General features: G+C 49.7%; 1 pseudogene; it reads left to right on the top strand.

Annotated features, from left to right (window-relative positions):
- Positions 1–40,468: 40,468 nt before the first annotated feature.
- Positions 40,469–71,789, top strand: LOC139361278 (SH3 domain and tetratricopeptide repeat-containing protein 1-like; annotated as a pseudogene).
- The last annotated feature ends 7 nt before the right edge of the window (positions 71,790–71,796 follow it).

Raw genomic sequence — 71,796 nt, 5'->3', positions numbered from 1 at the left:
GAAACAGAGAAAGGTCCACAGAGACTCAAGCAGCACAGAAGAAGGTCACCCACAAGTTAAAAATAGATGTTTGTGCTCTATCGTCCCAGCGTGCTAAAAATCCAGCTCGCTCACACGCACGGCCTGACGTGAGCCCGGCCTCCTTCAGCACTGGGCTAAGCGAGAGAGGCACCTGCCCCTCTCCTGACAATAGCAGGCTCGGCAGCTATTCTTCAATGTACTTGACACCCCTCCGTGAGGATTAAGCGACACTCTGTCGACACTGGCTAAGTTTAATCCCGACACAGCTAACCGTGTCGATCTGCAGTGAACAAACAACTTTCTTTGGATGACTCTGTCACTGACAAAGACCCTGAATCTCCCAGCAAAGCTTAGTGACACGACTTACCTTTCTGTTTTCATTCCAGGTACACTGGCCCATACGGTCTAGTTTACCTGCTGATAATGCCTTGGAAAGACCACCAGGGGGCCCCACACCATTTTCGGCTTTATAGGGATGTGAATTTCCCTTTGATGACAAAGGTAATGGGGAAATAAAACAAGGATCCAAAACAGATGCCTGTGTGTTTCCTGGGAGTGATAAGGTCAGGAACTGCCGCTCTGTGTCAGGTGAGGGAGTAACAGAGAGAATGGCACCCACTCCTGAGACAGGACCTGATGCATGGTGCAGCCACCGCCTGTGGCCATGGAAATTCCAGGGAATGCAGGCCCCAGTTGCATGGTACAGCCACCATCTGCGACCACAGAAATTCCAGGGAATGCAGACCCTCAGTCACATGGTACAGTTACCATCTGTGGCCACAAAAATTCCAGGGAAGGCAGACCCTCAGACACATGGTACAGCCACCATCTATAGCCATGGAAATTCCAGGGAACACAGACCCTCATGCACATGGTACAGTCACCACCTTTGGCCACGGAAATTCCAGGGAACATAGACACCAGTTGCATGGTGCAGACACCACCTGCAGCCGCAGAAATTCTGGGGAACGCAGACTCCAGTCGCACGGTGCAGCCACCACCTGTGGCCATGGAAATTCCGGGGAATGCAGGCCCCAGTCTCTAAAGTGTTATTTGTTTTAGGAACTTCACCGCAGTGAATGTGGAAGAGTTTCTCTCTGTGCAGAGCTCAGTATCCAGAAGGGAAGTCGGCTCTAGGAATGCCTTCCTCCTCTTCAGAGCTCAGGGCCCAGGGCTGACGCCCTTGGGAGGGGTCCTTGTTCGGCAACTGTGCCTGTGGAGGGTTCCCCAACACTCACCGTGCACCTCCTAGGAGCGGAGGCTACAACAGGGAGCCAGAGACCAAGCTCTGCTCAGACAACAGTGAGCTGATGGCCCTCCACTCTAAGTTCCAACTGCATGGAGTGTATATTCCATGAATGCTTGCTAAATGAATGATTCATATAAGGTCGTCTGTGCTGACCTTTGCTGGTCTGCTGACTGTGGGCTTCAGAGCATAGACCTCATTCCTGGAGCAGCCAGTCCTTCCCAGAGTGATGGCTGCTGGAGGACAAAGCCCAGGGCTTCTGTCCTGCAGCAACGCGCTCAGGACCCTGCGCTGGGCACGCTGGGGGCCTCTCCAGCAGGAGATCCCCAGTCCTGACCTTGCAATATCAGTGAACCCCAGGGGAGTCCCAAGTGCTCAAAATCAAGTAAATGTCCATTGTGATTTAACATATCAATTATAGAAGAAAGGGCAGATTGCCACCTCCCTCCTCAAACTAGGGACCATAAATCGATCCACGGCCCTAACTGAGGCTCTGCCTTAAATCCTGCTAAAACTACCAGCCAAATACTCAAATTTACATTAGAGTTAAAGGAAAAAAAAAAAAAAAAAACTAAACCAAACACCTGTAAGAAATGATCAAGCAACCTGTGATACATCAACCTAAAGATTAAACATTAAAACAATGAAGTCGCAAGATATTAAAAGAGTATAAACTCTATGTGCATCGTGGTTCACGGTTCTAAAATTACACGCAGACAAAGACTGGAATGGAAGGGGGATAGGTTTACAGATACATTTTTTATTTTTTGTTTTTTATTTTTAAATATTACTTCTCTAATGTATGATTTGACTGACCAGATAATTCGACAAAAAAAAAAAAAATCAGTTATGCCTATAGATAAATATGCACAGAATCCTTCTCTCTGATGCCAATGGAATTAGTTTGGGTCTGGCCCACAGTCTTCAATCTTTTAATTAAGACACAAAAACCAGGGCCGGGCGCGGTGGCTCAAGCCTGTAATCCCAGCACTTTGGGAGGCCGAGACGGGCGGATCACGAGGTCAGGAGATCGAGACCATCCTGGCTAACACAGTGAAACCCCGTCTCTACTAAAAAATACACAAAAAATAGCCGGGCGAGGTGGCGGGCGCCTGTAGTCCCAGCTACTCGGGAGGCTGAGGCAGGAGAATGGCGTAAACCCGGGAGGCGGAGCTTGCAATGAGCTGAGATCTGCCCACTGCACTCCAGCCTGGTCGACAGAGCCAGACTCCGTCTCAAAAAAAAAAAACAAAAAACAAAAAAACAAAACACAAAAACCATCTGTCAGGCTATTAGAAAAAAAAAAAAAAGATTTATAACCAGAAGCCCAGAAGAAAAGGACCCGCTATGTATCACAGTGTCTCTCCACGCCTCTCCACCCCGGACAGTGCTCCCTCTTTCCCCATTTTCATACCTACAGCACAAAGCACTTAGTAAAGAACTATCTCAATTCATGAGTCGCACAGCACAAAGGTCCCATGTCGCTGCCAAACATACCCTGCAGCCCCAAAACGAAGCGGCAACCCCCAGTGAAGGAAGAATGAGAGGCTGCTGGTTGTCATGTTAAATCTCGCAACTCAATGTCTTTGCACTTTCCTGCTTTGTTGGTTTCAAGGGCTTATTAAAATTAACCCCCCTACTAGATATTGAAGAAAGAAAGCAGGATGGTTGTGCAGGCTCTGAAGAGGCAGAGCCCCGGTTCCTCGGCCACCGCTGTCTTTCTACCCACAGCAGACGGGTTGACCAATTAGTCTCCCTTAGAGGGCACTGTTTATGATCATCGCGAACAAATGGATGCAATTGCTTCTTTTGAGATGTAGCAAGTTCTGGGACCTCCGCAGAAAAAAAAAAAAAAAAAAAAAAGGGCACTGGCGCAATAGTCATAACCTCTGCGTGACACACACAGAAGGAAAATTAAAGCCCTGGAGGCGGAGGCGTTCGGAAAAGGAAGGTGGAAGCAGGAAGGGCGCCCACAGAATAGAGTGGTCAGAAACCGACCACGTCACTAAAGGGCGCCTTAGACGGTCCAGAGGACAAAATATCCCTCTTTCCAGGTTAAACACCCATTTGCCACACAGCCAGTGATGGCAAGCAGGAGTTTGCTTTTTTTTTAAGACGTCGAAGAGCAACAAATAAGCTTAATAATGGGACTGACAGGGTCCTGGGCTGGTGACTCAGCTGATGTGCACAGCATCAAAACCCAGGTTCCTCAATGCACTCCCTCTGCAGTTCAGGACAGCACTACAACTCACCCCATCAATCACTGCTTAAAAAAGCAGTTGTAAAGAAAGAGACGACCCATTTGAAAGCAGCTGGAGGAGGAAGACAGAGCGACTTGCAGAATCCAACCGCTTGTAGCCTCGGAACCATAACAAGAATATGAAACTAGCGGGTCCAGTGTGAGGCAGAACAGAGACGCCGTCAAGGCTCTCAGGAGGCTGAACGGGAAGCCCATGGCTCAGGCCCCGCAACGCCCTAATGGTGCCTGGAGCAGCCCACAGGTCTGTGTCCTTCGTGTGGGTTCACCTTCCTAGTTTCCTGGGTGAATTCAATGTACAGCATTTATTCGCCAAGAAAAGAACATTCAAATCAAACTACTGTCATAACTCTGAAGGGCTCTTAACACTCCAGTCCGCACGTTCAAAAGCCCACAAATATCAGTGCTGCCACTGTGCAGGTAACAATGTTTTGGATGCATCATGCACGTAACCAGTAACGATGTTTTCATGTTTTCCGTAGCCATCTCATTCGGGATACATAAATATCTGTGACGACTTGACACTTAGTTATCTGTGACTTTCAGATAGATTTAACAAGTCTACCTGACGGAGAAGGCCTCACCCTCCTGATCCCGGGCACAGGCGCCCCTACGTGCACCCGGGGCCTGGGGAGCGCACTCTCCATCACCTCCCGCTCTTCAATGTTAAATGTCCTCCCGGCGCGCCCGCGTCGTGGGCCCAGGCTCGGGCCCCTCCTGGAGAGCCGCTTCCACATTGCAGGGCAGGGGAAGCCCAGAGCCCGCGCCGCGGCGCCGCTGACGTCCCGGAGTCCCAGCTTTCTGGTCCTTCCGGTCCGAGCGGAGGCTGGCGGGAGTGCCTGGGACCCATTTTAGTTTTCAGTTTTGTCACGAGCCGGAAGGCGACAGCACATGCGAGCACAAGAAACCCTTTTTGTAAATCTTCCAGCGGAAACGCGAGGGGCTGCCGGACCGCCTCGGAGACGCCAGGCGGGAACCCAGAGCACCCACGCCGCGTCCTGCATTGCAGCAGCCGGGACCCCGCCCACACTGCGCGGGGCACGAGGCTACAGGAGGCGTGCGGGGACCCGCCGTTTCTTCCTCGACACGCTGGGTGGTGGCGTGGGGCGGAGTTGGGGGGCGGGGGGCCACTTAGGAAGTGATCGCGCTGTACCCTCGCTTCGGAGGGGAAGCCCGGCCCAGTCCTACAGCTCAGAGGCAGAACGACCCCCGAGGGCGCTCCAGGCGACCCCTCTGCCAGGTTCAATTTAAAACATAAACCGGAGGGGATGGAAAGCTCACTATCTTTCGGATGGAGGTTCCTACGGCCATGTCCCTTCCTCCTCCGCCCCACCCGGCAAGGACCCCGGGGCTGCCTTGACGGTTCACGCTGCCCCTCAGGTACCCCTGCCCTGCCGCTCCCGGGCACCGGCTTCGACCCAGTTCTCCCGATCGCTTCCCCGCTCTTCTCCCCGGTTCTTCCCATCGCTTCCCCATCTTTCCCCGGGTCCTCCCATCGCTCCCCCCCTCTTCTGCCCTATCCCCCCATCCCCTTCGCCCTGTTCTCCCTCTCTCCGTCCGTCCCGACCTCGCCGCCTGGAGGGGGGCGCGCACCTTGAGCATCCCCGCCACTGGTCAGCACGCCGATGGCCTTGCCGGCCCCGGAGAGGTGCTCCAGCAACTTCCGCAAAGAGCCCTTGGGGGCCCGGGAGTCGTCCGCGTCCATGGCGAGGAGGCCGAGGGTAGTCGCTAGTCCGGGTGCGCGGCAGGCAATGGGGACCCTGCCCGCGGGCGCCGGACTCGGAACTGCTGCCCCGCCCGCGCCCCCGCCTGGCGTCAGCGCCCATGGGCAGTGACGGGCGGGGCCCGAGCGCACCCGAGGGCCTGCGGGGACGGGGGCGCGGCTAGGGGCAGGAGCAGGGAAAGGGGCAGGGAAAGGGCAGGGGCTGGCGGGGAGGGCGCGTGTGTAGGCAGGAGCACCTACGCGGGGGTCGTCGTAGGTAAGGGCCGCGCTAGCGATGGGGGAGGTCGCAGATGCGGAGGTACCGCCACAGGTGGGCGGGGTCCCTGTGGGTGGGGCCGCGTTGCTGGTGCGCGAGCCTCGCGGGTGGGTTGGAGGACTCTGGTTGGGGGCTTTAGAGATGCCCGGAGCGCCACAGGTGGGGGCAGGGGCAGCGTCCGGGGAGGGGGATACCGCAGGGGGGCGAGGTCACAACGTTTGCTGGGCGCGCCATGGCGGGGCGGAATAGAACGCGGGGAGCATCTCCCGGGGGGGGCAAGGGAGACCGTGAGTGGGCGCGAACGCCGGGGCGGGTGGAAACCCCGCACTTGCTGGGAGCGCCGATGGCGGGGCGGGATGGAATTGGGGCGCGGAGACCCTACCTGGACGCGGAGGCTCGCGGCAGGCCCGGCCGCTCCTGCTGTTGTCGGCGCCTAGCCCGGCCGCTCGCACAGCTCGTTGTTGCCCGCAGGATTCCTCTGGGGGCTGCGCTGGGAGCCCCGGGGCGCGGCTTCCTCGACCCCCGCCCCCAAGTTTTCTCTGCAGCCTGAGGTCGGGAAGGACGCACGGAGAGTGAGTGGATCATTCAGGTGGCGAGAAAAGCTGAGCGCGGCGGGCTTAGCTATAACGAAGCTGCGATTTCCCGGGCCCACGGGGGCTGTGGCGCTCCTGAGCCACCAGCCCGGCCCTTTGGGAGAAGCAGCCTTGGGGTGGAGGAGGATATCGGGGCGCGACCCTCAGAGACGCCTGGGCGCGCCGAAGTCAGAGTGGGGCAGGAGGAGGCGCAACAGGACTGGCCTGAAGGGGAGGCGGGACGACCCTTCCTCCCCACGGACACGCGCGCTGCTGTACGCTGTGCTGACCTCGGCTGACTTCACTGGCCAACTCCACGTACTGAAATACGCACACCCGATGGGATGTGCGGTTGTCCATCCACAGCTTAACAGCCTGGTGCCGGTTACCCTGCGACGGGAGAGGGGGCAGCCCCCACAAAAGCACGGGCCTATGGGGCCCCGGTTCCTTCAGTGCTCACCCCACGAAGTAGGGCTGCCAAACGGCCCCACTCGAGGGCTTACCGGAGGATGGTCCTGCGCGGTGGGTGTTTGTTGAACAGATAAGAGACAACAAAAGAGACTAAGAAGAGGTTTGTTCTATGAACCGGGGAATACGAAGCAATCGCAAAGGAGAGTCTCGCCAAAGGGCAATCCTGGGGAAGAGATGGAGAGGCATGGATTTTTCTTGGATGTGTGCCTCATCCTGGGGCTCATCCCGCTGAGCATCAAATATTCCTTGCAAAAGAGGAAAAAAAAAATATGCTGCGGACAATGCTGGATGGTCTGATCTCTCCCTTGGCCAGAATTAACGGGGAAATTCCTAACCCCTCGTGGTCCTCAGAATCACCTGTCCTATGCACACCCCCACTAAACCACTGAAGTCCAGTTTCAGCCAGCGCAGCCAGGGAATGTATATTTTTAAACAAACCACCTAGGTTACTCTGATGAATGCAAAGTCAGAGAGCGCTGCTCTCATGCACTGAGCCTGAGCATTATTCTATTAATAAAAAAGGAGAGGAGAATCCTGGGTGTCTTCAGGTGGCAGTTGAGTGGCCTTTGCCTTCTGGCGGGCAGAAGAGCAGACCGAGGCTCTGAGCACCTGCACCCACCGCTGGGCTCAGGATCTGGGCTGGAGAATAGAAGGGCTAATTTAATTATTCATGCCTTTTTAGAGCATATTACATGTGGAGAAGGTAGGGCACACTGAATTTTATTTTAGCCAAATACCCCTTATCTCCTTATACAATTGATATTTTTGTATTGAACATGAGGGGATGGGTCATTTGTCATGAAATTGTCTATAACACAGAAAACGATAGACACAACCTAAGAGTTCAAACATGATGAGTTAAAGAAATGATGGTAAAAATAGACGCTGCAATAATATTTAGTTGCTGTTACCGCTACGAAGATAAGTGTCTACTGACATGGAAATAAGTTCAGGACATACAAATCAGTGAAAAGGCAGGCCTAGACACAGTGCGAGCCTGTGCGTGCGAGTGTGCGAGTATGTGTGTGTGTCTGCATATATATGTAAATGTTTCTGAGCATTTCATTTCCTTTCTTTTGCTTAGTATAGGTAATGCCATTTTTTCTCTCCGATGAACAGGTATTGCTTAGGGAATAGAAATAGTAAATTAAAGCAATAAAATTTAGAGTGTCAAGACCCCCAAGGCTACAGATTATGTTCAAAAGTTTGTCTGTATATAAGGGCTGAGGTCAGGGTGGTCACTGACGGTCCTCACACATCTGTTCTTATGAGTTTGGCCCATTGCTCAGTCAGTCAGGGAATTAACACATATTAATATATACCTGTAGCTAAGATGGAAAAGAATGGCTATGGCTATTTTTTTTTTTTTTGCAAGTCATGTTTTTTAATGGTGCTACAATTAGAGGTTTTCTTTTTTTTTTTTTTTAATCTTTGGCCTTAGCAATGAATCTTCTAATTCAACTGGAAGATATTGTCATGCTCGTCCCTGCGAAGAGACCACCAAAGAGGTTTTGTGTGAGCAACATGGCTGTTTATTTCACCTGGGTGCACGTGGGCTGAGTCCCAAAAGAGAGTCAGCAAAGGGAGATAAGGGTGGGACCGTTTTATAGGATTTGGGTAAGTAAAGGAAAATTACAGTCAAAGGGGAGTTGTTCTCTGGCGGGCAGGAGTGGGGGTCACAAGGTGCTCAGTGGGGGAGTTTTTGAGCCAGGATGAGCCAGGAAAGGGAATTTCACAAGATAATATCATCGCTTAAGGCAAGGACCGGCCATTTTCACCTCTTTTGTGGTGGAATGTCATCGGTTAAGGCGAGGCAGGCCATTTGCACTTCTTTTGTGATTCTTCAGTTACTTCAGGCCATCTGGGCGTATACCTGCAAGTCACAGGGGATGCGATGGCTTGGCTTGGGCTCAGAGGCCTGACAGATACTACATGCCCTGCTGACCGTACAGCTTCCACCCAGTAGGACCTGAGGTGTGTGTTTGTTCTTCATTGTCCCTTGACAGGTTACTCCAAACTGTGGCCCACACCAGCACACAGTTATACCCCAGGAATGATTACTCCTTGGGCCGGGAGTTCAGGCTTCACTGGGCCCTCTGCCCCAGGGGCTCTCCGTGGCTGCAGCAGGTGTCTGCCCAGGGCTGCTGTGTCTTCTGAAGGCTCAGGCTCATCAGGGGAGGAGCTGCTTCCACGCTCGCTTCTGTGTTGCTGGCAGGATTCTTTTGCTTGCAGGCTGTTGGACTGAAGGCCCCTGACTCTCCGTGGCATCAGCTTAAGGCCTCCCTCTGCCCTGGGCAGGTGACTGGCTATGCCAGAACTAGCACCTATGAAGACCCAGGGGGAGAGTACCAGTGGATGGAAGCTGCAGCCCTCCCAATCCAATCTCAGGAGAGACCGCCATCTCTTTTGCCTGCTTCTATTCATTAGAAGTGAGCCGCTGAGTCCAGCCCTCTTCGAGGGTCTGGCTGTGAACACTAGGGGCAGGGGCCAAGGTGAGCCACTTGGGAGGGGAGGTGCTGCCTGGGACCTGCCTAGGACCAAGTCCCGCTTCCCCTCTGTGGTGAGCGCAGGAGATGCCGATGTGCTCTGAAAGAGTTGTGGCATCCCAGGAGGGAAGCAGCTCCCAGCCATGAGGGCACCATGACCCAGTGCCCCAGCATGTCGGGCTGCACGTTCCAGGGCTACCTGAGCTGCAGCCTCTTCCCCTTCCCTGCCGTCTCTGCCTGTGCATGGAGTGGGCATCTCAAATCTGCAGGGGCCAAACTGAGCTCAGGCCTCTGCACCCCCGCACAACCCCCCACCGCTCAGTCTTCCTCACCTCAGCTCGTGGTGACTCCATCCTCCCAGGGGCTCAGGCTGAAGCCTTGCAGTGCTCCTCCGCCCCGGCATCTAAGTCCCTCAGGAAAGTCCCTCTTGGCTCTTCATTGAATCTGGAGCCACTGGGGCCAAGTCACTTCCACTGACCTGGACCGGAACAGGCTCCTTCCCCATCCCCTGCTCTGCCCCCACATCCACCCCACCTCCATGCCTCGGGTATGCTCAACTTCAAAGTCAGGGTGCACCTATCAGGAGGTAATTCAGGCATCTTCTCTGCTGACTTGGAGTCACAGGCCCCACACGTGGTACACTGGCCTGTCCTCTGGTCCCTTCAGATCCTGGTGTTGCCCAGAGGCCGATGCAGGCACCCGACAACCTCAGGCCCAGCCTGCTCTTTCCTCAGCCCAGGCCCTCCTCTCCCTACCCACTCTGCCCACCTTCCTCAAGTCTGTCCTGCAAGGTCTTCTGCAGTGGTGAGGTGTCCCCAGATCACCCTCTTAGAAATTCTGGGCTCCATGCACACTCCTGTTCCCTCCCTGCTTCTCTTTTTTTTTTTTTTTTTTTTTTTTTTTTTTTTTTGAGACGGAGTCTCGCTGTGTCGCCCAGGCTGGAGTGCAGTGGCCGGATCTCAGCTCACTGCAAGCTCTGCCTCCCGGGTTTTTACGCCATTCTCCTGCCTCAGCTTCCCGAGTAGCCGGGACTACAGGCGCCCGCCACCTCGCCCGGCTAGTTTTTTGTATTTTTTAGTAGAGACGGGGTTTCACCGTGTTAGCCAGGATGGTCTCGATCTCCTGACCTTGTGATCCGCCCGTCTCGGCCTCCCAAAGTGCTGGGATTACAGGCTTGAGCCACCGCGCCCGGCCTGCTTCTCTTAAAACATCCTCATCAGTGTCACACATGGGGCATTTCACCTATCTACTGGGCTTCTCCAGAGGTCCCCCTGCTGAACTCTGAATGCCATGGATTCAGAGATCTTTGACTATTCCCTGCTGCAGGCCCAGGGCAACAGCAGAGCCCACGACAGAGTGAACCTGTCATGGATGCTGCTGAATGAATGAATGAAGGAGTGAGTGAGTGAGTGAAGGAGTAAATGAGTGAGTACATGAGTGAATGGGTGAGTGAGTGATCCAGTCAGTGAAGGAGCGAGTGAGTGGATGAGGGAAGGAGTAAATGAGTGAGTGAGTGGGTAAATGAGTGAATGAGTGAACGTGAGTGAGTGAGTGAATTGCTAAGTGAGTGAATGAGTGAAAGAGTGAGTGAGTGAATGGGTGAGTGAATAAGTAAGTGAATGAATGAGCGACTTAGTGAATGAGTGAGTGAATGAGTGAGTGACTGAGGGAATGAGTGATGAGCGAGTGAGTGAGTGAATGAATGAGTGAGTGAGTGAATGAATGAGTGAGTGACTGGGTGAGTGGGCGAATGAGTGAGTGAACAAACGAGTGGGTGAGTGAGTGAATGGGTGAGGGAAAGAGTGAGTGAATGAGTCAGTGAGTGAACAAGTGAATGAGTGAGTGAAGAAGTGAGTGAGTGAATGAACGAATGAGTGAGTGAATGAGTCAATAAATGAGTGAGTCTGTGAGTAAAGGGTGAGTGAATGAGTGAGTGAGTGAGTGAATGAATGAAGAGGTGAATGAGTGAGTGAATGATTGAGTGAATGAATGAGGAAATGAGTGAGCAAGTGAATGAGTGAGCGAATGAGTGAATGGCTGAGTGAGTGGATGAGGGAATGAATGAGTGAGTGAATGGGTGAGTGAATGAGTGAGTGAATGGCTTAGTGAATGAGTGAATGAGTGAGTGAATGGGTTAGTAAATAAGTGAATGAGTGAGTGAATGGGTTAGTTAATGAGCGAGTGAATGGGTGAGTGAGTGAATGGGTGAGTGAGTGAATGGGTGAGTGAGTGAATGGGTGAGTGAGTGAATGGGTGAGTGAGTGAATGGGTGAGTGAGTAAGTGAATGGGTGATTGAATGAGTAAATGAATGAGCGAGGAGTAAAACGGTGAGTGAATGAATAAAGGACTGAGTGAGTGAATGAGTGAGTGAGCGAGTGAAGCAGTGAATGAGTGAGTGAGTGAGTGAATGAGTTAACGAGTGAGTGAATGAGTGAGTGGGTCGCTCAGCGGAGATGAGGACCGGAGCTGCCCTCTGACTGCTACAGTAGACAGGAGCTGAGGGAGGAGTCTGAATGGTGGGATGTGCCCACTCAGTACATATACCCTGCTCCACACATCCCCAAGAAACCCAATCTCACCAGAGTGGTCTCTTGAGAATTATTAGTAATAACCTTTTTTCCCAATGTTTCATATATGCAGGATGACTTCTTACTGTCCTTTAAAATGCCAATCGCTTTTTGGACTTGGAATTCTCCACTGGTGGTCCATGCCACTGTATTCTCCCAGAGGGGCATCCCCCGAGTTGGAGAAAGCGTCATTCCCAGGAATGGATAAAAGCCAGAAGAGCATCATCAGATGGGGCACCTTCTCCTATCATCCTCTCCTTCCTGCTTGGGTAACCCTGAGTGACTTGGTTTGGAGGTCTACAAAATGCGGACATACCAAATTCGGATAAAAGCCTAAGCAGTTTAAGAGGTTGCAATGCTAGCAGGAAGGTCTTTGGCTCCCGGCACCCTCCTCCCGTCCAGTCTCTGCTGGACCCAGGACTCTGTCTCTACCTTCGGGCTTGGGAATTTCCTTCCTTCCTTCCCAGCCACTGAGCCGCCTTGGGCTAATCTGCAACCTCAGAGGCGCAGCCCTCCTCCTTTCCTCCCGCCTCTTCCACCCTTCTCAGTTGCCTTCTGCTTCTTTCGGGACTTTGGAAAGTCCAAGAATAAGCAAAACCGTAGACCAAAAAACGCTGCCTTCAGCCCATTCCCCTCCCACAAGCTTCCCTTCAGATTCCTTGATCTTTACACGTTATTTTGCTTTGTATCCAGATGCTAAACTTTATACAGAAAACAGGTGGAGCTGATTTCTTGGCCAGGTACAGTGGCTCACATCTATAATCCCACCGATTTGGAGGCCAAGGCGGAAGGATTGCTTGAGGTCACATGTTTGAGACTAGCCTGGGCAACACAGGGAGACCTCGTCTCTACAAAATTCAAAAAAAAAAAAAAAAAAAATTAGCCTGGAGCGATGGCACATCTGTAGTCCCAGCTTCTTGGGAGGCTGAGGCAGGAGGATCACTTTAACTCAGGAGTTTGAGATTACAGTGAGCTATGATTATATCACTGCACTCCAGCTTGAGTAAGAGAGTGAGACACTATCTCCTAAGAAAATAAAAATAAAAAGTGCTGGAGTTCATATCCAAGCCCACAGTCAATTGCGACATGTGGATCTTTTATTTTTATAATCCGCCTCTCTTGTCTAAGTGCCAAATGACACTCACATCGTGTGTAACTACTTCCACCTTTGTCTGGCTTCTATTTCCTTATGTATTAAGAATCAGGTCGCATAGTTCTGAGAAAATAAATAAATAAATCAGCTGTGTGCCGTGGCTCATGTCTATAGTCTCAGCGCATTAGGAGGCTGACATAAGTATTGTTTGAGACCAGGAGTTTGAGACCGGCTTTGGCCACATAACGAGATCCTGACTCTACACAAAATAAAACAATAACAATAAAACATTAGCAGGACATGGTGGCACACCTGCAGTCCCAGCTGCTCAGGTGGTGGAGGCCTGAGGATTGGCTTGAGCCTGGGAGGTTGAGACTGCTGTGAGCTGTGATCACACCACTACACTTTGGCCTGGGTGACACAGTGAGACTCTATTTCTAAATAAATAAATAAAATAAAATAAAATAAAATAAAATAAAATAAAATAAAACAAAAACAGGTGGAAGCTTCCCAAGACTTTGATGCAGAAACAGGTTGCCCTGAACCAATTAATATTAATATCTAAAAACTGGAAAGAAACGAAAGAAGAAAGTTGCATTATTTCTGTAAAGTATGAGGCCATTACAAGTTTTACTTTCTCTAGGACATTTTCTCAGTAGTGTTAACTGAAGTCCACTTCACGGAATGACTTCATCTCCTGAGCACCTTGGAGAACGATGGTTAAAGAGACTTCCTGGCACTCCTGATACTTTTAGTGTCACATGGAAGCAGCAAGAGTCATATGTGTGAAATGGGTGGTATTACAGCGGAAGACATTGGTTTGTTCTTTCACGAACATCATCGGAACATTTCCCTAATGACTAGCGTTATGTCAGAAAATGGGGGAGAGAGATGGTTCTTTATTGGCAAATCAGTTACATAAATTTCCCAGTTAGAAAAACAATCATGATTTTAGCCATGTCAGATGAGGTCAGATATGCCCTATGCTTCAGTTACGGAATGCTACCTCTGAATATTGATTGACAGGCATCTTCCACAGACCTGTGACCTGTCGCTGTGTACAAGCTTGAATTCGTAACTACCAGTCCTTGACGCTCCCTTGCTGCCCACGCTGAACTGAAGTGGCTCCCGACAGAGGCATTCAAGGGAGAACTCACTGAAATATTGGAAACCACCGCCATGAACAAGAATGCTCTTCCTGTGTGCCAGGATGTACACCCACAGTGTTATCTTGTTAGCTGTATATGCCAGCATCCCGCAGGAGCTTTTACCTTTTTTTGGGTGTCAGCATTGAGATTCTCAAGTAAGCCCCAGACCTCTTCCTCTGCCTGCAAGCACGCCCACCCACAACCACGTGTTGCCTGGGTTAGAGAACTCCTGAGCCTGTGGCCGCGGCCGCCTACAGGAGGAGGAGTGAAGCCCAGACCAGGGACAGCGTCAGAGCTGCGGTCACTCATCCAGGAATGGACAGCTCTGCATTCTTGGGAGGACCCAGATACCTCTTCTGTTGGAAGGCCAAGCCCAGAGCCTAGGTGATCTTTGAACCCAAATAGACTTTGTGGTCTAGGGAATGAGAGCCCCACTCACCAGATGAAGAAATTGGGGATCTTGGTCCTCAGTTTGTGGGGCAGACTTTTGCCATTTTCCACCCCCTTTCCCTGCCATGCCCTATTTGAAAAGAAGTCACTTCCATTTCAGTGAGCCAAGATCAAGCCGCTGCAGTCCAACCTGGGCAACAGAGTGAGACTCTGTCTCAAGAAAAAAAAAGAGGTCACTTCAAAACTTCCCTGTTCAAACAGTTGACCCTTGAACAACAGGGTTTAAACCGCGTGGGTCACTTACTTACACTTGGACTTTCTTTCACTTCTGTCACCCCTTAGACAGCAAGACCAATCCTTCCTCCTCTCCTCCCACCTCCTCCTCCTCAGCCTACTCAATGCAAAAATGAGGAGAAGAAACTCTATGATGAGCCACTTAATGAATAGTAAACACATTTTTCCTATGATTTCTTCTAGCTTACTTTACTCTAAGAATACACTATACAATACATACAACACACAAAATGTGCATTAACCGACTCTCTGCGTGATCACTGAGGCTTCCACCCACGAATAGGCTATTAGTAAATTCCTTTTGGTATAGTCAAAAGTTATTGTAGAAATTTCAACTGTGTGGCGGCTTGGTGCCCGAATCTCTGCATTGCTCACGGGTCAATTGTATTGCCTAAGAGGTGGTCATTGGAACACTCCTTAGGGGCTATTTTTTTTTTTTTTTTTTGAGACAGAGTCTCGCTTTGTCGCCCAGGCTGGAGTGCAGTGGCCGGATCTCAGCTCACTGCAAGCTCCGCTCCTGGGTTTACACCATTCTCCTGCCTCAGCCTCCCGAGTAGCAGGGACTACAGGCGCCTGACACCTCGCCCGGCTAGTTTTTTGTATTTTTTTAGTAGAGACGGGGTTTCACCGTGTTAGCCAGGATGGTCTCGATCTCCTGACCTCGTGATCTGCCCGTCTCGGCCTCCCAAAGTGCTGGGATTACAGGCCTGAGCCACCGCGCATGGCCCAAGGGGCTATTTTTTTTGTTAAAAAAGTTTTTGCCACAATGAGCCACTCATTTAAGGCCCTAGGACTCCTCACTTCTGAGCTCCTGCTGCCATAGACCAAGTGCTGGTCATTTTTGTTGCTCAACATACTTGTCACTTCCATCCATCACAGGACCCACTCTGACCTTCCAGGAGCTGCTCCTTCCACTGCCTGTGATCCTGAGGGTCAGCACGTCCAGCCAGGCCAAGTAGCGAGATCAGTCCTCTCCTCTGCCCCAGTTCATGGATGGGTACAGGATGCGGGTGGTGGGGGTGGTCCACCCGGTTCCTGCTAATACTACTGGATCATCAGGTGGGGAAAGTCAGCTTGCATAGTGAAACCAAAGAGAGCTGCGAGATGGAGAGTGAGAGTGAGAAACCAAGAGAGTGAGACACACACACACGCAGAGAAAGAAAGAAAGAAAGAAAGAAAGAAAGAAAGAAAGAAAGAAAGAAAGAAAGAAAGAAAGAAAGAAAGAAAGAAAGAAAGAAAGAAGGAGAGTGAGAGAGACAGAGAGAGAGACAGAAAAAGTCAGAGAAGCAGAGACACAGAGAGACATGGAAAGATGGAGAAAGAAATGAGGGGAAGAGAGAGACAGAGACACACACAGAGTCTTGAAAAGAGACAAAGAGAGACAGAGCAACCAGGAAAGAGGCACAGAGAGGGAGAAACAGAGACAGACAAAGTGAGAGGCAGAGAGAGATGGAAAGAGAGATGGGGAGAGGGACAGAAAGAGGGAAGCAAAAGCACAACATTCCTTGAATTGCTTCTCCCTGAAGTCACCATTCTATTTCTGCACTTCCAGTTGCCACCAAGAATCTTTCTAAGTCACCTGTCCTCCTTCCTTCCCCATCTTCCTCACGCACTCTTACTAAAGCCTCCTGAAATCTGCCTTCCCAATCACAACTCCTCCTTGAAATGTCACCACTGACTTCCAAACAACCAACAAATAAAAAAGGTTTTTAAAACAATTACTTCCACCAGTTTCTCAGTTTAACTAAAGTTGTGGTGCTGTTTCTTAAATCCTCTCTCAAAAATCCTTCTCTTTGTTTTTTATTTCTTTGCATAAAGTAACATGAAGATAGAGCACAACATATTATAGTGAATATAGACTATAAATGATGTTTTGTGCATACCTTATTATTAGTGATAAACACTGTCTAAGTAATTTATTTTTGCCATTTCTTTCTTACTATGGCTTGAAAGTGTCCCCCAAATTTCAAGTGTTGGAAACTGCATCCCCCATGCAGTAGTGCTGAGCGGAGGGATCTTAAAGGGGTGATCAGGTCATGAGGGTTTCGCCCTGGTGAGTGGACTAATGTTGTTATTGGGGGAGCGGGTTCCTTATCACAAGAATTGGTCTGTTACAAAAGTGAGTTTGACCCCTCTTACTCCTTCATGCTCTCTTGCCCTTCCACCTACCTGTGGGATGACACAGCACAAAGGTCCTTGCCAGATGCCCATCACCCCTTAACCCTGTACTTCCCACTTCCAGGACTGTGAGAAGTGAATCTCTGTTTTTGTAAATTACCCAGTCTCAGGCAGTCTGCTAAGAGAAGCAGAAAACAGGCTAAGACAAAATGTTGTAGGATTCTCTTCCCTCACAGTTGCAGTGAGAAGTTTATAGCTTTGTTTTGCTTTGTGCAAGATAAAATGCTAAATAATAGGCATAATTTTGAAGGTTTCTCCTTCCATCCAAATATTTTATTCATTTTAAAATTTCTATTACACTGAGTTGTTGACCCTTGCTTCTGATGCCTCAGAGATGTCTGGAAGAAAACCGCGGAGGAAACCTTGAGTGCCATGTAATCCGTCTTAGCTAAGTGCCCTCTGGATTTCAAGAAGGCTCTTTCTGTGAAGCAGAGAGCTAACAATGTAGCCCAGCTCAAGACAGTTTCCTTGAAAAGCTTTCAGAACACAGCCATTCCTGGGGAGCATCACAGCTTTTAGACTTCACAACAGGCACCAGAGAGCAATCAGAAGACTATGGAATATTTTGCCTGAATTCCTTCCAGCATTTTGTTCCAGGAACCTTGAAACTCCCTCCCCCTGCACTTGGGTCTTAGGTTTCTCTTTCCCAACCCAAACAGACTAGTGTTTAAACAATCCCCAAGAAGACGACGTCTCAGCGTTACCTATAATTGAATTGTAAATCTTCTAAATTCAGAAAGAAAAAGTATGGAAATAATTCAGAAGCCCTTGAGTTTTTAGCAAGAAGAATCTGCAGCGAGGGGGAGACTCTTTTTATCCTCCGAATTCCCAGCGTGCTTCTTCCACACACGATCCTTGCTTGTGTCTCTCTCCAAGCCTGTCTGTGAATAACCCACTCATCCTTCCAAGCTCAACTAAAACGCCATGTGACAGAAACAGTTGGTTCAACATCCATTTCTTCCTCTTCTGACCAAGGCTCTGCACTAAATGCTTCGTTTCCCAGCTGTCTTTGTGCACCCATGTGGCCATGTTGGTGCATTCTGGCCCATGTGATAGAAGTGGAATTGTTGAGTAGGACATCCAAAAGGACTTAAAAGAAGCCAAACTACTGAGTATGACGTTGTTTTATTTTTTCTTTTTCCTGCTGCTTTGAATGCAGCTGTGATTGCAGGAACAAAGCTGCTCTCTTGGGGCATGAGGTGATCTAGAAGATACAACCACCTTCAGTCAAAGTGCCTGAGGGAATGATAGGAGAAGCTGGGCTCTCTGATAAGATCACAGATCCAGTGCACAGGGAGGACTGCCTGCCTTCAGATTCCTTTCATGTGAAAAGACAGACCTTTCTATGTGTGAGCCTCTGTTAGCTTGTGTCTTCTGTTTTATGCAGCCAAACTTAACCCTAACTGCCACACACCGTCTACTTCTATTTTATGACGCTCTCTCTAATCTCTTAGGTAATTGTGTCCCCCCAGAAACCTATGGAGAGCTGAAGGGGTTTTAGGATCATGGAATTCACCCTCCTCCTTTGGTAAAAGAGGACAAAAGCCAGGGAGCTGTGTGATGGCTGAGGCATGCGATTGTAAACCAAAAGGTACCTGAGGCCAATCTCAATCCATTTAAAAGGTAATTCTGCCAAGGTTAAGGACATGCTTGGAAGAAAAAAACACGGAATCACAGAAACAGTCTGTGGTCTGCGCCTTCCTCCCAAGATGATTTTGAGGGCTTCAGTAGTAAAAGGGGAAGGGTGGGCTGGAGGGAAGGGTGGGCTGGAGGAAAAGGGTGGGCTGGAGGGAAGGGTGTGCTGGAGGGAAGGGTGGGCTGGAGGCAAAGGGTGGGCTGGAGGAAAGGGTGGGCTGGAGGGAAGGGTGGGCTGGAGGCAAAGGGTGGGCTGGAGGGAAGGGTGGGCTGGAGGCAAAGGGTGGGCTGGAGGCAAAGGGTGGGCTGGAGGGAAGGGTGGGCTGGAGGGGAAAGAGGGAGCCTGTGGTCGTCCTCAGGTTGCAAGAGAAAGAGAGCAGGTGGGGAATGGTCCGTTATGTCTTCATCTCACATGCGGTAAATCAGTCCTTTACATAAGATAAGGTGAACATAGACCAGCTTCCTGTGGAGATATGTAACCCTTTATCTGTAGCTATCCGCTTAGGAACAAAAGGAAAGGCAGTTTCTTGCATGATTCAGCTTCCAGCTTAATGTCTTTTTCTTTTTGGCTGTGAATTGGGGTCCTGAGGCTTCATTTTTCCCTGCATACTATATTGTATGTGAAAATTGTTGTTCAGGATCTCAAGTTGTTTACTTACTCCAGCTACATCCCTTAGCTCAATTTCCATTTGGAGTGGCTTCTGGAAGGCTGGAATTGAAATCCACCAGTGCCCATTTCAAGGTGTTCCCAACATCGCCTGGAAAAAAGGAGCCCAGATACGCTTCCCTGTGGATGCAGGTCAGTCATCATAATGCACAGAAACAGCGTTGACCTCAGCCTGGAGCCATTGTCCTGAAAGGGGATTCTTCCCAGCTCAGGCCTGAGACTGATCCCTGAGAAGCGGCCTCTCCATCCCTGAACCCTTCCTGCTTGTGTCTCCTCACTTCCTAGTGATCACGGCGTTCAGGTTCAGAATGCCACAAGCCTATCCCACTGGAAGCTGCCGAGGTGTGTCCTGCCACACAGGACGCCCGGGCACGGCAGCAGCATCAAGGGACGAGCAGGGAAGAGGCTGCACTGATTTGGGGGAACAGCCTGAAAATCACCTGGAGCCTGGTGGCAGGTGGCCCCACCTCCTCCCCAATATTGGTTCCCAGAGAAAATGACAATATGAGCACCTCATGTTGTCATTATTAGCAGAGTCTTTTTATTCTTTCTTTAAATTTTGCCATTCAATTGAGCTCTATAATAGGCCCATTTTCTTCTCTTTTCTTTCGTTTTTTTTTTTAGATAGAGTCTTGCTCTGTTGCCCAGGCTGGAGGGCAGTGAGGCGATCTCAGCTCACTGCAAGCTCCGCCTCCCCGGTTCACGCCATTCTCCTGCCTCAGCCTCCTGAGTAGCTGGAAGTACAGGCGTCCGCCACCATGCCTGGCTAATTTTTTGTATTTTTAGTAGAGACGGGGTTTCACCGTGTTAGCCAGGATGGTCTCAATCTCCTGACCCCGTGATCCTCCCGCTTTGGCCTCCCAAAGTGCTGGGATTACAGGCATGAGCCACTCCTCCACGCCTATAGGCCCACTTTCTGCTTTTAATGCCACCAATACATGAAATTCCAGAGCTGCTTCTGCAAAAAAAGTTTCATTTTCATTATTTTATTATTCATTACATTAATTCTAGTATTTTATTCTCTTTGTTTTTTTAAGAAGAACTTCAGCGAGAGAGGGGCTATCCCTGCTGCCTTGTGGCTGCAGAAGGAGAGAGAAGGAGCCTCTCCTAAAAAGGGTTTCATGAAAGCCCTGAGGCGAGATACCCACTTCAGAGGGTTGAGGACAAGGACACTCACTTTGTTCTGTGCGGTGTGGAGACACGGGGGAGCGTTCCTCAGTGACACCAACTGGTTCTCTCTCGTCCTCAGCTGCCAGTGCCCTGGGGCATGTCATTTGGACAGAACACTTTTCCATGTGCTGCCATCCATTCCACGGAGGCAGGAGAAAAGGATCTGCAGGCAGGAACATAAGGCCGATTCACCCTGACTTCGGAGAACGAAATCAAATGGAAACTCTTGGGCTATGACAGGAAATAGCCTCTCCATTTACACAGGGCATACACCGAGTACATGACATTGCAATTGTACTTCCTCCTTTTCATTTACATAGGGTGCACACCAAGTAACCAAAGGACACCTCTAGAGGGGATTCAAACTCCAGAAACTTCAGTAACGGGCTCCCTGTGCTCAGGCGCTCCCACCCTGTGGAGTGTGCTTTCATTTTCCGTCAATCTCTGCTTTGCTGCTTCCTTCTTTCCTTGCTCCATTTTTGCGTTGTGTCCGAGTCTTGCTTCAAGGCACCAAGAACCTGGAAACCTTCAACCAGTAACATTATCTTAATATCTTGCTTTAAAACTGAATTCTGTTTTTCATCTGTTCACCTAGTTTTTAGAAACTTACAGTGAAGGCCGGGCGCGGTGGCTCAAGCCTGTAATCCCAGCACTTTGGGAGGCCGAGACGGGCGGATCACGAGGTCAGGAGATCAAGACCATCCTGGTGAACACGGTGAAACCCCGTCTCTACTAAAAAATACAAAAAAACTAGTCGGGCGCGGTGGCGGGCGCCTGTAGTCCCAGCTACTCGGGAGGCTGAGGCAGGAGAATGGCGTAAACCCGGGAGGCGGAGCTTGCAGTGAGCTGAGATCCGGCCACTGCACTCCAGCCTGGGCGACAGAGCCAGACTCCATCTCAAAAAAAAAAAAAAAAGAAACTTACAGTGAAATGCAACTTGGAGCTTACCACAGCTTAATACGAGGGTCACTATGAGCTATACGACAGGTTTGATGTTTAAAAGTTTGCAACATTTTTTATTGCTCTTTCATTTACAAACTACAGTAAATATTTTATTTTTTATGTTTAATTTTGAAATATATCACACGTAAGAGTCTATAAAATTTGGCTGGGCAAGGTGGCCCATGCCTGTAACCCCAACACTTTCGGGGGCTGAGGCAGGTGGATCATTTGAGGTCAAGTGTTCAAGACCAGCCTGGCCAACATGGTGAAACCTGTCTCTACTAAAAAAATACAAAAAGTTGGCTGAGGATCATGGCAGGCACCTGTGATCCCAGCTACTCAGGAGGCTGAGGTGGGAGAATTGTTTGAACCCAGGAGAGAGGAGTTGCAGTGAGCTGACATCATACCATTACACTCTAGCCTGGGCAACATGAGCAAAACTCTGCCTCAAAAACCAACCAACAAACAAAACTGAATGCATAATACCAAAGATTAATAATTGCACTGATGTCATCATCCATTAGCATCAACTGTCTTGAAAGGCTACAATATGCCCTTCCTTGATCACCTGGGTCTCCCTTCTTCACCCAGAGATAGGACTAATGTGTTAATGTTTGTCTCGCTTTTCATAAGGTTTATCATTTCTCTGTATATTATTAAGCAATGTCATATGTTATGGTTTGTGAACTGTATATGGAATAGCAGTGTATTTTTCAGTAATTTCCTTTGTTCACTGTAATTTTTCATTGTTGATGCTTCTAACTGCAGTTCATTTTCACAGCTCTATCATATTCCACAATGTGACTATGCCAGCTTTTTTCCTTGATAGGTGTGTGTGTGGATGGCTTTCAGGTGTTTTCTATTTCTGCAATCACTGCCTAAATTTTCTTGTCCCATACGTTTCTCTTGGAGAAGATAGTGCAAGGGCATTTCTGGGACAGACATGCCTGACAAGGCAAGTGTGAAGCTACAGAGGGGCGTGTCTAGCTTTTTATGAAATACAGTCTCTTAACAGGAGCAACAGCAGTGGATCCTTTGCCACCAGTTGATCTTTTCCACCTTTTGGATTTTTGTGGCTCTGCTGAATTTGTTTCTTGAATTATTGGAGGTATCCACAGTACTTTGTTGACTTATATTTTGTAACTTTTTGCACGCGGACTTATCTTCCTTGGAATTTTATGTGGGGAGATATTTTGAGGACAGGGTTGCATTGTTTCAGCAAAGATGTTCACTCACATGGGGTAGAGGTGAAGTGAGCAGCCGCCTGGTGCCACGTCGATTTGACCCATGCTCTCCAGGTCTTCCAGCATGAACTCCTGGAGGACTGTTTCTCGTCGGTTCTCAGGGTCAGGGTTTTCCCTCCACCCAGCACCAATGCAGGGACAGCTGCTCTCCTCGCTGCTCCTGCTCTGAGGTGGGCTTTCATTTTAAGTCTAAGATGTCAGATTTCTGACTTCATTTTGGAGAGACATACAGTTTTGTTTCTGATGCCCCATCCTCTGTGCAACTGTCTAAACAGGAAAAAAAATGCCACTTTGGTTCCTGCCAATTCTTTACTGACTGCTGTGGATTCCATCCTTCAATGCCAGCTCAGTAATGCACTTACAAAGATGCATTTTGGTAGGTTTTACCCAACATCTCAGTTGTTTTTGTTGGGAAAGCTATTTAGTGTCCCTTATGTTGAAAGTTGGAAGCACCTGGCAACACCATAGGTGAGAGAGCTGCTCTTACCCCTTTTCATCATCTTCGTGCTGGGTCCAGGCCTTCTTTTCCTCTGTGATTAAGCTGCCACAATGGGCCGGGTACTGTGGCTCGTGCCTGTAATCTTAGCACTTTAGGAGGGCAAGGTGGGTGAATCACCCGAGGCCAGGGGTTCAAGACCAACCTTGCCCACGTGGTGAAACTCCGTCTCTACTAAAAGTACACAAAATTAGCCCGGCATGGGGGTGCATGTCTGTAATCTCAGCTATTCGGGAGGCTGAGGAAGGACAATTGCTTGAACCAGGACCTGGCAGGTGGAGGTTGTAGTGAGCCGAGATCATGCCACTGCACTCCAACGTGAGATACAGAGTGAGACTCTGTCTAAAATATGTATATGTATATGTATATGTATATGTATATGTATATGTATATTTATGTATACATATATATTTGAAGGATTATCCAATGAGAGCAGGTGTTCTGGAAGACCTCATCTAAATACACAATCTGAATGGGGGCCCATGTCACACATGCCAATTTTTTATCTTTGCAACTGGGCTTTTCTCCTCTTCTCTGCTGGACTCTGCTGGTTTCTCACAAGATGTTCAGAGAGTCTGCCCTTACAACCAGGAGATGAGAAGCACAGAGTGACACCAGCAGAACATAAAGTTGTGGTGACAGTTATCCTCCTCCTGCAGAGTCCAGAGCAGTGCACTCCTACTGCTGGTGCCCTAGCTAAGCCTGGGGGCCAGCATGCCTGATGACTGTCTGGGAGAGCTGCAGTCAGGGTCCCCAAAATGGGCACCCAGCCTGTGCCCTTGCACTCTGCATGAGTGTGACCATTGTCACCTCAGAGCCCCAGTGTACAGATCAATGCATCCTACCAGAGCTGCATGTGAGGAAGAACCACGTGAGTCCTGGGAGAGAGCTGAGGCCCTGCAGGGGGAGGTGGTCAGGACCGAGACCTGATGCCTGTCTGCAGAATCATCTGTGAGTGTGAGTGGTACTGTGGGGTCAGCGCCCGGGTTCTGCTGCTCCCCCTCCTCAAAGATCAGGACCCGAGCAGGGGCTGGCGTGTGTGTGGCACCTGGAACTGCAGGGCCACCACCCATGTATGAAGCCGTCACGGGGATGCAAGCTGAAGCCTGTCCCCCGGTGGCTGACATACAGTGGTGACACTCTGTGTGGGGGAAAGAAAGAGAGATCAGACTGTTATTGTGTCTATAGAGAAAGACGAAGACATAAGAAAGTCCATTTTGATCTGTACTGAGAAAAATTCTTCTGCCTTGAGATGCTGTTAATCTGTAACCCTAGACCCAACCCTGTGCTCACAGAAGCATGTGCTCTATTGACTCAAGGTTGAATGGATTTAGGGCTGTGCAGGACGTGCCTTAGTGAAAATGTGTTTGCACCGCCTGGGCTCCAGGCTGCCAGCTGTCTGCCCAGGGTCTGAATGTCCTACTGTGACCTGTTTCCTCACCTGGCCCAAAGGACAGATAGGGAAGGCTTGTTTTGAGGATTAGGCAGGGTAATCCCAGTCAGTCCTCATTGGCTTGCCTATCCTCCAGGTCTTTTTGATTTCTTTTTTCTCTTCTTTGTTAGGAAACTCTGGAGAACTGTCCGGCAGCCTGTCTTCAGCTGGGGAGGTGGAAAGACTGGACCATGCCCTTGACTTCAGGGCCCCTTCTAGTTGCCCCCTCCTCCTAGGGTTTTTAAAAGCATATACTTAGCAACATACGCTATACCTGAGAGAGTTACAGAGAACCTCCTTCGTGTCCAAACCAGAACACTTTGTTCCCTGACCCCAGGCCCTCATCACACCCCAAAGCCCAAATACTTTCAGGTGGCCAACTTCAGACAAGAGTCTGAATTCAATGCTTGTTTTCTGGGGTCTACACAGGCCTGTATGATGGGGCTACCTCCATTCTACTCCTGTGCTTCCCCCAATCCATTAGGGACCTCAACTCCAGTGATCCCTAACTGGGAGCTAGGTTCCCCAGGCAGGGAATGCAGCCCTCCCCAGGATGCAGGCCTGGCCATGTCCCAATGGACATCAGTCCTGGAGCAAGAGGTCCAAGACAGGGAGTTTCACCGCCCATTTCACCAGGTGTGGTGACCTTTCTGGGTTCCTAGCCTTCAAGATGGGATTTTTACACTGTGCCACAGTGGGGGAAACCGAGACACAGGGCCGGTGAGCGGTAAAGAAAGAAAACCTCTGTGACTAGGAAACGTGTCCCTTGCCCAGCACAGCCGCTCCAGGATAGCACCCTCTGGGATGTACCGCTGAGCTCTTCCTGGCACGTGGCATGGCACTGTGGTGGAGGTCAGCAGCTTGTGGAGTTGGGGGTGGGGGTGCTGGCAGTAACAGGTAATTTTGGACCCGCCATGGGAAGGAAGGGGACATTGCCCCTTTCCCCACACCTTGGGCACAGCAGCAATTTTCTTCTGTGATGTGTGTGGGCACCAATGCCTATGTGGATGTGGGCGCGTCCTCCCCTTTTGTTGATGAAGAACCTTCCTGCAGCCGTTGGGGTGGATATGGACACCACACATGCCTGGCAGCAGGGTGGTGCCTGTGGAGGCTTGGCTACTCTATGTCTCACTGCCACCTTCCCAGGGGAAGCAGACCCTGTGCCCTAGTGCCCCTCATACCCAGTCCCTCACATTCTTCACTTGGCATCTCCCTGCCTGATTCTCCCAACTCAGGCCCTGTGGGCCCTGGGATGGGATCAAAGGAGGCAGCAACTGTGCTGTCTGCCTCTGCCTGACGTCAGGGATCCCTGGCCGCTACTGGCATCTGGTGGGTAGGATAGGTGGGGAGGTCGGGGGTCAGCTTTTCCACTCCCCAACCTGCACTGGGTAAGTCACCAGGTATAACTGGTCTGGAGGCTGATCTGTGTCCCCCACAGTCCCTTGATGCATTATATTGAAGCCAATCCTTGTGTGAATGACTTGACCTGTTGTTACCGCCCAGATCAAACCAGAACCAGAAGACTGTTGCACTTGGGCCCAGAGTCTGGGGCTGAGGCTGCCGTGACCACTCTGTTCTCTTCCTTCTGTTGCGCTTGGGCGCAGAGCCTGGGGCTGAGGCTGCCATGGCCACCCTGTTCTCTTCCTTTTGGGGTCCCCAGGAGGCTCCCAGGACTGAATGATTCCCATAAAACACAGTGGCCAGGATGGGAGGGCTGGAGGTCAACACCCCCCCACCCCTGCCACCACAACCAGGAAAACCCCATGGAGGTTGGCCCCGAGATGTGGGTCCCTGTGGGATGCAGGCTCCACAGATACTTCAGGGGATGAGCACGGGTCCTCCTGGCTGACAGGAGCCTGGTGGGCACTGGGTGTGTGGGAACTGTGTAGGTGGGTTGGACAGCACTGGGTCTAACCAGGGAGCCAGGGACTGGTGTGGCCAAAGAGGGCAGCAATATGTCGCCAGAACCAAAACTACAGTGCCACCAGCCCAGCTGGTAGGGAGAAGGAGGCCTGCCTAGCAGGACCATCCAGCCCTATCCTGGCCCCAAGCCCAGACTGCCTGCCTGTACTGGACATTGCCTGGTCCAGGAGGCCTGGGCATAAGGGTCAGGTGGTGTGTCCCTGGGTTCCAGGCCTTCGTGGTCCCTTGGGAGCTGAGCATCCTCGGGGCAGGAGAAGGGCCCGCGGTCCACTGTTTGCATCGGCCCCTGGGGGTGTGCCCCCACCCCAGCTTCTTAGCCCGCATGGGGACTTAGCCAGGGCTCCTCCCCTGCTCTGTGGCTCCAGCTCTGAGCAGCTCACTTGGTGAATCTGACAGCTTCCTCCCCTACGCTCGAGTCCTCCTCTGTGGGAATGGGTTGTCCCAGGCCCCCTGCAGGCAGGAACCCACCCCCAGCGCCTCTGGTGGGCCCTCCTGGGATTTCTTACCTAGTGGCTTGTGAGACCCGGTTGTCCAAACTTGGTGTCCTATTTTTATTTTGGCCTTTTTCTTAGTGTGTGTTTTCTGTAACTACTGCTGTGTAGATCTTCTATTTGAGTTTTAGGTAGAAAACCTTGCCCACCCAGAGGGCCCCCACCCCAGAGAGCCTCCACTTCGGCCCCCCCGGGCTGGTCCTGCCTGTGCTCTGCTTGGTGTGAATGTTGAGTGTGATGGATCCACACGGTTGCTTGACCCTGCATCTCCTTCCTTCTTGTTGCTGAGGCCGATTCTGTTCTCTTTCTCCACCTGAACTGCACTTGAAGCCAAGAGGAAGGATGAGAAGTGGTTGCTACGAAGGACCCTCCTGCAGCCAATCCCCTGTGAGTAGGCTGCGCTGGCCCAGCCTGTCCGTTCCTTCTCTAAGCTCATTCCAGAGGTCGGCAAGGGGCAGCCTGTCCCTTCCTGTTCTTGTGGCCCGTGAATCAAGAACAGATTTTACATTTTCAAATGGTTGAACAAATAATAAATTAACACTTCATGACACTGAGAAATTTCCATGTCCATGAGTAAAGTTTGATGGGGGTGCAGTCATGCCCATCTCTTCACAGGCCACCTGCAGAAGGCTGCTGTCATGCAGCCATGGCAGAGTTGCATCCTTGAGGCAAAGATCAGTTGGCAAAGCTGAAAATACTGACTCCTGGCTCTTTAGGGAAATAGTTTCCAGTCCCTGGTATAAGGGCTGTGCGGCAGAACTCCAGGATCTTGGTCAGCTTGTTCCTCACTCAGGGCCTGCTGTGGCCTTCGCTAGTATGTCTGCAAAGTCTGCGTGCTATGGTGCCTCTCATGGGGGCGTTGAGCTCTGTCGTGCTAGATTTCAGGGTATCTGCCTCATGATCACCTGTCTCCCCAACAGAGACCCTGTGACCAGATTCAAACTAGCAGGAGCAGTTGGTCTTTGGCAGCAGGGATACCTTTGAGCTGAGCTACCACCCACCCTGAGGTAGTCCCATGACACCCACGGTCTGGGTCAAGTATGGGGCAGGGCTGGTGTCCTGAACTGCCGTGCGATGTGGATCGTAATAGCCAGTGGGGAGAGGGGGTTGCTATTATTCCCCATATCTTGGGGAGTGCCTCACCCCCTGCGATGTGGATTGTAATAGCCAATTACTCCCCCCTGCAATGTGTATACATTATTAGCAGTTTCTTTTGTTCAGGATATTAGGAAGAATTTCACAGGTTGTGTGTACACAGCCTGCGACAGGAGAACGAATACCATCCTCGGCACCTCCGGATATTAGCAGCCATATCACACAATGGGTGTACACTTTTTGGGAGATTTGGGGTAATGTCCTCCTGTGTGTCCCTGAATATTCGGAGACATATCACAGGGCGGCTGTACAGCCACTACTCTCCTGGCAGGAACATAGTACTTTATCTATTGGAAATCAGGAGCAGTATCACAGACTGGGTGTCAAGCCACTGTCATACTGGAAGAAATATCATGCTCTCCCCCACAACTTATGAGGAACAATATCACAGGGGGGTGTCTACCTTCTCCGGTAGTGGGAGTAGTATCATCATCTCTTCCTTTAGATGACAGGAACAATATCATAGGGTGAGCGTACACCTCGTGTGTTTTTGGAAGCAATGTCATTCTCTCTTCCTCTAGGTTTTACGATTCATATCACAGGCGGGGTGTACACCCCTTGTTACATTGGATGGAGCCTCATCCTCCTTTAACCTGTATCTTTAGAACAATATCCCTTGGGGGCTGTCCATCCCTTCAATATTGGTAGTAATATCATCTTCTCCTTTCCAGGATATAAGAAACAATATCACAGGAGGGGTGTACACCCCTTGCAATGTTGGTAGTAATATCACCTCTCCCCTGTGGTTACTAAGGACAAAATCCCAGGGTGGCTGTACGGTTCCTACTTTATTGGGAGTAATATCATCCACACACCCCCTGGATAAGAGGAACCATATCACCGAAGAGGTGTCCACCCCCTTCGATATTGTCAGTCATGTCATCTTCTTCCCGCCTGGATATTAGGAACTATACCCGGGGTTGGGGACGGTGTACACTCACTAGCACAAAAAAAAAAAAAAAAAAGGCAAGAAATGCCCGTTAAAATGATGAGTAACATAACCACATTTATTAAAGAGGGTATTCCAGTATCAAATAGCAAATTCCAAGAATGCAAAAACTGCCATTACTTTTGTACTCACCTTACAATAATTTGTGTGATTTCTTTTTTCTTTGTTAGCCTGGCTTGATAGTTACCAATTTTGTTGATCTTTATGAAGAAACAGCTATTGTTCTATTGAGTTCTTCTGTTGATTTTCTGTTTTCAGTGCCACTGACTTGTCATCTTGTTTTTATTTCATTTGAGTGAATTTGGGTTATATTGTTCTTTTTTTTTTGTTTTTTTGAGACTTAGTCTCGCTCTGTCACCCAGGCGACTTCGCTCTTTCGCACGAGGTCGGGAGATCGAGACCATCCTGGCTAACACGGTGAAACCCCGTCTCCACTAAAAATACAAAACATTAGCCGGGCGTGGTGGCAGGTGCCTGTACTCCCAGCTACTCGGAAGGCTGAGCCAGGAGAATAGCTTGAACCCAGGAGATGGAAACTACAGTGAGTCGAGATCGTGCCACTGCACTCCAGCATAGGTGACAGAGCATGAATCTGTCTCAAGAAAAAAAAAAAACATATTAGCAGGGTATGGTGATGCATGCCTGTAATCTCAGCTATTTGGGAGACTGAGGCAGGAGAATTGCTTGAACCAGGACCCGGGAGGTGGAGGTTGAAGTGAGCCGAGATCATGCCACTGCACTCCAGCGTGGGCTACAGAGCGAGACTCTGTCTCAAAAATAAATAAATAAATAAATAAATAAATAAATAAATAATAAAAATTTATTTACATAAATACACACACACACAAATATATTTATATTTGAAGCATTATCCAATGAGAGCAGGTGTTCCGGAAGACCTCATTTAAATACAGAATGGGAATTGGGTGCCCATGTCATACCTGCCAGTTTTTCGTCTTTGCAGCTGGGCTTTTCTCCTCTACTCTACTGGACTCTACTGTTTCTCACAAGGTGGTCAGAGAGTCTGTCCTGAATCCTACAACAAGGAGATGAGCAGCACAGAGTGACACCAGCAGGAGAACATAAAGATGCGGTGACAGTTGTCCTCCTCCTGCAGAGTCCAGAGCAGTGCACTCCTACCGCTGGTGCCCTAGCTAAGCCTGGGGGCCAACATGTCCGATGATACTCTGGGGGTGCTGCAGTCAGGGTCCCCACAATGGGCACCCAGCCTGTGCCCTTGCACTCTGCATGAGTGTGACCATTGTCACCTCAGAGCCCCTGGGTACAGAGCAATGCATCCTACCAGAGCTGCATGTGAGGAAGGACCACGTGAGTCCCGGGAAAGAGCTGAGGCCCTGCGGGGGTAGGTGGCCAGGACCGAGACCTGATGCCTGTGTGGAGAAGCGTCTGTGAGTGTGAGTGGCACTGTGGGGTCAGTGCCCGGGTTCTATTGCTCCCCCTCCTCAAAGATCAGGGCCCGAGCAGGGGCTGGCGTGTGTGTGGCACCTGGAACTGCACGACCACCACCCATGTGTGAGGCCATCATGGGGACCTGAACACGGTGTCGTCTGCAGACCCCATCCATCCGTCAGCCCCAATTCCTGGCCAGCTTCTGCTAAGGTGAGAGGGTGGAATTTGGAAGGTGGGTGTAAGCTGAAGTCTGTTCCCCAGTGGCTGGAGCCACTTTTTTTTTTTTTTTTTTTGCCATGACTGATATTTGAAAGTACATGGGTTTCTACTGAAAACACAGCTACCACCTGCATGGCTATGACCAAAATAGTCACATTCATATACACAATTTTGTAGTACTATTTTCAGGTAAACTGTTTTCCAAACACTGACTGCTACACTGAAGTATGTTACATTTTGGGTGAAATTTTTCTAAAAAGAAATAAGTGTCAAGTGACTCTTATTTGTTTCGATCGCTTGTTTTTAAGTTTATGACATGTTAAGATTCCTTCAGAGGACTTAATTACCTCTTCTCAGTGCACATTATCTTATATCTTTCCCAGGTTTCTCGAAGTGATCTTCAATATTCTGGTCTTTCCATTTGTTTCCTAAAATGCAGACCCACAAGATTATCATGAATTATTACAAACTGTAGAAACATTACTAGATTTCATGTTCATTGTACACAGTGCCCATGCCTGATTTCTTCACCACATCATTCCCTTGCCCCATTCCAAATCACAAATAGCACTGATGATAGGGCAATACTCCTGTAATTAAGTGAAATGTGTTGTCATTCTTACCTACAGAAGCCAGTTTCCTGCAGGTTTCCTGCATCACTTCTCTGTAGAGATTCTTCGGAGAAGATTCTAGCAAAACCCATTCCTGCTGGGTAAAGTTCACAGCCACATCCTCAAAAGCCACAGAGTCCTGGAACATTCCACATATGTGGATAGAAGGATGGGTGAGACTGAGAGCACTGGGAATCTATATTCAATTCATAAGCTGTTTACATGATTCTCAAATTTCCAAGCATTTATTCTACGACTTGACTGTCACAACTCTAAACACTGTTCACACACGCTCCCTCCCACACAGCAGTACTAATGCTAGAAGTGAACTATTCAAAAAGGCAACAGCAAAGTAGAAACACCCATCTCATTGGAGAATCCAGGGAGTAAGATGTGCTGCTAGGAGTCACCTTTCAACTTCACTTTGTACATTTCTAGTATCTGTCAAAGTAAAATCCTACCTGATGTGCATAAGTGAGTTAATATTATCAGTCCTGAGTCTACTTATTCTTAAAAATGCCTGCTCGCAAACTTCCATCTTTGTTTGTATTAGTAACTTACATTTTGAAAGGGATTCCACCAACCCAAGTTATAAGAATGACTCACTGCTTCTAAATGCCTTATGCAATATATTTGCCAAAACTTCTTCTGCTGAAGGTCTATTATTTTGTGTCACTGCAGTGGTGCTGAGGGAACCAGATACCAAATCACAGTCTGAACACAAAGTGTTCAATGAGTTTCCCTGGTACACAATATTTTAGATGTGCAGTCACTTGTTTACTGGGGAGTTGAGCCCATTGCATGTGATTACACCAAGAGACAATAGGCTGATTAAATTTAATTGAGTAGTAAATAAAACCAATAATTGATGTCTAACAATACTAATACAACAAATTTTAAAATTTCTAATTCACAATGTCAAGGCAGAAAGGAATAAGAGGAAATATGACACACGATTTTTAAAATGACATTAATGTCACCACTTCCAGATGCTATTCCTATGAAATCACATCAATTCCCAAATCAGGTGGTTTTAGGCAAGAAAAACTACTTTTTCATACGTAGTAAAAATGACAAATGTCTAATGATTTTTAGTCATCTAAAAAAGGAGTGATGGCTTGTCTAACATACTTCTAAGATTTTCAAGAGAAAATATTCAGGACAGCACAGTATTAGCAGAGAGATGAGCAAGCAGACCAAGGGGAAGAAAAGTCTTAATGACCCAGCATTTATATGGAAAGTTGATGAATGATAGAGTAGGCACTGTACAATAGAAAAAGAAATCACATGCACTTTAAGATATTAGGCAAACCGGCCGGGCGCGGTGGCTCAAGCCTGTAATCCCAGCACTTTGGGAGGCTGAGACGGGCGGATCACGAGGTCAGGAGATCGAGACCATCCTGGCTAACACGGTGAAACCCCGTCTCTACTAAAAATACAAAAAATTAGCCGGGCGAGGTGGCGGGCGCCTGTAGTCCCAACTACTTGGGAGGCTGAGGCAGGAGAATGGCGTGAACCCGGGAGGCGGAGCTTGCAGTGAGCTGAGATCCGGCCATTGCACTCCAGCCTGGGCGGCAGAGCGAGACTCCGTCTCAAAAAAAAAAAAAAAAAAAAAAGATATTAGGCAAACCAGGCTGGCATCTACTTGGGAAAATGCACTGCATTCTTCTCTATTCCATGAACCATAATCAACTTATTATATATCAAATATGAAAGATAAAACTAGAACAATTTTAGAAGTCACAGGAATTTTTTTTTTTTTTTTTTTTTTTTTTACGAAGGATTAGGCAGAATTTTTTCATGTAAGAAAAAAGTGATAAAGGAACAGACAAAGTCAAACATATTAAAATTTAAGGAGTAAAAAGAAAATAGGCCGGGCGCAGTGGCTCACGTCTGTAATCCCAGCACTTTGGGAGGCTGAGGCGGGTGGATCACAAGGTCAGGAGATCGAGACCATCCTGGCTAAAACGGTGAAACCCCGTCTCTACTAAAAATACAAAAAATTAGCCGGGCGCAGAGGCGGGCGCCTGTGGTCCCAGCTACTCGGGAGGCTGAGGCAGGAGAATGGCGTCGGCCCGGGAGGCGGAGCTTGCAGTGAGCCGAGATCGCGCCACTGCACTCCAGCCTGGGCGACAGATCGAGACTCCGTCTCAAAAAAAAAAAAAAAAAAAAAAAGAAAAGAAAAGAAAATAGAGTGGGCCGGGCATGATGTGTCATGCCTGTAATCCCAGCACCTTGGGAGGCTGAGGCGGGCGATCACCCCAGCTCAGGAGGTTGAGACCGGCCTGGCTAACGTGGCAAAACCCCATCTTTTTGTTGTTTGTTTCTTTGTTTTTTGAGACGGAGTCTCGCATTGTCGCTTGTTCTGCGGTGCAGTGGCAAGATCTTGGCCCACTGCAACCTCCACCTCCTGGCTTCAAGCAATTCTCTTGCCTCAGCCACCCAAGTAGCTGGGATTACAAGTGCCTGCCACCACGCTCAGCTAATTTTTTTCTATTTTTAGTAGAGACAGGGTTTCACCATGTTGGCCAGGCTGCTCTGGAACTCCTGATCTCGTGATCCACACACCTTAGCCTCCCAAAGTGCTGGGATTACAGGCATGAGCCACCGTGCCAGGCCTAAAATCCTGTGTTTACTAAAAACACAAAAATTAGCTGGGTGTGGTGGTGGCCGCCTATAATCCTAGTTACTTAAAAAAAAACAAGCAACAACAACAACAACAAACCCTCAGATATCCAGATAAGAGGATACACATGTTTCCACTGTCATAAATTCTTCACCATCCTACAAGAGGGGAACTGACATTTTGGTGAATCTTTGTAAATGATTAATTTATCTATCACACTTTTATTTCACCAGTAGCATTGACAAAGCTAAGTCCTACAATTCCATTTGAAATTACCCTTAAAAAGAACAGACCTTTAAAACTTACTACACTCATTCTGGGGAAGAAATAAATACAAATTTTTAGCAAGTAAAATACATCATTTTACCTTGCCTCTTTGAAATAGTATTTTTGTCTTTCAAGCTGTACTGACCAAATGTATCTTACAGTCAATTCAGAACTGAAACTCAAATAAGCAGACAAGCCTTTTCAAGGTAACAGACTCAGGGAGAGGCAGTGCTGACTCCAATACAGACCTTTCTAAGTGTCACGGCAGGCCATTCTATCCCTCGGGACACCCATCCTGCTCGGTCCACCTAGTACTCAGTGACCACCTAGGAGGCACTGGCACTGCTCTTTGTCCTCCTGTGTGCCTTCAGTGCATTTTCATATTCAGGTTCTTGCACATCCTCTCTGGGGTGGGTTTTCCTTGTCCTTTGGGACAGTTTTTCTCTCTTCACAAGTCTGAGACAAGCTAGAGAGCAGAAATCATTTCTGTCTTTTCCTCTCAATATCAGCATCCAATTGGCAGACCACCAATGTGTCTCTGAGGAATAAAACCTCGGGCTGGACGAACACTTTTAATGACCTAACTTTAACGACATTACATTGTATTGTCCATTCATTTTAATGTCCTAAAATTTTAATGACCCTCAGGGGTCACCATTTTAGATGAAACTATCCCAGGAGATTCTTCTAAGGCTAAGAGCATCCAGCTGCTCCCCTGAGAGACTCTACTCCCTACCTCAGGCTGTCCTTGGTGGTGAGATGACCCCGGGGCTGATACTCACTAGACCCTCCAATACGCATGGCCACTGTGGGTATCCTGGGTCATCCCCAGACGGTTCTAAAATGCCAGGACTAGGAAAAGACAGGAGGGTGGCTGAGGACACAATGCCCTGTAAACTTTTCACGGGGAGACCTCAACCTAAAGAGATTTTGGTAATATGTACACTTAGGAAAGATGAAAAGAAGAGACGCACGAACATTTTTTTTTTTACAATAGAGTGTCGGGTGAATTATTCTCCACTTTCCTCTCATGTAAAATGTTTGGAAACAGAAAAATATTTTGGCCAAGGTGGCTCATGCCTATATTCCTAGCACCTTAGGAGGCCCAGGTGGGAGATCAATTAAGGTCAGGAGTTCAAAACCAACCTAGCCAACATGGCAAAACCCTGTCTCTACTGAAAATATAAAAATTAGCTGGACGTGGTAGTGGGCGCCTATAAGCCCAGCTACTTGGGAGGCTGAGGCAGGAGAATCGCTTAAACCCGTGAGTCAGAGATTGCAGTGATCTGAGACTGTGCCATTGCACTCCAGCCTGGCAACAAGGCGAGACTCTTTCTCAAAAAAAAAAAAAAATATATATATATATATGAAATATACATTTATAATTATTACATATAGATAGTGTTTTAAGTCAGGGAACTGACTGTAGGTAGAAACAAGAGAAGACAAGGAAAGTTTTTATATTTATATTTATATATAATTATATAAAATTAATATACATAATTATAACATATAAATATATCATATAGGCTGGGCACAGTGGCTTACACCTGTAATCGCAGCAATTCAGGAGGCCGAGGTGGGCAGATCACCTGAGGTCAGGAGTTCGAGACTAGCCTGACCAACATGGAGAAACCCCATCTCTACTAAAGATACAAAAATTAGCCAGCTGTGGGGGTGCGTGCCTGTAATCCCAGCTACTCAGGAGACTGAGGCAGGAAAATCACTTGAACCCCGGAGGTGGAGGTTGCGGTGAGCCCAGATTGCGTCATTGCACTCCAGCCTGGGCGACAAGGGTTAAACTCCGTCTCAAAATAAATAAATAAATAAATAAATAAATAAATAAATAAAACAATAAATATATATATTTGTGTCTAAATATATAATTATAATACATAAATGTGTATATAAATATACATTTATAATAAACTTATTAATATATGAAATATGTTTATTTCTGAGACAGGGTCTGGCTCTGTCACCCAGGCTGGAGTGCAGTGGCACTATCAGAGCTCATTGGAGCCTTAAACAGATGGCTCAAGCGATCCTCCCACCTCAGCTTCCTGAGTGGCTAGGATTGCATGCACACAACACCATGCCCAGCTAATTTTAAAATTTTTTGTGGAGACAGGGTCTTCCGTTTTTGCCTAAGCTGGTCTTGAACTCCTGGGCTCAAGTGATCTTCCTGCCTCAGGCTTCCAATGTGTTAGACGTAGGTCACCGCATGTGGTCTAATGCATTTGTTAATTTGCGAGTTTATATTATTTAATCATTTGGAGGACTGAATGTGTTGAACAATCAACTTGCAGAATTCCCAAACAATGGACAGTCAGCTCTCATGTCCTGGTTCAAATCGACCCAGCACACCACGGCTAGAAACCTTTTAGCCAACTTCCACTTATGTCTCCTGGGGCAGGACAATGTCACTTGCCCAACCTCCACTAAGAGGGACTCTGGAAAGGCAAGAAACTATTCTTTTCTCTATAATGGAACCTGACCAGGGAGAAGGCAGCTGGGAGGGCCAGCTGGGCCCTCCAACCAGCAGCGTCCACCATCGACCAACTGCCCTAGGACTACACCGTGCTGGGCATTTGGGGCACTGTTATGAGCAAGAGTTTCTATTTTTCTTCTCATAGGACCTTCATGCTAGTGGCAAGAGACAATGTTTGTTTGTTTGTTTGTTTTTCTTGAGACAGAGTTTTGTTCTTGTCACTCAGGCTGGAGTGCAATGCTGTAATCTCGGCTCACTGCACCTTCTGCCTCCTGGATTTAAGCAATTCTCCTGCCTCAGCCTTCGGAGTAGCTGGGATTACAGGATTGCACCACCACGTCTAGCTAATTTTTGTATTTTTAGTAGAGATGGAGTTTAACCATGTTGGCCAGGCTGGTCTGGAACTCGTGAGCCACTGCACCCAGTCAAGAGAGAGATTTTAAGTCAATAAGTATAATTGTGATGAATGTCAGAAAGAAAAATGTGTGTGAAGGGGAGGGGACCTAAGTTATTGTCTCATATTTTAACACTTTCACAGGCAATAACTAAAAACTTAGAAGCTTAAAACACCACACACCTTTAAGCCAATTTTGGCAAGCTAGGAGTTGAGCACATTTTAGCGGGTCCTGTGCTTGGGATCTCACGCTAAGCAGCTGGGCTGCATCCTCATCTGAGGCTCCGCCAGGGCAGAATCCATTTCCACATCCGCTGAGGTTACTGACAGAATTCATTTCCTCGGACCCGCTTGGCAAGGGCCCAGGTTTTTGCTTCCTTGCCTACGGGGCCCCTCCAAAGGTCCTTTCTCAGCACAGCATCTCCCCACTGCAGCGCCTCCAGGCGGAACCTTTCTCTCTAGTGTGCAAAGGTGATGCACCGTGACAGTGACATCCCATTGCTTTTGCCAGGCTCTGTGGGTTAGAGGCCAGTCACCGGTTTTGCTCGTACTCAAGGTCAGGAAGACTGCGCAAGGGCATAGGTCATTGGGGGGTCAGTCACTTTAGGGTGTGGCTGCCACCACTGAACTTGGTGAGAATTTAAGGGTTGGTAGGAGCTGGCCAGGTACAGGGGTGAGGGTGTGTCAGGCAGGGGTGAGGGCACGGAGGGGGATGCAGAGGCCTGCACCCTGGAATGTCCTTTCACTCCCTGAGGTTTTGTTCTCCTGATCCCTGAGTACATCCCAGAACACGGTGGGGCCCTAGCAGGGGAGAGGTAGGGAAGCGTGTGTTGTTCATCTGGGGACCTTGTTAGGCAAATCAGATTAGGGGCCAGGCTTTCAGTGGTGCGTGTGAGCGTGGGAGTGAAGAGTGTGCAGGTGTGTGTGGGAAGAGCGATGGGGATGGGGTCAGCCCCAGCCACCATGAAGACCTTAACTGTGCATCCACCCATCCCAGCAGCCTCCCTGAGTGAGCGCCTTCAGGGCGCAGGTCCTGTTTTGCACATGGAAGTGAATCAGAGTGGGACACTGCCTTGCCTTAGAGAGGTCACACTTGTCCTTCTTTTTTTTTTTTTTAAATTTGCGACAGAGTCTCAATCTGTTGCCCTGCCTGGAGTGCAGTGGTGTGACCTTGGCTCACTGCAACCTCTGTCTCCCAGGTTCAAGCAATTTTCCTGCCTCAGCCTCCTGGGCAGGGTAGCTGTGATGATAGGCATGGATTACCATGCCTGGCTACTTGTTGTATTTCAGTTTCACCATATTGACCAGGCTGGTCCCAGTCTCCTGGCCCCAAGCGATCTGCCCGCCTCAGCCTCCCAAAGTGCTGTGACTACAGGCATAAGCCACCACACCGGGCGAGAGGTCACACTTCATGCCAAGTGGGAGACAGCCACTCAGACAGCACCCCAGCTGGTGCTGGGAGTGAGGGGTGCTCACCGTCCTAGGAAGGCAGAGGGCTGCATGAGAGGTTCGGGGAGGAAGGACTGGAGGAGGATTTGAGATTTTCACCTGAGCAGCTGGGTGGATGGAGGGGCTGTACACAGAGAATCACAAGAACGTGGATGAGCAGGTTAGGGCACTAATAAAGCACTCTGTTTTGGCCCGCGGAAAATTGGAGATGCTTCCCTGTGTCCAGCTGGGGCTTTGGGAAAGGTCAGGGCTGGGCATCTGACTGGGATAGATGTCTCTGGCAGACAGCAGAGCATGTGGATGGTTTGTGAAGCCCGGAAGGGCATGAGATTTCCTGTGGCAGTGCCCACTGCAAATGGAAGGGCATTTGGCCTGAGCCCAGACATATACAAGTTGGGCAGAGCAGCTATGGAGGTACAGGAAAACCGAGGGTGTGGGGGCACATGAAGCAGGAAGCTCAAATAAGATGAGGACAGAGGTTTTAAAGACGATCAGGGCTGCGGACAGTGGTTCATGCCTGTAATCCCAACACTTTGGGAGGCTGAGAGGAGAGGATAGCTTGAGACCAGGAGTTTGAGACCACCCTGGCCAACATAAGGAGACCCCATTTCTATAAATAAATAAATACCATTGGTACTTGCATTTCAGGCGGGGAACAGCAAGCACATGAAAGCTCTGAGGCAGGAAAGGGAAGTGATTAGTGCTCGCTCCTGGTTCCTTTATCAGACCTTAAAGAGATGCAGAGACATTTCAGGTACTCCTTGGCCGAGCTCCTTCAGGGAAAGCCTAAGTTCGCTTCTACTTCCCATCTATTAATTTTTTTTTTTTTTGAGACAGAGTCTCACTTTGTCGTCCAGGCTGGAGCGCATGCAGTGGCACCATCTCAGCTCACTGCAACCTCCACCTCCCGGGTTCAAACGATTCTCCTACCTCAGCCTTCCCAGTAGCTGGGACCACAGGTATGCACCACCACGATCGGCTAAGTTTTTGTATTTTAAGCAGAGATGGGGTTTCATCTTGTTGGTCAGGCTGGTTTCGAACTCCTGGCCTCAAGTAATCCACCTGCCGCGGCCCCACAAAGTGCTGGGATTACAAGCGCGAGCCACCGCGCCCGGCCCTACTTCACTCCTAACGCCCACCATACGTGCTTCCAAATGTTTGCTGAATGACAAGGGGAACGAGTGAATGGGACTACGTGACTTCGGGCAGCAGGCAATCCTATTCCTTGGACCTGAGTTTCACTTTTTGTAAAGCAAGCCTGTCTCTGGCTCTCTGTCCTAAAAGCCTGAGTTCTGGGCTTGAGATGAGCGCGTCCTGTAGACCAGACTGCAGGTGGACGTTGAGCCAGGTCTTCTAGGAGGCCAGGATCCAGCCAGCTCTTGGGTCCGGTCCTCCCGCGGGACCCGTTACGCCCAGTCCCAGCGCCGCCCCGCCCAACCTCCATTTGTTCCCCCAAGCCCCGCCCTCTCCGCGCGGCTCGCTCTCCATTGGCCGGGGTGCGGGCCCTGGGCGCCCGGCTCAATGGGGGCCGGGTGGCGGGCGGCGGGCGGGGCCGTGTGCACCTGCAGGGTGTGTGTCCCGGCTGCAGCCCTGCGCCAGCTGCAGCTCCTTGATCCCAGCCGGATCCTGAGCGGGAAACACTGGCTGAAGCGGCGTCGGCGGCCCCGCCCCGGGACTCCATTGTTGAGGCTGCCTCGGCTCTGTCGGCTGCTCAGCTGCGCTCCAGTCGGCCCAGGCGCCCCGGCGAGGAGCGAGCGCTGCGAGCCGGCGGCCTGAGGTGAGACCGGGCGACGGGTCTCCGGACCGGGCGGGGGTCTCTGCCTCGGGCGTGGCGGCTCCGAGCTGGGTTCCGCAGGGTCCGAGGTCGGGATCCGAGGTCCTTGCACCTGGGCTTTGTCTCGGCCTCGGGTGGCACCGGGGGCTTCGCGCCTGCTGCGATACCGCTTGGGCCCGCGCGGGGGTCCCGGTCGCCCTGCGGGTGGGGGCCGGTCCCCACTGCTCCCCGGCTCCCCGCGTCTGCCGCGGAGGGGACTGCATGGACCCGGGCGCTGGCTTCCGAGCCGAGATGGCGTCACTGCACTCCAGCGTGGGCGACCGAGTGAAACTCCCTCTCGAAAAAAAAAAAAAACTTGGCAAAGCGTTTTACCCAGCCTAGGTACGTGTGGTAGAGCCGAGTGAAAGCTTAGAAAAAGATGACTGGAGAACTAGCCCAGCAGAGGAATCAGGTGGGATGTGTTGTTACTGAGTAAGTGAAATTTGTACCTGCTTTCTCCCAGGCCTCGTTGAGTTGTGTACAACAGAGAGCTCAGGTGTTGGGGGCAGTTGACCGGTTGAAGAATGCATTGCTATTATGTGAGGAACATTGGGCTTTGAAAAAGCAGAACTGGATCCACGTTCTTGCCTGGTAACTCTAACTATCATCTAGTTTGTAAAGGGGAATGCAGTTCACTGAAAAATTCTTCGGACAGTGGGGAAAGGATTGGGGTGTCTGCATTGGTTTGTGTAATATAGGTCATATGAAAGAGCATTTAGGCTGGAGGGAGACTTTTCATCTCTATAACTTTATTTTCACAGGACAATTCCATCACGATTTGAAGATTTTTGAGTCAAAACTACATTATTCTGCTATGTGTTTCGGGGCACATTTATACACACAATTTGCTTAAATATTTCAGATGATACAAGAATATATGTGTGGGCCGGGCGCGGTGGCTCAAGCCTGTAATCCCAGCACTTTGGGAGGCCGAGACGGGCGGATCACGAGGTCAGGAGATCGAGACCATCCTGGCGAACACGGTGAAACCCCGTCTCTGCTAAAAAATACAAAAAACTAGCCGGGCGCGGTGGCGGGCCCCTGTAGTCCCAACTACTCGGGAGGCTGAGGCAGGAGAATGGCGTGAACCCGGGAGGCGGAGCTTGCAGTGAGCTGAGATCCGGCACTGCACTCCAGCCTGGGCGGCAGAGCCAGACTCTGTCTCAAAAAAAAAAGAATATATGTGTGAGCTAAAAAGCTGAAATTTGCATTTCCCCTTCTCTAGAAGTAACCACAGTGAATAGTTAAGTCTGTATTCCAGCTATTTTGTATACTATAAATACACTGTGAACATTTGAGTGTGTATATATATGTATGTTACACACAGTTTTAGAGATGGAATATTGCTCTGTTGCCCATGCTAGTCTCAAACTCCTGGGCTCAAGTGAGCCTGTCGCCTCAGCCTCCCAAAGTTTTGGAATTACGGGCGTGAGCCACCACGCCTGGCCTGCATGAGTATATTTAGTAATTGCTAAATTACTCTGTTCTATACGTGTTTATTGAACTCCCCCATGTGCCAAGAATTGTTCTGAATACCTTATATGCACCAATTCACTTTATTTTTAGGGCAGCTCTATTATTGTGGCCCTTTTACAGTGAGGAAACTGAACCACAGAGAGGCTGGGGACGTCGTCTAACATCACACAGCCAGTGCTGTTGGAATTGAGGTTTGAACCCAGACAGCTGGCTTCAGATCTCTTAGCTGTTATCATAGACGGCACACCCAAACCTTAGGGCCGCCTCCCAAGCCTTGCCTCTGATATGGGCTCGCCTGAGCTCTGCGAGAGCTGTGTATGTGAGGTTTCTTTCCTCTTTAAGAACACAAGTCTTGGAATTGTCCCAGACCCTAGTAGGACCTCTTGAGGTCCAAAAACAGGGATTCTTCAAGCCTGCCCGAAGGGCCACATCTCTGATTTAGGTACTTGGAAGGTAGATGTAGAAGAGAGTAATTTTGCCAGAACAAAATGTCAGGATGGCTGAGCTAACTCCGCCAGACGCAGTGACTCATGCCTGTAATGCCAGCACTTTGGGAGGCCAAAGCAGGTGGATCACCTGAGGTTGGGATTTCGAGAGCAGCCTGGCCAACAAGTTGAAAGTCCGTCTCTACTAAAAATATAAAAATTAGCTGGGCCTGGTGGCAGGTGCCTGTAATCCCAGGTACTTGGGAGGCTGAGGCAGGAGAATTGCTTGAACCCGGTTGGTAGAGGTGGCAGTGAGCTACTATTACGCCACTGCACTCCAGCTTGGGTGACAGAGTGAGACTCCATCTCAAAAAAAAAAAAAAAAAAAAGAAGAAGAATGGGGAAGAGGAATGGCTAGGCTGACTCATAGGGTAGAGGCCGAACAGCAGCTGTAGGAACTTGGCCACTTGGGTGGAAAAGAAGGAAGGAAGAGCTTCACTCATGGCGGTGACCTGCACTGCAGAAACCACACTAAACAGTCCACGTCCTGGAGCCTGGCCACCCCATTTGCTTCTCTTCTCCTTGGGTAGAGGGTATGGGGAGCTTTCTACCCCGGAGGCTGAGGAGCGCAGCTTCTAACCAGGGTAGGCGTTTGTCTGTCCCTGGGAATACAGACAGCATTCTCATAAGCAGCCCAAATACTCCTGAACAGCTTTTTGTAGGGTGGGGCGGGGCGGGGCAGAGGGTCATTTTGACTCCTAGGTGCCTTTTCCACTTTCACTGCTGATAACTGTGTTACAGATTAAAGTTTTGTTTTTGATACTGAAGAGGGCTTAAGAGAGTGAGCTATTATGGCACATCTAAGTCTGCTAAAATAGAACCACGGGGTAGTGTAGGAAAATCTCTTCTAAATAATGTATCATATATGGTGAACGTTAGAAGCCATGTGTACCTAAGTTGAAAAATCAAAACATGTCTTGCATTTGGGTGACCCCGGTAAGTCTGGATGCCACTGCGCCTTGTGTAAACACAGGATGCTGAGGTGTAGGGATCAACAGGCTTTTTCTGGACATCTTGCGCTTCTCCCTTGGGGTAAAGTGGGGCGGCAGTAGGAGCGCACAGCTGTTGGGCCCCTGATATTTGTCAGCTGGTTTACATGTGGGATTCCGTTTAATGCAATCTTGGAGGGAAAACTATTTTATTGAACATGAAGATAGAGGCTTAGAGAAGTTAAGAAAATTGTTCAAGGTCACGTCATTTGTTTTGTTTTGTTTTGTTTTGTTTTGTTTTGTTTTGAGACAGAGTTTTGCTCTTGTTGCCCAGGCTGGAGTGCAATGGCGCGATCTCGGCTCGCCACAACCTCTGCTTCCCGGGTTCAAGTGATTCTCCTGCCTCAGCCTACTGAGTAGCTGGGATGACACACATGTGCCACCACACCAGGCTGATTTTCTTTCTTTCTTTTTTTTTTTTTTTTTTGAGACAGAGTCTCGCTCTGTGGCCCAGGCTGGAGTGCAGTGGCCAGATCTCAGCTCACTGCAAGCTCTGCCTCCCGGGTTCACACCATTCTTCTGCCTCAGCCTCTCGAGTAGCTGGGATTACAGGCGTCCGCCACCTCGCCCGGCTAGTTTTTTGTATTTTTTAGTAGAGACGGGGTTTCACCGTGTTCGCCAGGATGGTCTCGATCTCCTGACCTCGTGATCCACCCGTCTCGGCCTCCCAAAGTGCTGGGATTACAGGCTTGAGCCACCGCGCCCTGCCTGATTTTGTATTTTTAGTAGGGACGGGGTTTCTCCATGTTGGTTAGGCTGGCCTTGACTCCCATCCTTGGGTGATCCATCCAACTCGGCCTCCTCAAGTGTTGGGATTACAGGTGTGAGCCACCAGGCCTGGCCAAGGCCATGTAATTTCTTAAGTGGAAAGATGAAGTACTTGATGAACTCAGAAGTTTGACTCAAGGCCCTTGATCTTTCCATAACACGTGGTTCCTTCCCTGGTTGTTCGGAGTGACTAAGAACTCCAGGAAACTGTGTTTTGTGGAAAGAGGACCTGAGGGGTGTATGGTCTTTCCAGGCTTGGAATCGGCCATGCTGGGCTTCTGAATTGTATAGCTTGGCCATATAGAGAGAAGCCCCTCATTGAAGACTTATTCTTTGGGGGAAATAAAGGAAGGCCGCCCACATGAGACAGGTAGAGGCGACTTTCTCAGAGCTGCTGTGGCAAGGGAGTCGGTACCATCACTTGCGTGTGGCAGAGACTGACATGCAGGTGAGTGGCGGATGAGGAGTGGGAAAACTTCAGGATGGAAAAGAACAGCTCTCAGTGGGGCTGTTGTGGGGGCTGGAGGCGACTGTGCAGAAGTGGGGTGTCCTATGTGATTGGTTAGGGGCATATTTGGCTTTCTCTAAATGATCCTAACTGGAAACAGGGGCCAAAATTAGGGTGGCTGTCAGTTTTGAGTCAAGTCCTGGCCACGTGGGACAGAGTCGTGGTTTAGTTTCTGGGTTGTGGAGAGAGAGCAGTCTGACTTCCTGTCTGATGTGCTAGCCTGGCTGGCCTCCTGGCTGTTGACTGTAGATAGGGGATTGGTTTCCTGGGTGGGCAGCTACAGGTTGTGGTCTGAGTTCTGTCTTTATACATATGATCAGGCATGGTCCGTTTGTATATTCAGTCCCGCATTCTTCTTGTCAGTAAACATATCAAATGACAAATTGGATACATTGGGAACATTTGAGATGTCTGTGTCCCCTGGAGGCAGTTTTCACGTTCACATTTAATCAGAATGAATATAAACAATTGGGCATTTATCTTGAAGATTTAAAATAGGAAATCTTCAACAATACTACCTCGGCGCCATTGCCTCTCTGTCTGTCATTAGGGAATGTGTTTTTATCCACCGCTGGCTCATCGTCCACCAGTTTCTGGTTGATCCACTTCTCTATATGTCTTGTCTTGTGTGCATCTCATTGTTTGCTAGTGTTAGCTTTCCCCTTCATCAGTGTAATTTATTTGTATAGCATCTGTTGGTAGGAAGTTATTTGTGGAATTTGTGAATGGGAGGGACCTTAGAGGTCTGCTAGGTCAGCCCAGTGATTTTCAAGATAAACGGAAATACAGGGAAATGTTCCAGCTTTTTTGGTGGCAAAATCAGGAATAGAAAGCAGTGTTCTTTGTGCCACAATGTCATTGAAAGGCAGCTCAATGTGGGTCTAAAATGCAGAGTAACTAACTTGCATTTATCTCTGCTGCTGACTCTTGTTATCAGACATTTTAAATTGACCTTAATGTGTTAGCAGAAATATGAAAAGTCCTGACTTGTTTACATATAAGGTACTTCTTTGCCTACTCATTTGGTTGTTTTTTTCAACAGGATTGAAAAGACATTGCTATACACTGAATGTTTATGTCTCCCCCAGATTCTTGTACTGGAGCCCTAACTGCCAGTGTGATGGTATTAGGGGGTAGGACCTTTGGGAAGTGATTAGGGTTAGATGAGGTCATGAGCGTGGGCCCTGGTCTGACAGGATTAGTGCCCTTAGAAGAAGAGAAACCAGGCCGGGTGTGGTGGCTCACACCTGTAATCCCAGCACTTTGGGAGGTCGTGATGGGCAGATCACAAACTCAGGAGATTGAGACCATCGTGAAACCCTGTTTCTACTAAAAATACCAAAATTAGTTGGCTGCGGTGGTACGTGCCTGTAATCCCAGCTACTCGGGAGGCTGAGGCAGGAGAGTTGCTTGAACCAGAGAGTCAGAGGTTGCAGTGAGCTGAGATTGTGCCACTACACTCCAGCCTGGTGACAGAGCGAGACTCTGTCTCAAAAAAAGAAAAAAGAGAAAGTAGAGAGCTCCCACTGCCCTAGTGTGAGGAAACAAGAAGAAAGGTGGCTGTCTGCAAGCCAGGAAGAGGTCCCTGTCCCGGCACTGAGTTGGCCAACACTTTGATCCTGGACTTCCAGCCTCCAGAGCTGTGAGAAATAAACTAATGTTTCAACCATACAGCCTATGGTGTTTTTGATGGTATTTGCCTATGGTATTATGGCCATCTGATTTGACTGATACAGAGATGGTTCCAGAATACTGTAGCCTGTTGGCATCTAAGTTGGTGATGCCATGAAAATAAATGTGGTAGTTCATTCCTTTATATAAAGATAGTGCTGTGAGCCCAGGGCCTTTGCTCATGTCTTAGTTGAGTCTTGTTTTCTTATAATAGCTTCCTAAATTCTCTTTTCCCCCTCTAATTTATATTATATATCTGGATTAAATCATATATGGTATGATTTTATACTTTATGTCTATACAAACTTGTAGTGATTTCATTTCATTTGATTTGATTTTTGAGACATGCCCTTGCTCTGTTGCTCAGGCTGGAATGCAGGCGTGCCATTACAGCTCACTGTAACCCTAAATTCCTGGGCTCAAGTGATCCTCCCGCCTCAGCCTCCTGAGTAGCTGGAACTACAGTTGTGCTATCCTGCCCAGCTAATTTTTAAATTTTTTGTAAGAACAGAGTCTTGCCGTGCTGTCCAGAGTGGTTTCAAACTCCTGGCCTCAAGCAGTCCTCTCGTCTCAGCCTCTCAAAGCACTGGATTACAGGGATGAGCCGCCACACCCGGCCCAGTGATTTTTCATTGTTAAGATCAAGGACGGGTTCCCTGGCTTGGCATTCAAGGCTCATGATCAGGGCGTGATACGCAAGTTTGGGCTTCAGTGTTTCCATTCCCGCCGTCAGCCTCGCGCTCCAGCTTGTTGCCTAAGCCCTGTTCTGAAGCCCAGCCTGAGAGCTGCACTTAGAATTTATACCTTCTCATCTCTTCATCGTCTTCGCCTATGTTCTTATCTCCATCTGGGGCATCATCTCCACACTTCTGCCTCTTTAAATCTTCTCCATCCTTCAAGACTTGAAATCCTCACTTCCTTTACATGATCCCCGCTCTGACATCCAAGCTAGAATTAATCTTTCTTCCTTTGAACTCTGATAGTGCTTAATGTTTTTCATCCTTTAATTATACAGCAGTCCTGTGTGTTAGATATTATTATTCTCCCAGTTTTTCATAGTTACTTTGAAAATATTTACTGTAGTCATATTTTGAAGATGTAATATGAGTGACGTTCAAAAGGTCCTGGAGAGTGAAAGGCAGTCCTACTCCCATCACTGCCCTGTGACCACTGTTGCCAGTTTTTGTTTGTTTTTCCAAGGCAGAGTCTTGCTCTGTCACTATGGTGGCGTGATCTCAGCTCACTGCAACCTTCGACTCCCAGGTTCAAGCGGTTCTCCTGCCTCAACCTCCTGAGTAGCTGGGACTACAGGTGTGCACCACCACGCCCAGATAAGTTTTGTATTTTTAGTAGAGACGAGGTTTCACCATGTGGGCCAGGATGGTCTGGATATCTTGGCCTCGTGATCCACCTGCCTCAGCCTCTCAGACTGCTGGGATTACATACGTGAGCCACTGCGCCAAGCCTATGTGTCTTGTTTTTAAAAACACAGATGTTGGCATAAGATAAACACGGTTGTCCACCGGTAAGTATTTAGGTTGTTCCCAACCGTTTCGATTAATCAATGCTGAGTTCTAATTCTTGCATATTTGCGTGAATATGTTCATAGGATGCATTGCTAGAAATGGAATTGTGGGATCCAGGGTTCTGCGCATTTTAAATGTTGATGGGTGTTGCTGGATTCCCTTCCATTAGGGCCATACTGTTATCTCACTGTCAATGTGTAAGGGCGCCTATTTCTATTTCCTTGCCAACAGTTTCTTCTCAGCTGTTTTCTTTGACATCACACACACACAAATAGCACCCTTGTTCCAAAAACATGGACATTCTACATTTCTCCTTAAAGTGTGCGCACACTGACTGAAGCTCTGTGTTGCAGTGATGTGTGCTGCTAGGATTGTGGCTCTGTTTCGAATTTGCTAGCCAGACTATGACTTTCCAGTCAGGTATTTTTTGTTTTGTTCATGCTCTTGCTGAGGTTGCGCTGTGTGAAATTCCCTCCACTGCCCAGCCAGATTTCCTTTCCGGTGGGTGGGCTTAGTGTCTCATCCGGCAGCCCTGTTTCCTAGTGACCTGGGCCGAGTGTCTCATCCAGCAGCCCTGTGTTCTGGTGATCTGGGCTGAGTGTCTCATCTGGCAGCCCTGTTTCCTGGTGATCTGGGCTGAGTGTCTCATCCGGCAGCCCTGTTTCCTGGTGATCTGGGCCGAGTGTCTCATCCGGCAGCCCTGTTTCCTGGTGATCTGGACTGAGTGCCTCCATGGGAAGTTGCACCCATCTTCTCCAGTAGTGCATCTTTTCACAGCAAGCAAAACATTTTCACCACGTTTCTAGCGGGACAGGCACTAGCTCTTTTCTGGGCATCAGGAGACCTGGCTTTGTTCTGGTTCAAGCAACAGCTGGTGAGTTACCAAAGACAAGTCGCATCTGGCCCCTGGTCCTTTGCTTTATAAGTAGAAACACAGTCCGAGTGGGCATCACTGCCCTGGTCTCTATACGGGGCTGAGTGTTGTGGGGATGATGGCTAAATGTCAGGGTGCATTTGCGCCACTAGGGGATTACAGGCCAGCCAAAGACACAGGAGGAAAGCTAACAGCCCTGGGCAGATATACAGAACCAGAGGAGTGTGGAAGGGTGGTTCCAAGCTCCTTGGTGTGATTGATGTGATCACAATAAACATTTTATCTCTAAGTCTTGGGCCATTGGACCAAGAGAAGAGAGAGCTGGTGTTGAGTTGTAGTGAGAGGTGTGTGGTTCGTGTGCCTGCCGAGCCTGGCTTGGACTCCATTCCATTGAGTCCCATTCCATTTTACCTTCTGTTTCCACCTTTTTCCTGCTCCTGCTTGTTTCTCCAGAAAAAAATGCAATAAATTCCTTTCAAAAACTTTACAAAAGCCATAGATGCTTATTGAAAATAGTTCAAATGCTATGGAAGACAGAAAGATAGTGAGTGTTTTTCTGTTGTGTGTTTGGACGAATGTGTCTTTGGGGTAGTCACGATTAACACTGGGTGTATTTCCTTCCAGATCCTTTCCAGTGTACCTACAAATATATATGTACACATTCTAAAAAACAAAATAGTACCTGATAAACATTGAGTCCCCCCACTCCCACTCAGCAGCCTACATGGACATCCTTTCATGGTGATACGATGAGACCTGATCGACTCCTTTTGTTCGCTGGAGTCGCAGGTAATAATAGCTACAGATAACTCACCTTCAGTGGGCATTTACCATGTGACAGGGTCTGTGCTCCAGGCCGGCTACATGAAGTGGGTCTTAAGGCTGTTTACAACAATGCTATGGGTGAACACAGTAATTGTTAACATTTTGCAAGTGATAGAATTGCAGTAGAGAGAAGCAAAACTGCTTGCTCCAACTCATGGCACGATTCCCGAGAGAGAGAGAGAGAGAGAGAGAGAGAGAACACTTTTAAAACAATTCTTGTTATAGTAGGTGATTTATGATCATTTCAAGAAATAGTGCATTCAGTGAATACATTTCAGGGTCTGGTACAGTCTGGGAGCTGTTCCTGAAAATGCACTGGGCTAGAGGTAAAAGAGTGGTCCATTGTCCCTGGGCCCCGAGTGCAAGGAGGGAGGTCCTGCGGAGAGGGGACATGGAGAGGAGGTCTCTCTGAACAAACCGTGCAACATCCATTTCTGCTGAGTCTGGTCCGAGGTCTGGTTCTTTTTTTTTTTTTTTTGAGACGGAGTCTCGCGCTGTGTCACCCAGGCTGGAGTGCAGTGGCGCGATCTCGGCTCACTGCAAGCTCCGCCTCCCAGGTTCACGCCATTCTCCTGCCTCAGCCTCCGAGTAGCTGGGACTACAGGCGCCCGCCACCACGCCCGGCTAGTTTTTTGTATTTTTAGTAGAGACGGGGTTTCACCATGTTAGCCAGGATGGTCTTGATCTCCTGACCTCGTGATCCACCCGCCTCGGCCTCCCAAAGTGCTGGGATTACAGGCTTGAGCCACCGCGCCCGGCCTGGTTCTTGACATGAACACTTTTCAGAAATACTTGGTTTTGATTTTTATCACGGCTTACCTGAGCAGCCATGGTTTCAAACTGCCTGGAGATGTGGTCTGGCAGGCCAGTGCTCTGCCCATCCTTCCGGCTCCTGCAGGAGGGGAGTCATCCTGGACTAGAGGGCTTCACCTGTAATCAGCTATCTCATAATAAGTGGATTTGATGCTGGTTTCGCTAGGTCAGGAAATTTCCCATTTGGAAGGAAAACTGATACTTGTTTTTGGGTTTTGCTGAGGAGCCACAGGGTTTAGAACAGAGACTGGAAGTTTGTTGAGACGCACGTGAGTGCACTCAAACATCTTCCATGAAACATGGAAATAAACAGTGTTCCAGAGAGGTCCCTGGCTTTGGGATAAAAATATTTCTGTAACAGAATGGCACTGGATGTCTTCTGTATCTTTTTCTCTGCTATTTTGGCAAGTTTTATTTGGGTGTGTGTCTACTGTACAGAAGGTATGACATCAGTTTTTGCCACCAAGTATTTAACAGCTGTTGGTACCTCCTATGTGGGTCACTTTTGTGCCGTGGTTTCTTTGGGGAAATTGTAGGTCTCCTACCCAAAGCACATTGCCCATTTCAAGGTACTCCTGGTTTCTGAACACCTGTGGCAGTGCCTTCCATGTGGGTGAAGCCAGCCGAGAAAGTACCCCTCCCCAGGAGTTGGGGACTCGTGATTGCCAGAGTGAGGAGGCTGGGGATGGACCCTGGACTAGATGCTACCCCCTACCCACCCTTTTTTCCATTTGTAAGGGACAAGGATCCAGGAAGGAAAGTATCAGCTTACAAAGGCTTTTGTTACAATTAATCGTTCATGTTCTTTCTTTTGGTATCTTATTCTCTGTTTACATTTTTTTAATTTAATTTTTTTTTTGAGACAGAGTCTTGCTCTGTCACCCAGGCTGGAGTGCAGTGGCATGATCTCGGCTCACTCCAACCTCTGCCTCCCAGGTTCAAGTGATTCTTGTGCCTCAGCTTCCTGAGTAACTGCGATTACAGGCATGTGCCACCACATCCAGCTAATTTTTGTGTTTTTAGTAGAGACAGGGTTTAGCCGTGTCGCTCAGGCTGATCTTGAACTCCTGAACTCAAGTGATCTGCCTGCCTCAGTCTCCCAAAGAGCTGAGAGTACAGGTGTGAGCCACGGCGCCCGGCCGCTGTTTCCATTTTGTAATGCTAGCATCACCCCAGTGTAGGGTGGCTAGGGGTATTTTTCTTTCCTGTTTCTTGGTGTATTTTCCTCTACAGCATTGATCACTCTTTAACATACTTTTTGGTTGTCTATCTCTACCTACAAAAATATATGTTCCCTGTTATATCACCAGTGCCTGGCACATAGATAGTCAGTCCATATTTGTTAATGGATGAATGAATGAATGGGCTGAAAGAACCTTATTCTTCTTTCTTCTGTCACTTCACACCAAATGCTTTTGGAAAATGCTATGTGAACAGGGATCGTAAGCAGGAGAGGTTACACACATGGCTGTGGGATAGCCCATCATCCTCAGAAGGACGTGGAGTACTTGAGTGGAAATGATACAAGATAACTTCTTCAGGAAATCAGCCAAGTGTCACAGCTTTTCACATAGGCGTGTGATGTTAGTGTATGTGTGTATGAAGAGCTGTCGTGGCCTAGAATCACGGGCTTTTAGATCCCTTGTACAGATAGAAAAGTAAAGGCAGAGGCCCAGGAATGCTGTAGGCCACCGAGGTAGAGTCCCTGTCTGTCCTTCTCAGTGTCCGGTCACTTCTCACTGCACTCCCCTCTTTACTGCTAAAGCCACCTTCCCTGACTCTGAATGTGTAACCACGAGGGAGAAAATGTACTCCAGGCTCACAGTTTGTGGAGAAAAAGCCCAGCAGCTGAAAATAATGTTCACGAGTTTGTACCTAGAAAAAGTGGCCATTTCTATCATGTCTTTGAATATCCCTGTTTCTCATACATTTTATAAACAAGACAGTAGAAGGAGATTCGGGAACAGCCACTTTCGAACAAGGGGGAAAAAATCAAACCTAGAGCATTCCAGTTCCTGTTTTCTTCTCAGTTTAGTGCTGAGGCACTTTAGCTTCCTGTCTAAGGGACTACTCAAATCTGATTAGAAGCCATTGTGGGCTGGTAATTATCTGTCATTTTAGGAAGACAGATGCAGCACCAACTCTGTTCCCTAATAGCAGGCGTATTAATTTCACATTTGGATGGCAGGAGAAGCAGATGGCGAGGTGGGATAAGCGTTCAGATGCTTGGTCATTGATAGCTTTTTTCTTCCAGTATCACATGGGGATTTGGGACCCGGGAAGCCCGCTGAGAACTGATGGTTATCTGTCCCCTAACCAGCTGGGTTCTTTTTCCTCCTGAGCTCAGAAAGATTGCTCCTACTGCAGCCAGGGAAGACAGGTTGTTGACTGGTTAGAAATCATGGCAGGTTATTTTCTCCACCCACAGTTCGCAGTTGGAAAGCAGAGCTATCAAAAAGTTGTCTTCTCTGTTGTATTTCAAATCTGGGTGTTAAAAAAATTATGTAAGCAAATTAAGCATTTCTTGAATGGTAGTTGTGTGTGTTCTTGATGCGAATGAGAGGTGCATTCCCCCGTAAAATCCCTGGGACTTTATAGGAGGATGTGAGCCTTAGAACAGAAGTTGGTTTTCTAGATGATCACGTAGACATGATGCTGAGCACTAGACAAAAATGTTGATTGAAGTGATTTAAAAAAATTTTGTCTGAGTTCAGATTTTACACCAATATTTAGAAAATCAGCAAAAGAACTTGTAGGAATTTCTCAGGCATCCAGTTCAGCCCCCTGCGCACATTGTCATAAAATCCGAGTGTGTGTACAGGGAGACGCATTCCTTTCCGTTCTCATCACAAGTCCTTCCCTGGCTCTGCACCTGCCTGTCATGCGTGTCCGTGTGAAGAGACCACCAAACAGGCTTTGTGTGAGCAATAAAGCTTTTGAATCACCTGGGTGCAGGCGGGCTGAGTCCGAAAAGAGAGTCAGGGAAAGGAGATGAGGGTGGGACTGTTTTATAGGGTTTGGGTAGGTAAAGGAAAATTGCAGTCAAAGGTGGGTTGTTCTCTGGCAGGCAGGAGTGGGGGTCACAAGGTGCTCAGTGGGGAAGCTTTTTGAGCCAGAATAAGCCAGGAAAAGGAATTATCATCCCTTAAGATAATATCATCCCTTAAGGCAAGGACCAGCCATTTTCACTTCTTTTGTGGTAGAATGTCATCAGTTAAGGCGGGACAGGGCATTTGCACTTCTTTTTTTTTTTTTTTTTTTGAGACGGAGTCTTGCTCTGTCACCCAGGCTGGAGTGCAGTGGCCGGATCTCAGCTCACTGCAAGCTTGTGATTCTACAGTTACTTCAGGCCATCTGGGTGTATACCTGCAAGTCACAGGGGATGCGGTGGCTCGGATTGGGCTCAGAAGCCTGACATTGGCCTCTTCCCTACCTTCCCTACCTTTTCCCTCCTGTGTGGTTCTCTCACAAAGTGAATGGCCTCAGCCACAGCTTCTCTGCAGCTGCATCAGACTGTGGCGACAGGAGTGGTGGCTGCTGCAGGGCCTGCTGTCCCCACGGAGCCCAGTCTTGCTTGCCGCTGCAGCCTGGTGATCATTTTGCACCAAAAGTATGTAATTCTACAGAATGAGAGCCCACATGCTGGGGTTGGAGGCCTCTTTATCACGGTGCTCTGCATATTTTAATCTTGGGTAGAAAGTATGGGAAAGTATGGGATACATGTGGTTTGATGTCAGAAGGACGTTGTGAACTTGACGTGGACTGAGGATGCTCAGGTGCAACGGGCACCCCGGCTTCATTAAATGAGACTTCCCCATCTACCTGCCAGGCATGCACAGGTGTATGGCCACATCTTTTGTGTTATCCTTATCTAGAGTGCGCCTTGTCGACATGCTTCAAGTTCCATGATGATATTCTGCCTCATAGAGTAGGTCCCAAACCGCATTCAACACAGAAATGTACTCCTGCTATTCTACATAGAAAGTGCTTTCATATACCAAGTGGGAGAGCAGTCCTAAAATCTAGGCTGGAATCACAGAAGGAAGGCTTTGGGAAGCAACAGATTCCCTAATCCAAAGCGGGTTTTTGATGAACCTAGAAAGAGGACCAAGAGAAGTGAATTTGCCTAAGGCCCTGACAGTGTCTCACGGTAGCATTTGAACCTAGCAGTTTCTTGACCTATTTCTTTAAATGGTTAGTCATGCTTCCTCTGATTCCTATAGAAACGTATTCCTCATTCATTCTTTTGTTTCAGTGAATTCTTGCGGTGCTACCACGTAACAGTATTTGAGTCAAAATGTGGCAGTGTTGATCCCTTTCCAAGGTTTTTAGTTGCACAGTTTTTCAAAGTTGTGCTCACAGTTTCTTGTTGGTTGCAAGGTGTCCTTTCAGAAGCCAATTGTGTGGTGTATTTACGTTGATTGTTGGAGGTAGTTTGGTTAGAACCTACTTCGAGTGGCTGGCGTGGGCCTGGGGACAATGACAGCTGCCTGCTTCGTGGGCAGAGATGGAGTAATTGCTTCCTGGGAAGTACCATCCTCCTGGCCACACTCTCCAGCCCATTTCGTTTGTGTGGGTTTCCTCGCATCTGCACGTTTCTGGCTTCGTGTGAGTCTCATTTATTTTAGCATATGACTTCAGGCTGTGGGGAAGAATGGCCATTTTAGCACAGAGATGCACACAAAGGAACAACTGGCTAAATGTGACTGAAGACATTCTTAGGGCGGTTTCATTTCTTTCATTCTGTAACAGGCAATCTGGGAAGCAATCTGAACATGTGGCCTGCACTGTCACAGCTCCTCCCTGCAGGATTGCAGATGTTTGGAGATTGTAGTGATGACTGTTATCATTGAGAAGGGCATTCTCACAGGCTCTAATCAGTCCGGATTTATTCCGTGTTAATTTGTTAAAGACAACTGTATTTCTAGCCAAATCCATGGGAGACGTTTCTCCTGGCAGTGTTGCTGGGGGTATTCCCGTGGCTTAGTCTTAGGGCAGCGCACGCCTTTGAACACTGCTGAAGCTGTGAGTACCCAAAGCGCACCGGAGTACTTTTGTCATACGGGGTGTTAGTCACTGATACACGTCTCAGTCAGACCTGATGGATTCTTGACCCCTTCCTTTTCTAATTTTTTAATTTTTATTTTTTATTTTTGTGTTTTAAGAGCACAACCCCTCAGGTGGCCACCATGAATCTCTGGTGTTTTCGGTTGGCTGCAGCCTATTTGCCACCTCTGGTTCAAACCTACTCGAAGCCTGATGATGCTTGCCTCGGTTGTTCTGCTGTGTGACCTCCGCGCCCGCAGGGTTCAAGACTGTCAGAGCTCGGAGCCACCTTCACAACTACCAGGGTTTCCGGAACCTCCTTTCTCTAGCCCTGGGGATGGAAGAGATGTCATCAGAGGTGAAGGCTTATTAGGTTTCCATGCCATTGATAACGAATGAGGTTTTCTTTTATATAAGGGGAGCTTCTTATGACGTGCTCTAGTAGGGTAAAGAAGCTTTTGAGGTTTGCTTTCTCTGGAAAGAGAATTTGTGATCCTGCTGTTGCTTTCAACAAAAATAGAATTTGCATACCAGTGCATGTTGTATTACTGAGCACTGGCTGACAAATGGTTCTTAACTCGTCATTCACTCCACCACTGTTTCTTGAATGGCATACGTGTGCCAGCTGTAGTAGGAACTTGCTAGACTCTAGGACTAACCCTTATGAAATAGGGGTCCTGGGGGAAGCAAATGCATATAACTATAAAGGTTGGAGGGGATATCAGAGGGGGTGCCTGTAGGTGCAAAACTTTGTTCATTCATTGCCCCATCTAGGAGGTTTTGTGTCTTAGCAGCGTGTTCCATAGCAACACATCCCTCTATCAAAATGTTGATCATATTATTTTGAAATTCTCTGCTTAGGTATGTGTTTTTCCGACTAAGTTTAAAACTGGTTAAGGACAGGCTATGGCGTATGTATTATATACATCTACACACACACACATATATTTATATACATACACATTACCATATAAATAAACAATATATATTTTTATATATATGTTCATATATATATATTTCCCTCTCTATATATACATACACATCACACACATATATATACACACACATATATATGAAATACACACACAGACACACACATACTTCTACTGCCAAGCACAGAAAGTCAAAACTAGGCAAGAGTTCTTTTAGTGTTCATGAAAAAATAGATGTGCTTAGTCGAGAGCGTCCTTAAGTTGCCAGGGGAAAGACAGGATGGATTCACAAAGGGAGATAGTGTTTTTTTGTTTTGTTTTTTTTCTCTTTGTTTAACTCTTGAATTCGAAATAATTCATACTTATTGAAAAGTTGCAAAAGTAGTACAGACAATTCCCATATACTCTTCCCTCAGATTCCCCAAACCTTTCACCCCATTTGTACTTTCTCTCTCTGTGGATATAATTCTTTTTTTTTTCTGAAATATTTGAGAGTGGAAGGTAGAATGCAGAGCAGGGTGAAAGGCGGAAGGAGACAGGTGAGTTGGGAGGCTTTTTTTTTTTTTTTTTTTTTTAACCTTCTGAGATGGAGTTTCGCTCTTGTCACCCAGGCTGGAGTGCAATGGCAGGATCTCGGCTCACTGTAACCTCTGCCTTCTGAGTTCAAGTGATTCTCCTGCTTCAGTCTCCCGGATAGCTGGGATTACAGGCGCCCACCACCATGCTCGGCTAATGTGTTATATTTTTTGTGGAGGGGTTTCACCATGTTGGTCAGGCTGGTCTTGAGCTCCTGACCTCTGATGATCCACCTGCCTTGGCCTACCAAAGGGCTGGGATTATAGGCGTGAGCCACTGTGCCTGGCGATTGGGAGGCTTTTGCAGTAACCCAGAGCGCTATGATGAGAGCTGGACCTGGTTGGAAATGATAAGAAAGGTGAGAAGTGGTTAGGTCTGGCACATATTTTGAAAGAAGAGTTTAAATGGGTTGGATGACAAGAGAGAGAAAAAGAAGTTTTAAGAATGATGTCAAGGACTTTGGCCTGAGTAACTGGAAGACTAGAGATGCTGTTATTGGGATCGGGAAGACTATGGGAGGAGTGGGTTATAGCAGGGGGAATCAAAAGTGTGTTTTCGGCATGCTAAATTTGAGGTCCAAAAAGGGATGTCAAGAAGTGTTGGCCGGGCGCGGTGGCTCACGCCTGTAATTCCAGCACTTTGGGAGGCTGAGGCGGCAGATCACCTGAGGTCAAGACTTCGAGACCAGCCTGATAATTATTAAAATCGATCATTGATGTTTACTAATTAATCATATTATTGCTCCTAATACTGCCGGGGGTGAACACCTACCTGTGATGTTCTTCCTAATATCCAGGGACAGAGAGCATGATTTTCGTTTCAATACCACAGTAGGGGTACAATCACCCTGTGACACTGATCCTAATATTGAGAGGGGTAGAATATGACATGACTCCCACCATAGCAATGAATGGACAGCCACCCGGTGATATTACTCCTAATATTCACAGAAGCAGCATATGATATTACTCCCAATATCGCAGGGAGGGTACAGCTCTTCTGTGATATGGTTCCTAGTATCTGGAGGGGGAGAGGATGATCATAATTCCAGTATCGCAGGCTGTGTTCACCCACCCTGTGATATTGTTATTAATATCCTGGAAGGGAGAAGATGATATGACTTCCCATAGAGCAGGAGGCGTACACCCAGCCTGGGATATTGTTCCTAATATCCATGGAGAGGAGAGGCTGATATTACTCCCAATATGGCAGGGGGTGTACATCCACCCTGTGATATTCTTCGTAATATTCCAAGGCTGAGAGGTTGATATTACTCCTAGTATCGGAGACACCGTACACCCCTGTGTGATAGTCTTCCTGATATCCGGAAGGGGAGAAGATGGTGCTAATCCCCATGTCGCAGCAGGTGAACACCCACTCTGTGATATCTTTCAGAATTTGCAGGGGGAGAGAGGATAATTTCATTCCCAATACTGCAGAAGATGTACAAGCCCCACCCCGTGATATTGTCCTGAATATTCCAAGGCACAGAAGACGATGTTACTCCCAATATCGCAGAAAGTGTCCACCCCCCAGTGATGTTGTTCCCATGATCCAGGAGGGAGGAGGATGATATGACTTTCCACCCTTGAACCCTGCGATGCTCTCACCCTGCAACACCGACACCAGCTCAACCTGACATGGGCCCAGAGGTGCTGGCTGGGGGTGTTGATTGCTTCTCTTTTCTCCCTTGCCAGACTCAGTAGAGGAAGCTGAGACCGAGCAGCCTCGGGAACAAAATAGGTTTTGCCCGTGGCTCAGGCTTCCTCTGGTTATGAGCTGGGCCTTGGAGTAACGCCGGGGGAGGGGACAGAGCTGAGTACGGTGGGCATTGGATGCGGCTGTCACCCCTCTGTGGTGTGGGCCGGGGACTTGAGGGACATCGCCTGAGGTGGGCCTGAACCTCCCGTCTACTCTGGCACTGGAGGCCGTGGGGTCCCACACTTCTTCCAATGAACATGCTGACCCCCGCCTGGTCCCCGACCGAGGTGGGGCATCCTTTCCACTGCTGGGGCCCACATGTAGCTGTGGGTTCCTTTTTCATGACCTGGAGAAGCTACAGTTCACCCTGTGCTCCGCCTCAGAGATGGGAGGCCACACTGTCCTCAGCGGGTAGCAGAATTCAGAGCCTTAGGTTGCAGGGGCCTCAACTGAGGTCCTTGAAGGGTCTGCTCCTTCCTGAGGGGAGCCAGAGAGGAAGGGAAGGCTGTTGTAGGTTTGCCTCGGGGAGGGGGTGGTTCCACCCTCTGCCAAAGTCTCTGGAGCCAAGGCACGTGGCTCTCCAGCTGCCCCGGAGGCCAGGGTAGTGGCTGGGAGGGGCTGTGTGCCTCTGCCGGGTGGGGGAGATTTCTTAGCTCATCTAGTGTAGTCAAGTCAGACATTTGCCTCGAAATCGTATTTATTTACTTTTTTAATTCCAAGGCTTTACAGATGAATAAGGAGGCAGTTTGTATTGAAAATATTTTTTACGTGTGAGCTTGAAACAGAGAGTCTGTTTCAATCTAGGTTTTTCCTTCCCAGTAATGCCTCCTTTCATCCCAGGTTTTCCGACAGGAAATGCGCTTGTTTGCTCACCTCTGGGAGGGGGATTTGGCTAGGAATCCACCAAAGCCAGCAGGCACCAGTGGGTTGCTTGAGCAGGCTGGCCTTTGTTAACCCTTTAGGAACTGAGGGCTTCAGGTTTTCAGACCATCCAAGGTGAAGGTGGCCACAGGGGCCTGGAAGCTTTCCCATCCTTCCTGCAGGGATGGTCCGTTTCCCTGCACGGAGCTGGGTACATGGGTACAACACCCCTGTCCTGTGCCGTCGGTGGCTTTACCAATTTTGCATAGCAGCTTTTGAGCTGATCCATAGCTCTGATTGGCTGTTGAGGGTTTCATGGATTCCTGTACCGCACCGGGGGGCCCAATATGCCGACAAAAGTTGCATTTGTAGTTGTAGTGCTGCATATACATGGGTCCAGTTAGAAGGCTTTGATTCTTTCTAAAGGGAAAGGCATCTCTGAGGGATCACTGAGCTGACATAGTCTCCTCAAACCATGCTGTGAGGTGGCGACAAAGCAGGACAGAAGGGTGATTTTGTAGGAGAGTCGGGCCACGGGCCTGCGTGTTCTCTGTGTCCCCATAGTGCCGGAGTTCCTCCGTGCTCCAGGCCCCGGGTTTGCATTGCACATAATTCTCAAGGGCTCATGGCAAGCTGCGCCAGGGACACAGAGGGCGGGGATGCGGGGACCCTGCCCCCAGTGGACCAAGGACTCACTGCTGGACTCTAATCTGTCTAGGTGTTCTTGTGACTTGCAGAAATACCTCCGCCTTGCCTGGGCCCGGAGCCACAGGAGACCCTGCCGAAGGTGAAGAATGTTCTGGAACAATGCAAGACCTGCCCAGGCTGCCCCCAGCAGCCAGCGTCCTGGGGTCTCTGTGCGGCGTCCAGCAACGTGAGCTTGCAGGACCCCGAGGAGCCCTCCTTCTGCTTGGAAGCTGAGGACGACTGGGAGGACCCGGAGGCCCTGAGCTCACTGCTGCTGTTCCTGAACGCCCCCGGGTACAAGGCCAGCTTCCGTGGCCTGTATGACGTGGTGCTGCCATGGCTGAGTGGCATGTTCTGCAGCTTTAGCAACGAAGAGGAGCTGACTGGGTGCCTGGCACAGGCCCAAGGGGCAGCCAAGAAAGCTGGCCTCCTCATGGCCCTGGCCAGACTCTGTTTCCTTCTGGGGTGGCTGTGCAGCAGGAGACTCAAGCTGTCCCAGGCCCGGGTGTACTTTGAGGAAGCACTGGGGGCCCTGGAGGGCAGCTTTGGGGACCTGCTCCTGGTGGTGGCTGTGTACGCCAACCTGGCCAGCGTTTAAGAGAAGCAGAACCGGGAGAAGTGTACACAGGCGGTTCCCAAAGTTATGGCCCTGCTCCTGGGGACGCCCGGCAACATCTGCAGCACCGAGGTGGAGGGAGAGCTCCTACAACTGGCGCTGCAGCAGGCGGTGGGTGGCCAGAGCCTGCCGGCCGAGGCCCGGGCCTGCTTCCTGCTGGCCAGACACCATGTGCGCCTCAAGCAGCCCGAGGAGGCCCTGCCCTTCCTAGAGCGGCTGCTGCTTTTGCACAGGGACTCGGGAGCCCCAGAGGCTGCGTGGCTCTCAGACTGCTCCCCACTCCTGGCTGACATCTACTCCTGGCTCCTACTCCTGGCCGCAAGTGCCTGTCCCACCTGGTGCTGGGCTGTGTCAAGGTGGCCTCATTGAGGACACAGGACTCGCCGGCCGGATCGCTGAGAAGCATGAACCTGGTGCTCCAGAACGCCCTCCAGCCCCACAGCCTCCTCACCCAGACTTCCCACTACCTCAGGCGAGCGCTGGCCTCCCTAACCCCAGGCACAGGCCAGGCGCTGCGCGGCCTTCTCCACGCCAGCCTGGCCCAACTGTACAGCCACCGTGGCTACCACGGCCCAGCCATCACCTTCATGACGCAGGCGGTGGAAGCCAGTGCTGTTGCCGGAGTCCGTGCCATCGTGGACTGCCTGGTGGGCCTGGCCTGGCTGCACGTGCTTCATGGACAGAGCCCTGTGGCCCTGAACTTCCTGCAGTCTGTCCAGGACGCAGTGGTGGCCAGCGAGGACCAGGAGGGTGTGATTGCCAACATGGTGGCCGTGGCTCTGAAGAGGACGGGCCGGACGAGGCAGGCAGCCGAGGGCTACTACTGTGCCTCACGGGTGGCTTGGGACCTGGGCCAGCGGAGGAACCAGGCAGTAGTGCTGGCCAACTGCAGGACCCTGTGCCTGCCCTGCAGGGAGTGTGGCCGGGACTTCACCCATGTGCTCCTGTAGCTGGGCCACCTCTGCACCCGCCAGGGCCTGGCCCAGCAGGGCAAGGGCTACTATGAGTGAGCCCTTCTGGTCGCCGTGGAGATGGGCCATGTGGAGAGTGAGTGCCCCAGTTCCTCCTGTGCACCTTCTGGGGCCACTCGGGTCAGGGCACACTTGGGGTTTGTGATTCAGAAACAAGTGGTGGTTTTTCCACCATCGAAAGTGCTGAGTCATGGCCAGCAGCAGATGTTGGCAAGCGCCCTGGAGACAGGCGGTTCCCATGCAGGGCCAGGCCCTCTGTGCCCTTCTGAGGCAGCCAGCTCCTCCTGGTTTGCCCAGGGACCATCTTGCCTTGAGCACTGAAAGTCCTGCATGCTGGGAATTCCTAGACATAACCCTGGGATCAAGGCAGGATCTGCTGCGCTGGGACTTGGGGCCCCTCCATGAGCCAAGCCCTGAACGCCAGTTCTTGTGCCCGTGTTATCTGCTTGGTATGTCGGCAGCCTGCGCACCTGTCATCCCACTTCACAGAGGACACGGGCGGGTGATTGCCCAAAGCCGCAGAGTAGTTCATGCAAAAGCAGCTCGTTGTGCAGAGTGTGCCAGGCCCCACCCACAAATGGGGCTTGTGGGGTCCGCGGGTGACAGAGACTGAGCGTGGGAATGTGAGCTTCAGGCCACAGAAGCCGCAAAAGGGTGAGTGGCGTGATGGTGGGGCAGCACTTGGCCCCGGGTTAGGGAAGCCTCTTTTGTCTAGGACCAGAGGGTTGAGAGGATTTAGTCTAGTAATAGGTGGTGGATGAGGGGCTGGTGGTGGGGGAGGGGCTGGTGGTGTAGCCTGTGTGAATGCCCAGGGGTGAGCGAGTGGGGGTGAGTGAGTGGGGTTGAGTGGGTTGTGAGCGGGGTTGAGTGGGGTGTGAGCGGGGGTGAGTGGGGTGTGAGCGGGGGTGAGTGGGGTGTGAGTGGGGGTGAGTGAGTGGGGTTGAGTGGGTTGTGAGCGGGGGTGAGTGGGGTGTGAGCGGGGGTGAGTGGGGTGTGAGTGGGGGTGAGTGAGTGGGGTTGAGTGGGTTGTGAGCGGGGTTGAGTGGGGTGAGCGGGGGTGAGTGGGGTGTGAGTGGGGGTGAGTGAGTGGGGGTGAGTGAGCGGGAGTGTGAGCGGGGATGAGTGGGGTGTGAGCGGGGGTGAGTGAGCAGGGCTTATGCAGGGAGGTGCAGAGTTGGGAGTGGGTGGGTTGGGTGCTGGATGGTGAGCTCTTCTGGAGAGCTAAGCAGGGCCTGAGGCCTCAGACTGTGGCTTGGCCTTTTCCCCAAGAGCACTGGGGAGCCATGGAGTGCTATGGAACAGTCACTGCAGACTGAGCAGTGAACGGACAGTAGGTGGGCAGGGCTGTCCGAAATCTAGGCCACAGAGGATAGATGAGGAAGTTGAGTCCAGGGAAATGGCTGAGACAAGGGATACTGTTGTGGGTCCCCTCTGCCTTGCAGCACTTTGGCCATCCTCCCAGGATGGACGTCATGGCACAGTGAAACCACTCAGAGGTGCCTCCTGTTGCCTGGACCAGAGCCCTAGGGGCTGTGGTCAAATCTGCCCATTTCCCAGCACAGGCCTGGCACCCACTCCTGGCCCTAGGAGGGATGAGATTTTGGAAAGGACCGTGTGAAGGGGCCCCGGTCCCACACATCTGCCCAAGGAGGGTTGGGGGGTTCAGACCCAGGCTTCTTCCCCAGGGGCATTCTCTGACTGGAAGGAGACCCTGCAGGAACCCAGTGCCCCAGCCCCCACTGCAGCCTCCGGTGGCTCCTGGCACAATAGCCTGTGGCACCTCCTCGTACGAGGCCCTCCCCCGGGTGCTGGGGGATTCAGACTTGGAAATGCAGGCCAGGGAACGGGGATCATGCTTCCCTGTCTCCCCACCCTGGGCTGATCGGTCGAGGAGACCGAGGGCGGGGCTGATAGCCCACGTGCTTACCTGGGGTCATTTTTGAGTCACTTTCCGTAGTTTGTGTCCTTCTAGGAGTTTGGCTGTTGTGTCTAGATGGTCAGATTTGTTGGTGTACGATTGTTCGTAGTGTTTTCATGGAATCCTTTTATTTCTGTCAGGTTGGCAATAATGTTTCCTCTCTCATTTCTGATTTGAGAAACTTGGGTTCTTATTTATTTATTTATTTATTTATTTATTTATTTATTTATATTAGAGATGGGGTCTCATCATGTTCCCCCAGGCTGGTCTTGAATGCTGGCCTCAGCGATCCTTCCCCCTAGGCCTCACAAAGCGCTGGGATGACAGGCGTGAGCCATGGTGCTCAGTCTGATTTTAGTCATTTGTGTCCTATCTTTCTTTTCTTGGTCAGTCTGGTGAAAGATTTGTCAATTTTGTTATTATTTTCAAAAAACCCACTTTTGGTTCTGTTGACTATCTCTTTTGTTTTTCCATTCTCTGTATTTTTACTTCCCGTTTCCACTCTTATGTTTATTATTTTCTCCCTTTTATTCGCTTTGGGTTTAGTTCATTCTTTTTTTAGTTTCTCAAGGTGGAAGGTTAGGTTTTTGATTTCAGATTTTTCTTCTTTCTTTGAATGTAGACATTTACAGTAATAAATTTCCCTTTCAGCACTGCCTTAACTGCATCTTGGAATTTTTGATGGGCTGTGCTATTTTTTTTTTTAAAGACAGAGTTTTGCTCTATTGCCCAGGCTGGGGTGCAGTGGTGCAATCTTGGCTCACTGCAACTTCTACCCAGGTTCAAGCCATTCTCATGCCTCAGCCTCCCGAGTAGCTGGGATTACAGACGTGCACCACCCCACCCGGCTAATTTTTGTATTTTTTTTTTTTTTTTTGTAGAGATGAGGTTTCACCGTGTTTCCCAGGCTGATCTCAAACTCCTGGACTCAAGCGATCCTCCCACCTCGGCCTCCCACAGTGCTGGGATGACAGGCGTGAGCCACTGCGCCGGCCCGGGCTGTGCATTTGTTTGCATTCTTCTCAAATTAGTTTTCGGTTTCCCTGATGGTCTCTTTGACTCACTGGTTGTGTAGGAGTGTGTAGTTTCCACATATTTTTGAATTTCCCACATTTCCTTCACTGTCGATTTCCAGTTTCATGCCAGTACAGCTGAAGAACACCTCTGCTTTGGTCTCAGTCCTTCTCCATTCACTGAGGCTCGTTTTGTGGCCTGGCACATGGTCCGTCATGGGGAATGTCCCGTGGGTGCTCGAGAGGACTGTGTATTCAGCTGTTGTTGGGTGGCGTGTGTGACAGATGTCCATTCGGCGTACCTGGTTTCCTGTGTGAATCTCCGGAATGTTTCTGACACTAGAAAATCAGAAGCTTTCCACCGTTCCCAGCACACTGGCTTTGGGAGAGGCCAGTGAGCCTGTGGGTTTGGAGACTGGTTGCATCAGAGAAGCATGTGTGGGAACGCCAGGGGCTGGCTTTGAATCCCATTCCCCCAACATGATGCCGTGTGTGGCAGACATGACGCTTGGCTTTGCTCTCTCAGGGTTCCATCTGCGACAGCGGCTACTTGTGCCCCTGGCCTCATCAGCTCAGGCTGAAGGCGGCCCTGGTCCTAGCCAGAGGGGCTTTGTGAAGCAGAAATAGATGGCCTGGTGCAGGGGCTGAGACTGGCCAGGACCTCGGCCCTGGGAGTTGTAAAGAAGGCCGGCCTGTACCATGAGCATCTGCACCAAGCTGTGCCCATTTCACGGTGTGCTTGGCATCTATCCTGGCACAGGTGCATGGCCTGTCTGCGCTCAGGCTCCCCGCCTATGGGGCCCAGGCTCACAGAGGTGTGAAGGAGGCAAGCACGGCGCAGGGGCCTCCGAGCCCAGCCAGCCTCGCTTCGATGCTGGGAGACTAACATCTTGCATTTTGTCTTCTGCCCAGGCCAGCTGCGGACCGTCCAGCGGCTGTGCTACTTCTACAGCGTCGTCATGCCCAGGAAGGCCCAGTGTGTCATCTACCATGAGCTCCAGCTCTCCCTGGCCCGCAAGGTGGCCGACAAGGTGCTGGAGAGGGCAGCTCCTGGAGACCATCAGTCAGCTCTACCTGTCCCTGGACACCGAGCGGTGAGGGCTGGCTTTGCAGTGGTGGGGGTGGGGGACAGGGCAGGGAGGGGGGCACAAGGAAGCTGGCCCAGGGCCCCAGCATCCCCTCTCCTTTTGATCATTTGGTTCCTTGGCATCAGATGCTTTGAGCTGGCAGCTCTGGGGTCGTCCCAGGGCTGCTGCTAGCCCATGAGTCCCAGCTTGAGCCTCCCTTGTTGGGTCAAAGGTCATCTCCACCCCAGCAGAGGCAGTAGGTGCACTCTGGACTGTTCTTCCTACTATGGTGGCTTTTGTCATCTGACCTGTGCCTGCCCCGAGTCCCCGAGTCTTCACTCCTGGCCTTCATCTGTCCCCTTAAAAGTGACCACAGCAGCCACCTGTGGCTTCTCTCCCACAGAAGACAGAGCCAATTGTGTCACCTGCTTCCCTGGGGCAGGGTTTCAAGGTCTCACATCCCATGTGTGGCCCACTCGACTTCCCCTGAGCATCCTGACCTGGTGGGGTAACCGTGGCCCTGGCCACCCGACCCACAGGGCCTAGTGACATTGCTGCAGTCACACCCCCTGGAATGTTGGACTTACTGAGAGAGCAGGGAAGGAGCCAGATTCCATGGGGACCTGGGAGACTGGCTCCAGTCTTGGCCTCAGGTTCACAGAGGGAAAATGGGCCAGTGTGCTAGAGCAATGTTTCTCAAAGTGTAGTCCCTGGACCAGTAGAGCAGCATCCATGTCACCTAGGAGCTTGTGGCAAGTGGGAGTTCTAGGGCCTGCCCCAGGCCTGTGGAGCCGGAAGGTCTGGGGGGCAAAGCCAGCAAGCTATAAGGGCAGGCCTCCGGGTGACTGTGATGCCTGCACACCTTGAGAACCATCGGCCTAGATAGCCTCTGAACACTAACGGCTCCTGGTGCGTCTGGAGAAGACACCGGCCATGTCTGGGAGGCAGGGGAGATGGACTAGCACACTCCTCCTGCCACAGGGCAGCATGATGCTCGACTCCCTCAGAAGGATGTCCTTCATCTTTTCCATGCCGTGTGTGTTCACCCTGGCCCTCCCAGCAGCCTGGGAAGGGCAGAACACTGCACACACAAGAGGGCCGTTCCCAGTCTGCACATGCCAGATTCATCTGTCACCAGACCCACGGGAGGAGGCAGACTGGTTCCAGGAGGATGAGAGCCCTTGTTCTGACACCTGTGTCTGATTCCAGGCCCTACAGATCCGCTCTGGACCACACCAAACGAAGTCTGGGGATTTTCATTGACCTCCAGAAGAAAGAGAAGGAGGCGCATGCCTGGCTGCAAGCAGGGAAGATCTATTACATCCTGCAGCAGAGCGAGCTGGTGGACCTGTACATCCAGGTGAGCGGCAAGGGATGCAGGAGGGCCCCTGTGCTATTCACTCTCTGTCCATCCATCCATCCGTTCATCCTTCCATCATCTATTTACCTGTTCATCCTTCCATCCATCCATCCATCCATCCATCATCCATCCATCTGTCCCTTCATCCATCCATCATTCTTCCATCCTTTTATCATCCATCTATTCACCCGTCTGTCCATCCATTCACCTGTCCTTCCGCCCATCCATTCATCCTTCCATCATCTATCTGTTTACCTGTTCATCCTTCCATCCATCCGTCCATTATCCATTCATCCATCCATCCATTCTTCCATCATCTTCCCATATACCTGTGGGTCCTTCCTTCCTTCCATCCATCCATCCATCCATCCATCCATCCATCCATCATCCATCATCCATCATCCATCCATTCACCTGTTCATTTTCCCACCCATCCATCCATCCATCCATCATCCATCCCTCCGTCCATCCATCCATCTATCATCCATCCATCCATTCACCTGTCCATCCATCCATTCACCTGTTCGTCCATCCATTCACCTGTTCGTCCATCCATTCATCCTTCCATCTATCTTTCCATCATCCATCCAACTGTTCATCCTCCTATCCATCCATCCATCCATCATTCTTCTGTTCACCTCTTTGTCCATCCATTCACCTCTTCGTCCATCCATCCATCCATCCTTCCATCCATCCATCCTTCCGTCCATCCATCCTTCCATCCATCTTTCCAATATCCATCCAACCATCTTCCATCCATCCATGATCCATCCATTCACCTGTCCATCCATCCATCCATTCAGTCATCATCCGTCCTTTTATCATCCATCCTTTTATCATCCATCCATCCATTCATTCACCTGTTCATCCATCCCTCCATCCATTCTTCCATCCTTCCATCATCCATTCACCTGTTCATTCTTCCATCCATCCATCATCCATCCTTCTATCATCCATCCATTCACCTGTTCATCCTTCCATTCATCCATCCATCATCCATCCATCCATCCAACCATCCATCCATTAGTCCATCCATCATTCATGCATTCCTTTATCATCCATTCATTCAGCCACCATCCATCCATCCACCTGTTCGTCCATTCATCCATCCATCCTTCCATCATCCATCCATTCACCTGTTTATCCTTCCATCCATCCATCCTTCATCCATCTATCCATTTATCCATTCATCCATATATCCATCCATTCATCTATCATCTATCTATCCTTCCATCATCCATCCATTCACTTCCTGTTCATCCTTCCATCCATCCATTTATCCATTCATTCATCCATCCATCCTTCCATCATCCATCCATCTTTCCATCATGCATCCTTCCATCATCCATCCATTCATCTGTTCATCTTTCCATCCATCCATCATCCATTCAGCCATCATCCATCCATCTGTCTATTCATCCATCCATCCTTTTATCATTCATCCTCCATCCATTTATCATCCATCCATTCGCCCGTCTATCCATCCATTCACCTGTTCATCCATCCATCCGTCCATTCATCCTTCCATCAACCATCCATCCACCTGTTCATCCTTCCGTCCATCTACCATTCATCCATCCACCATCCATCCATCATCCATCCATCCATCCATTTATCCATTCATCCATTTATCCATTCGTCCATGTATCCATCCATCATCCATCCATCCTTCCATCAACCATCTACTCACCACCTGTTCATCCTTCCATCCATCCATCATTCATCCATCTATCCATTTATCCATTCATCCCTCCATCCTTCCATCATCCATCCATTCATCTGTTCATCCTTCCATCCATCCATCATCTATCCATCCATCCATCCATCCATCCATCCATCCATCATCCATCCCTCCATCATCCATCTGTCCATTCATCCATCTGTCCATTCATCCATCCATCATTCATCCATCCTTTTATCCATTCACCCGTCTATCCATCCATTCACCTGTTGTTCCATCCATCTGTCCATTCATCCTTCCATCATCCATCCATTCACCTGTTCATCCTTCCATCCATCCATCATCCATCCACATATCTATTTATCCATTCATCCATCCATCATCTCTCCATGCTTCCATTATCCATTCATGCTTCCATCATCCATCCATCCACCTGTTCATCCTTCCATCCATCCATCGTCCATCCACCCATCCATTCATCCATCCTTCCATCATCCATCCATCCCTCCATCATCCATCTGTCCATTCATCCATCTGTCCATTCATCCATCCATCATTCATCCATCCTTTTATCCATTCATCCGTCTATCCATCCATTCACCTGTTGTTCCATCCATCTGTCCATTCATCCTTCCATCATCCATCCATTCACCTGTTCATCCTTCCATCCATCCATCATCCATCCACATATCTATTGATCCATTCATCCATCCATCATCTATCCATGCTTCCATTATCCATTCATGCTTCCATCATCCATCCATCCACCTGTTCATCCTTCCATCCATCCATCGTCCATCCACCCATCCATTCATCCATCCTTCCATCATCCATCCATCCTTCCATCATCCATCCTTTCTCCCATCCATCCATTCACCATTCGTCCATCCATCAATCATTCATCCATCCACCCACCAGTCTACCTATTTTTTTTTTTTTTTTTTTTTTTTTTTTTTTGAGACGGAGTCTCACGCTGTTGCCCAGGCTGGAGTGCAGTGGCCCGATCTTGGCTCACTGCAAGCTCCGCCTCCCGGGTTCCCGCCATTCTCCTGCCTCAGCCTCCTGAGTAGCTGGGACTACAGGCGCCCGCCACCGCGCCCGGCTAATTTTTTGTATTTTTAGTAGAGACGGGGTTTCACTGTGGTCTCGATCTCCTGACCTTGTGATCCGCCCGCCTCGGCCTCCCAAAGTGCTGGGATTACAGGCTTGAGCCACCGCGCCCGGCCCAGTCTACCTATTAATCCATCCCTCCATTCATTTTTCTGTCCATTTGTTTATCTATACATTCGTCTGTCCACCATCTATGCATCCACATGTACATACATCATCTACCCTCCACCCATCCATACATTATCTACCCACCCATACATACATACAGACATACACACATCATTCCACCCACCCACCCGCCCATCCATCCATCCATCCATTCATCCATTCATCCATCCAAGCATTAATCTATCCACATACCCATCCATCCATCCATGTGTCTACGTCTCCTCATCCATTCATCCATCCATCCACTCATTCCTAAGCCACTGCAGAGCACCTGTGGTGTGCCTTTTCCCTCCCTCCAACTGGTTCCTTCACATCCTCCCCCAGTGGCCAGCATCTTCTCCCTGAGGGCAGAGGCGTGGCCCCTCACAGTGCACAGCACCTACTGGTATACAGCACATGCTCAAATAATGTGACCACTCAGTTAACACACAGAAGAACTTGCTCCAAGCGACATGTGGCACATCTCCTTACAAAACGAATCTATCATAGTGGCTGTTTTCAGAGGCTTTCCCAAACACAGTGTGATCTGGAACAAATTGTGAAGCCCACGAGCCTGGTGAAGCTTTCATTATTGAGCACCTGCTGTATACTTCCTTGAGCTGAGGAGAGGGATCAAGAGCTCATGGTCAAGAGGGGACCAGGCCCACCCACAAACACTGCTGCTGTGGCAGGGATGTAGCAACGCAGAAAGGAGCCAGTGGCTGGGCTCCCAGCAATCTGGGGGCCACGGAGACTGGTTTGAGTGCAGGGGGAGTGGGCTAGGGCTAGCCCTAGTGGTAGGATTCATAGGTGTCGGGCTCCTGGGCTGCAGCTGCTCAGTCACCTCCTGGCACTCAGGTGCATCAGTTCATTGTCCTCATGCCAGTGGTGGGGGCAGCCCTGATGCACAGGGTCTGAAAAATGCTCAGGTGTACCTGGAGTGTGTGAGAGGAAGGAGGCTGGCAAAGGTGCGCGTAGCCACCTCGCCAGGTGTGGGTCTTGAGGAAACTGCTGTCTCCTTTCAGGTGGCACAGAATGTGGCCCTGTACACAGGCGACCCCAGCCTGGGGCTGCAGCTGTTTGAGGCAGCCGGAGACATCTTCTTCAATGGGGCCTGGGAGCGGGAGGAAGGCATGTCCTTCTACCGGGTGAGCTGGCCTGTGGGCTGATGTGGGTGGGCCTCAGGGGGGCACCTGGAGGGCTGAGGCCTCCCACCTGGAGGCAGGGCCACCCATGCACATGATTAGTTTCCAAGTGGTCTTACCGGGAATGATATTGACCGTGCCCCTGCCCGGGACAAATGCTCAGGGCCTGGACGTGACAATGGCTCTACCCTTGTACCTGACGACCTCCAGCAACTATGAGTGGGAAATCCTGTCCCCATCTTCCAGATGAGGAAACTGAGGCTTAGAGAGGCACAGGGACATGTCAAAGGACACACAGCATGTCAGTGGGAGGCCCAGGTCTGCGTGCACCCCGAAGTGGCACGGCTTCTCCCTTCCTCTGAGCTCACGGTGTGGCTCGGCCCTGGGCACAGATAAATGTGGTGTTTTTAGAGCAGAGAGGAGTGCTGGCTCCCCCCAGTCAGACCCCCGGGGCCCAGGTGGGAGAGGCTGGTCTGAGGCTGTCGGGTGTAGCTGGATGGGCCTCGGGTGACTCTTCAGCCCCCAACTTGGGTGTCTGAACTGTGTGTTAACCCAGAGCACAGAGCTGTGTCGAGGTGCAGGGGTAGCTGGGGCGTGGGAAGCTCCAAGCACATGTTTGAGCTCTGAGGAGGGCGCTGGGCAAGGTGGGTGCTTCGGGAAACCTGGCCCCACCTGCCTGTGTGGTAGGACCTGGCCCTGCCCCTGCAGTGACTACGGGCAACCATAAGGCGGAGCTGCAGCTACAGCTGTGCTAGAAGCTGGTGGCACTCCTGGCCACACTGGAGAAGCCCCAGGAGGGCTTGGAGTTTGCCCACATGGCCCTAGCACTCAGCATCACTCTGGGTAAGTCCCCTGAGCCCCCACCCTGCCAGGACCCACACTTTGCCAGAGCCTAGCCTCCAGGTCTGCAGGCCAGGAGCTGAAACAGCTGCTGGATTTTCCT

Source organism: Macaca nemestrina, unplaced genomic scaffold (assembly GCF_043159975.1).
Source record: "Macaca nemestrina isolate mMacNem1 unplaced genomic scaffold, mMacNem.hap1 Scaffold_129, whole genome shotgun sequence".
In the NCBI taxonomy this organism is placed as follows: domain Eukaryota; kingdom Metazoa; phylum Chordata; class Mammalia; order Primates; family Cercopithecidae; genus Macaca; species Macaca nemestrina.
Note: the sequence above shows the minus strand (reverse complement) of the source record. Positions and strands in the feature narration are given on the sequence as shown.